This window comes from Citrus sinensis, chromosome 6 (assembly GCF_022201045.2).
Source record: "Citrus sinensis cultivar Valencia sweet orange chromosome 6, DVS_A1.0, whole genome shotgun sequence".
Lineage (NCBI taxonomy): Eukaryota > Viridiplantae > Streptophyta > Magnoliopsida > Sapindales > Rutaceae > Citrus > Citrus sinensis.
In genome coordinates this window covers 14,482,471-14,552,951 of record NC_068561.1, presented here as the reverse complement: position 1 = coordinate 14,552,951, position 70,481 = coordinate 14,482,471, and the positions used below count along the sequence as shown (strand labels likewise).

The following is a 70,481-nucleotide window of genomic DNA, read 5'->3' as shown; positions in this document are numbered from 1 at the left end:
TTGATTAAATTTAAAAGCCAAAGCTTTACCCATTTACGCCTTCCATAATACCGAAAATGATTCCGATATGATTTTTATCTTTAAATAATTCAGTATCAATTTTTCTTTTCAGTATCCACGAAAATCTGGTAACTCAATCAATTATATCTAGGGTCTGTTTGGTTGGTAATAGTGTAGTGTTTAAAATAATGACTGTTAATTATTTTATAAAAATAATCAGCTGTGAAAATAATCAATTAAACATTTGGTAAAATTTATTATTGTGAGTTTTAAAAACATGCATATATATTTGATAAACCTCACAGTTAAACTGCTGTAAAAATATGAATGACTGAATTATACATAATTTTGAATAAAATTTATTCACACATTTATAAACATGTATGTAAATTTTTTTTTATTGTGTATATATAATAATTGATGACTAAAGTAACTATTTTATACTTTTAATTTATTTTTTATTTTTTTATTTTAATATAATTGTTAATAATGATAGTCTTTTTAAAGTTAATGATTTTATTTTTTAATTAATAAGGATGATTTTATTTTGTTGTAATAGAATTGTATTAAGTATAAAAATGATTCTCAAAATCTGATTTTGAAAAATATCCCTTCCCCGCTTTTCAAAATTTATTATATGATAGAGTAATTTTACTAAAAATGATTTCAAAACAAATTTACCAAATAGTAAAATTAGCTTTTAACTTTTCAAAATTACTTTTAAATATCTCAAAATCAATGACAATCTCACAGTAAAAAAAAAACAATATTAATTAATATAAATATAGTGGTGTTACTCGGCTTCGAGAAAAAAATTATAATTTTTTTTTATTTTACAGTAAATAAACTGACATGACCCGCCCCAACCTATGTGTCGGATATGAGGCAAATCATGTGGTCTAATAACTAAAACTCGTGACACAAACTTAATTCATGAATATATAAAAATGGCCTTTACTATAAGTACACAACAACCTCTGTGCCTCATCTGAAAATATATATTCAAAACTTGCACCCTTCATATCTCATTATACATACTTACACTACAGATATATACATAAAAAACATAAACATGCTCAAAATGCAAGTCATGCAACAATGCGTCTTGTGGCCCAACCTTAATTGACTATAACTGATGTGCGTGAAATCTTATGGAATCTTGGGAGAAAAAAAGGATAAATAGGAATATAATGAGTTTGCAGCTCAGTGAGCAGATGTAATTTATACATGAAAAAAATAAAGTAGCGTACTAGGGTATATACATAATCATGTGACATAACTTCACACTGAATGTAATATATTAGCAAACATGGAAATCATATGTACATGACAAAACTACAGCAAATAGTACCCAAGAGAAAAAAACTTTCAATATTTGTCGGAATCATCATCGCACGAGTAGAGTGGGGGCAAAATCTCTAAAGACCTGGTGGAATTTAAACTACATCGCACGGATATAGTAACCTAACTCTTAATACGCATGCGCATAACCTAAGGGGAAGGGTACATATATGGTGACTTGCAATCATATCTCATAACTCAATCAAATATATAATATGCATAAATGTAATCATAACATGATATCAAATCATACTATCAAATATAAATGCTTCATGGAATACATAATAGTAATAATAGTATCAATTCACTGATATTGTTTCACTCTGGAATTCGTTGGGGCTCTTGTGGGTTTCTGGATTCACGAATTTCTCCTAAAATATAGAGTTAAAAAATTAACTATTAGAACTGATATAAAAACTTATATGTATGATGTAATAAATTATATCTACTTAAATTTCATAAATCTGTTACCCATTAATCCAACGAATATTATTCTAACTATTCAATTACAATTCCTGTAACTTTGTTATTTATTTTTTCTGTTCCTTTACTCTCGGCCTCTCTTTCTTTCTTCTTATTTTCCTTTTTCTCTTCTCTTTCCTTTTTCTTTTCTTTCTTTCTCTCATTTTCTTTTCTTTTATTTTATTTTTCCTCTGTCTCTTTCTTGATCTCGGTTGTAATTGAATCCATTAGCAACCAGCTCTCAATTTATGTATAAACATAGTCACCGCCTCAAGCAAGCAGGTGGAACATGCATGCGGCAAGCAAAAAGGTAAAGCAAGCATGTGAAGAAGTGGTGATGTAGGCAGCTCCTATTACATGAAACGGGCAGCTGGCCACTTAATTTATTAAGGGTGTGTTTAGAATTGAGGTGTTGTAACTTTTAAGTTATAGCTATTATAAAAAATATATAATAATAAAATAAAAATTAATAAAATATAATAAATATAAATTTTAAATAATAATTTTAATAAAATTATTAACGATATAATAAATTCTCCGTTAAGTGAAAAATTATATTAACATAATTTTTAAACTACCGCCGTTAGTGTTTGCCAAATATGTCTAACCACAATCCTGGCCAAAGGCGCGTGTGGCTTTTTCTTTTTTTCTCTCTCCCCAAGCAGTGCATGACAGAAACATTGATATGTCAAATCGTGGCAGGTAAATAATTAAGATAGTGTTTAGTATTCGTACCATAATTAAGCTTCCGACATAAAAGCTTTCAACTAATTGAAAGCTACCAATCGAAATTTCAATACTGGATACAATTTTTTTGTATGAAAATGATAATCAAATAAAAAATTAGGTTTCATATAAAATGGGTTTGCAGAGAAAATTTATTATATTTGATATATAGTTTGTCTTTAGTGATCAATTGCTTAATGGGTATTTAATAATATAAAATTTAATTAAAAATAGATTTGAAGAGCAGTTTAGTGGGTTCAAAATGCAACAATTGTTTAAACTCATTTTTCCTCCCAATTTAATTGGGTACAAATAAATTTCTCTTCAAGTATTATGGGAAGAATATATATACACACAATATTTTAGTGAGAGTAAAAATACATATCATGCCATAGTGGACTTATTAAAGACAATTCTAATATATTTTTAATTATATAAATGAGACTACATTATATTTAAGCTTTAATTTATTTGCAATCAAGAATTTTATTAATTCTTTGGTGGTGGAAGTGGATGTATTCGTGAGGAATTTAGTTATAGCTTACTTATCAAACAAGTGTCATAATCGTTTCACATTTATATCTCTCTCTCTCCAAATTTTTTTCCTAATAAAGAATCCAAAAAAGTGCAATTTATTATTTGTAAACTAACTACTTTTAATTAGTTCATATCCAATCATTAGATTGGGATTACTAGATTTTTTTTTTAATGTTTTAAAGATATACCTTCTGTGGAATTGGAAATAAAACTCATGTATGAGCAAATAAAAAATAAATCATACAAATGAAACCATAAGCTTATATTTCATAACTTATTTCATACCCACTAATTAAAATTAAAATTGTGTGTCAAAAATAGTCATTTTATAAAAAGAGAAAATGAAAATTAATTTCCATTAAATATATATATTCCTACGTGAACTAATTGCATACTCAAGAGTTAGTGGTCAAAGTGGTATTTTCATTCTACATTTGGATCTTTCGTAAAATTTCAAAACTTGGAGTCCTTCAAGCTAAAACTCCGAACTAACGTCACTCGGTCACCGCACCATCTAGAATAGAACAGACCCGTCACCAGCTTTTGAACATCTCCATTCATTAAACGAAAAAAAAAAAACACGCACACACGCACACACGGAGACGCCGTCGTTTTATAACGCCGGTGCCTCCGCTGCCGTCACAGTAAAATTCGTCAAAGACAATGACGAAGGGCTTCACCTTCTCGCTGCCCGTAAGCGTTGTCGTTTTGGCCATCTTTTACATTTACTTTACCACCGTCTTCATTTTCATTGACCGTTGGTTCGGTCTTATGTCCTCTCCCGGTTTAATGAACGCCATTGTTTTCACCGTCGTGGCTCTCATGTGTGTATTCAGTTACACTGTCGCTATCTTAAGGGATCCGGGTCGGGTCCCCGCTGATTACATGCCCGATGTTGAAGATGACCAAAACCCTATGCACGAGATCAAGCGTAAGGTACATTAAAATTGTTATATAAATTCACATTATATTTGTTAAAATTTTGTATCTTTTTGGTTGCATGCGATAGTGGTTTGGTTTGGTTGTGCGTTAAAAGGAATAATTTTTATTGGAGTAATGACTTGTCATGTGATTATTGCTTTTATATGAGCTGATCTGGAGTGAGATACGTGAAGAGAAGGTATTAAATAATGATTCGGTTCCATTTGGTAAAATTTTTGTAAAATTTTCGTAGTTCATAAGATTCTTAGAGATGGGTAACTAGCTAATTTAGCATTTGTTGGAAATGAGAGACAGATAATTTCTTGATTGTATGGAATTTATGACAACAGGATATGTTTTAATCAACCCTTTATTCCAGAGGATTTTTAGTAATTACATGGCGGAGGCTGGAGAGTAACTCTCATTGATCATAAGTAAACCTATGAACCAATGCCAAGAGTGTATTACATTTGCATCAGGATTTTGTGTTGTTTGTTTCGATTGAATGAAATTTGTTATTTTGTCTCGCTGGCACTAACTAGATTGATGCTCTAAGGTATTAATATTATGACTAGATGGATGGTAGTGTAACTAGCAATGATTACATTGTCGTTTTGAGGGTCTTAGAGTTGCACCTATCTGGCATCAGTGTTGTAGTTTCCTTACTCGACAAATGGATAGATCGAAAAGGATGTATTGAGGTAATGGGCCATTACGTTTGATCTTCCATGTGCGTGTTGGCATGTGAAAGCTTAAACAAATAAGAAATATTAGTTTTTAGAAGTCATTATTTTTCGTTAATGAAATCTAGTTTTTGTCGTTTCCTAGGGGTTCCCTTTGAATTTGCCTATTCAGACAGTTTAAATGCTCTGCACAAAGTCCATGTGTGATGAAGTTTCATGTCCCCATGTGATTTTAGCCCGCTTTTCTCATTCTCACCTCATAAATACAGGGTTTTAGCTCTAATTAAATGTATCAATGACAATGAAATGATGGTTTTTGATTCTTACAACTTAATATACTTATCATCCGAAATCATCATGCTTAATGATAATTATTAATGTTTGAAGCACACATTTCCTTTGGTGGGAGATCGGAACGTTGCATCTAGGGGTTTGGTTACATTGACCTGCTGAGTCAATAGAGTTATTGCCCCTTGTGTCTTTCCTCAATCCTCCACTGGCATAGTCTTTTCTGGCTAAAGTTGGTTTTGCACGTTCTGATTTTGTTTATTGTGTTAATTAAATGAAAAGAAAGGAATATAGGAGTAAGGAGTTGTGGTTGCTGGGTTTTGTTTGTTGTTGTGCATTAAATCAGCCATGAGCATGATTAGCCTCCAAACTCATCCCTTTTCCGTTGACAATACAAAGAAATTACCCTCATGTCAATGAGTTAACTCATGACTTTGATATTGTTACCTGACATCTTGATGAACCAAAATGAATTGGAAATTCTTGCCGTACTCTGTGTCAAAACCAATAAGGTTATGAGGAATCTTTTTGTAGCTTTCTGGATCAGCTAAAATGTTATGCTGCTGTTCACGTCTTTTGAAGAGTTCATGTACACCTTAGTTGCTTGGAGAATGCGACTTGTGTAATGAGGAAATGCTTCTTAGTGGTCCTCCTTGTATTTGTATTAAGTTAATGTGGGTAGGTGCACGGAAGAAAATTAATGTTGCAGTCAACTGGTTTCTCCTTTAAGCATATTGGTTAAATTGATTATTTGGAATTAGAGAAAGATTACATTTTGAAGTTTGGATTAACTTTTTGTATATGTTATGTTCTCTCCATCGAGAGCTTAACACCTGGCTTATCAGACGTGCAATTTTTGGGATCTTTTGCCAGGGAGGAGACTTGAGGTACTGTCAAAAGTGTTCTCACTATAAACCTCCTCGTGCACATCATTGCCGTGTTTGCAAAAGATGTGTTTTGCGAATGGTACGTATGTTCTATGTTATCACTGCTGCCTTTTCTCTCAAATGTCCTGGATAATGTGTTAAAGTGATACCTCTTGATTGTAAGGATCACCACTGCATTTGGATAAGTAATTGCGTCGGCCATGCAAACTATAAGGTCTTCTTCATCTTTGTTTTGTATGCTGTGGTTGCATGCATCTACTCCATGGTATGTTGAGATTCTTTTATAATCATAAAATTTGCACATTTACCTTTTAATTCCTGAATGCTTTTTTTTATGCTGTTACATAGTGTATTTGACTTTCTGGGTCTGATTTCCTTTTTTTTTTTGTGGAATTGTAACCTTTTTACTTGTATTTTGCACTTCGCTCTGTTCTTTCTTATTTAGGGTAGTTGAACTAAGGCCATAATTTTTATTTTCCTTTACCACTTAAATTTTCAGGTTTTGCTTGTGGGTAGTCTAACTAATGATTCTCTGGAGGATGAGCTGCAAACTGGAGGATCTTTCAGAACCGCTTATGTAATGTCAATGACCGTCTGTTTGGTTTGAGTTAAAACCTAGCATATTTTTTAATTTTGCTAATTGTCTCTCATTTTCAGGTAGTCTCTGGACTGTTGCTAGTCCCCTTGAGTGTAGCTTTGAGTGTTCTTCTAGGTTGGCATATCTACCTCGTTTTTCACAACAAAACGACAATAGAGGTTATTAGAATTATTCCCACTGTGATTTTCTTATGCTTGATGGACATTTTTCTTTTAAATTTATACCAGCATTGTTGTAAATCTCATTTTTTCTCTCTTAACATTTCTTTCAGTACCATGAAGGGGTGAGAGCTTTGTGGCTTGCAGAGAAAGGTGGGACTGTTTATAAGCATCCATATGATCTAGGCATCTATGAAAATCTGACTACAGTAAGTACCTTTCTTCTTGGGTGACAGATTTAAGATGTGCCGTTCTTGAAAGCTTAGATTTACTGTTACATTTTTATTGTTGGTTAATATTATTGAGATCGGCGGGATGAACTAATTATATATTGAGCACTATCCGATTGTTACATACCATGTCAGGCCAATTAAGTGCTTACCTGGTTAACTTCCCAAGATGTTTTGCTTGCTGTTTTAAAGCTCTGTCTGGACCATGTGGCTTGGCTACTATGCTTGGAGCACATCAGTCTAAATGTATCATGACCAGATTGGCTTGCCCAAACTTGGTTCTACTTGGAAAGCTATTCTTTCTGCCCCTCCTCTCTTCTCTCTTTCTATTCTTTTAGTTGAAGTTAAACAATCAATCAAGAGACAAATGTTACATATTCCTGAGGGTCAAACTTGCTGTTGAAACATTTCTGTCTTTTTGACCAACTTTGTATACGCTTTCTTTTATGCATGCTTGTTTATGGTGCACATCCATAATATGAACTGGTTTGAATGACTCTTCAGGTACTTGGTCCAAATATCTTCAGCTGGATATGTCCCTCATCAAGGCATATTGGTTCAGGTCTCAACTTCCGCACAGCCTATCATAATGCTGTTGGTGCATCAATGTCAAAATAGATTTCTAGAGTTTCTTTGGTCATGGCATCTCATTGCAAATAACATGATCTTCAACCTTAACCGTCAACGGATGGGTAAAAATTGATCTATTGGCAGTATCGCGTAGCTTTTTTTTCAAGTGCGGTTTGGATAAGGCTTTTCTCTTTTGGGGTAATTTAGCCAGACGAAAAAGTTGATCATGCATCACTTACCTGCAATAGCGCCGCCAGTCAGGAAAGCTCGAAGCTGTTAGTTGCAAGATGAGCTGAGAGGGAGACATTCTGTTAAGTTGTCAATAGCTGAAGTAAATCATTTTTTGGAACCATTAGGACTAGGACCGTTGTTTTCTTTTCATTTTGTTCTCGATTTTGTTTTCCAAGTTTGGAGCTCGCTGACAAGCGGCTACATTAGCACACACAATGTACAAAGAGTGAAAGAGAGAACCAAAATCCCAACTGAACAATGAAAATATATGATGTAAAAGCGATGACAAAAGCCCACAGAAACAAGCTGTTCTCGATGTAACCAAAGTTGTTGTCCTTGTAACTCAAGTGTAACAAAACATTCCTCTTTAGCTTTTCTGCATAATTTTCTTTTCCTTGTTTCATGAGTGTAAAATATATACTGAAAATGGTCCATGGAAACCCAAACTTATAATATTTTCCAACTCGATAACACATTTATAATGACAAAACAGGTGACGTATCCTTTTCGGTGCAGGGGAGGACAGAATTTCTTTTTCCCCTTTCTTTTTCTTTTTCAGATTTAACGAATTGGCTTAATGGAGAGTGTAGCTCATGCTCTTTTCGACTGCAAGATGGCAAAGAAAGTTGGGAAGAGTTCTCCTTTAGAAAACTGGAGCAGTTTCTGTGATTATAGAATCTGACTCGAAGGGAGTGATAGAGTTAATTAACATCAAAATGGGTACTTTGACAGATATTCATTGGGTGATCTTCCACATTTTGAAACCAATAAGAGTTGTCAAATTTTCAAAACTCACATGCATCTAGAAGTTGTAATATCTTTGCTCACTCTATGGCCAACTCAACATGCATCTAGAAGTCGTAATATCTTTGCTCACTTTATGGCCATGTTAGCCTTAAGGAAACTAAACTCTTTTGTATGGCTGGATGAGTTTTCAGTTGATATTTTGCATTTATTCTATCTATGAGAAATGAAAGGTGTACTTTCTTAAAAAGAAAAAAAAAAGATTTAATGAATTGGCATTAAAAGAGTCAAATAGAGTCATGTTGTGATCAAATACAAGACTTAGGTGGCCTTTGTTTTTTAACTTAATGACTTAAAGTGACTTAATTTAATTAATTAAGTTAATTAGAGGTGTTTGTTTTTATAACTTAATGAGATTTTTTAGATAATTTTGACTTAATAAAATAAGCTAATTTTTTTTTGGCTTTTTACTTAATGGAGAAATCTGAATTAAGTCAATTACTTGCTAATGTAAAAAATATCCTTGTTTTATAATTTATTTTTTATGTCTATCCCAAAACTCACCCATAGATATTTACCCCACATAAAAACATCCATGTTTTTTCTTTCTTATATTATATACGATAAATTTTGAAATTTATGGTATTTTATATATTAAAATTTCAAAATAATTATGTATTCACTTGAATATAGTTTTACTTATAAATGTTAAAATATTGTGGTATTTAATATATTATTTATTTGACATTCAAATTTAATAAGGATACAAATGTAAAAGTACATATTTTTAGCTTTTTAAGTTGAAAAAACAAACAACTTAATACTTATTTTCCGAGATTTAGACAAAAAAACAAACATATTATTCAGATTCAGACATTCAGACCTATTCAGAATTCAGACTAATTCAGGTCTATTCAGATTTCAGATAAAAAAACAAACGCCACCTTAGTCGTTTGTTTTTTTTTTTAACTTAATGACTTAATTGACTTAATTTCAATCAAATAAGTCATCAAGTCTATTTGTTTTTTCGACTTAATGAAAATTTTAAGCTATTAAGTCATTAAATTATTAAACTAGTCTTTTTAGCTTTTTTTTAATCTAAAAAGTTAGAATGATGTCATCAAAAGATATTCTCTAAAATATCTTTATCTAATTAATTAACGTTCATTCTTATCTAAATAAAATTTAATAATTAGTATTATTACCCATCTCCATATATACTTGTGATAATATATAATGGTAGATTTTTTTTCTTCAAATTAGCATTATTTATCTTCATACTTTTCTATAAATATTTTTCATATAAAAACATCATAAACTATAATAAAATTGATTAACATATGTAATATATAATATTAAAGATAATTTATTATCTTATTTATATTTTTTCATATGTTTATTATTTGTTTAACATTTATAATTTGTAAGGGAATAAATGTAAAAATAGTAGTTTTAACATTTTTTAAGTTAAAAAAAAAGAACTTAATATTTATTTTTAGCGATTCAGTCAAGAAAACAAACACATCATTCAGATTCATACATTCAGCTCTATTCAGCTCTATTCAGAATTGAGACTAATTCAAGTCTATTAAGATTTCAAATAAAAAAACAAATACCACCTTAGTTCCCTGTAGAAAAAGTTAAAACTTGAGTATTAGTTATGACCATCTAACATCTTACAAAATAATATAAAAATTGATTGCGTATACTACAAATTCTTTGTAATTGAAAGCAAAAATGGCTATCTCATAAAAAGTTGAAATTTTTTTTGGGTCTATCTTAATTTGCATATTTAAGTTATTGTACGTGGAGCCCATATTCGATTTCAAAAAGGAAAATCATTATAGTGCCCTTTAATATATAACACAACATATATTGTCACTATATCTGAATAAAAATGTTTAAATTTAAGATCAATCACTTTACTGAACCTACAAAATGTTTTAAAAAAATAGAAGATAAAATTATAAAAATCTAAAGAAAACTACTCTTATAAGGTGATTCACTATATAACCTATGAGACGAGCCAACATCTAAGACCATCAAAACCTTGACGCACTACCTGATTAAGGCTATGGTTATTTTAAAATTACTCTAAGATAGAGTACGAATAACAGCCATACAGTAAAATAATAAACAATAAAAAATTATTATAACTTTAATTATATATTTATAAAAAAGTACTCTATCTTAGAGTCGTCCAACACAGCGGAACCTGATTAATTATGATCATTTAAGAAATTAAGGACTTGTTAATATAACTAGATTAATTATGCCCCTTGGGCCTTATCCATGAAAAGTCAAAAGGGACGTCGAGGAAAATTTTCCAGGTTAACATAAGTTGGGGGCCCCGTGTGCCACCTTGGAATAACTCACTTGGTCTCGTATGGTCTTCTGTTCTGTCCTAATCATCAACTTACGCGCGCTAATCAATCCCCAGCTTAACACAAGGCGAAGCCTCCTAATATTATTAGCACGTGTTTCACACGCTCCTCAAAGGAGCTTCAACTTGCTGTCCAAACCGGGAAAAAGGCAGGTGATTTATTTAATCTCGATTTCCTCGAACGGAGGTTCCATCATCTCCTGGGTTTTCACTTTCGCTTTCAGCACCTCCCTCTCTTCCTGAAAATGGAAGTGGATAACGTCGACCGATCTGAGCTCAACAGGTTTTACTTCAACTTCTCTAATTTATTTCCACTTTAGTCCTTATGCTTCACGATCTGTATTGTATATAGCTCAGTCTTTGCTGTGGTTACTTTTGTCATCAAAAATGAAATCTTTTGGATTTTGATGATGTGCCCACATGTTTGAGCCAGGAACTGTACTGTTAGTTTAATCATCTGAAATTAGCTAAGTTGGAAACTGCGAAGTATTTCTTCTTGCCATGTAATGTTTTGGTACTAAAATATATGCGGTAGTAGGAAGTGAACTTGGTGGGCTTGATTGAAGTTTGATATTGTATATAAACCATCCGATCTTTTAATCAAGCTTATTTCTTTTTTCAGGTTGAAAGTTTTGCTTTTTTGGGTTATTTTCAGTTAGAACCCAACTCCTTGTTTTGTGTTATTATCTATGAAATTGGTGGCAGAGGTTTATCCTTTAGAAGCATTTTGCGAAAGCAAGTTACTGATGAAGCTGTAGCCAGCTAGTGAGCAGAAACATTTTATTTTATTTTTGGGTCTTTTCATCAAACCTTACTCACACCCAACGTTTCATCGAATTTGCTTGAGAGCTTGGACTTTTATTTTCGTTGGCATTAAATGGCATTGCAAGACATCAACAAAAGTTTGGTACGATGCTTGCAATTTTGCATGCAATTTCTGATCATCAGTTTTACCATTGATACGTGTTCCTCCAGAAGGCCCTATAGAAGGCTCCATTTTTCAGTAAATCTTCACTTTTACTTGAATAGTACGAAGTGCGAGATATTGATCTTAGTTCAGGCATTGCTTCAACTTGATGGGCGGCTCCACCTTAGTCTTCCTGTCTATAGGATTCTCAATAGTCTTAATCTTTTGAAGAAGTTCCTTATCAATAACTTCCCACACAAAGTGAAAACTTATGTTGTACGTGCGTAATAGATTGGGTTCTTTGCTTAGTAAATGACATTTTGTCGTGGATTTTGATACTATTCAAGTCAAGGTGGAGGTTTGTTGAAAAATGACGTCTTGAATAGTGTTTTCGAGGAACATCAATTAATGGTAAAAATTGTATCGATCATTAAATGCCACATAAAAATGAAATTATAAGTTTTCACGCTATTTTGGTAGTTGTGAGATTTGATTACTATGATTTTGTCCATTTTTGTTGGCACTCCAACCCATAAATAGAGCTCTCTGTTTTGAGAGATATTATCCACAAATTTGAATTGTAATCTAAAGGAACCTCTTAAGAGAGTTTTTTGTAAGAGTTGCTTTTGAATGAAATTTGAGAGTTCTCCTTAGTGAGAGAGAGGTTAGGGTCTATTGTGGTTTGAGTTCTAAATTTGTCTCCAACATTTGTGCAATTCCCATAGTCCCCTTTTTTAGTAAAATTCTCTTCCTCTTACTTTGCTCTTGGATGCCTGCTAAAAAGCCAAACCACATAAATTATTGTGTTATTCTTGCACTTGTTTTGCCATTTTTATTTCTCTACAATTGATGTTACAAAAATACTATGATTATTCAACTCAACTTCCGCAACATCAACTTCACTTTTGGTTGAGAACAAGAGTTCTACTCCATTTTTAGTTCTAAGATAATTAATTGGATTTGGATAGACTTGAGTTATATCTGCATATGTTTAAAGCCCATAGTACTGCCTCTATGATTCCTTCTGTTCTTAACTTGGGCATTATTATGCTCCACTGGGGCGATATAAAGACAAGTAATTATTCGTGAACTACCAAAATTGAATTTTATTGAACTACAATATATTGAATTAGATATTAAAAATCTCTTATTTAGCTATATATTGCAAAATGCAGATTCTTATAAGCTGTAGATTATTTTTATCCTTTTTCTATCGCTACTTTCAGCTTCCTTATTAATGAAATACGGAGGGCCGATGTTATTGGCTTGAACAAGAAAAGAAAGTTACAGGCTGAGCACTTGGGCTTGCCTATAGCAAAGCTTAAATGCTCAGATGGAAGCTTTCGATCTAAATCCCTCTCCACACTTGATGAAGTCTCAGAAGTAGAGAACTTACAAACAAATATAATTAAGGGAGGAGCCACCATTGATGGATTTGAACAAGAATCAGCTAATAGCAATATATATGCAGAGGGTTACGATTCTTCTATAACTGTGCATGGTAAATCTAGATTTCAGGCAGAGATTGGAGAATCATTACCAGATGATTGTCCTTCATATTCGTCTCTAAATTGGGCCTCCAGCAGTTTCAAGAGCCACAGCTACTCTTCAAACAGTGCAGCTAAAACAGAAGGAGGTTCTGGTAAAGAGCAGTTTAATTTTGTGGGCGATGAGCACCAGACGTCGCATCAATTTGATGATCTTAATGAGCATCTAACTGAATTTGGTAGCCATGCTGAATATCTTTACTCAGGATTGGATCATTTCGCCGCTGAACATTTCACAGAAAAGGAAATCGGAGAAACTCTCGACTCCAAAGAGGGGAATCCAAATGTTTATGTGCTTTCTTCTGGAAGATGGAGCCACAACCAAGGTAATTGTTTTTGGCAAATAGATTGTGAGGCCTATGAATCCCATTTCGTTTAATCATTCTCTTTGAATGTATAATGCAACCACATTGGACCTTTTAATTTTCTTTTCATTTGCTGAATTGTGTTTTTCTTTTTCTCTTTTTTGTTCTCAATTCAGAGACTCAAAGTGGCAAGAGGAAGCCAACCATTGATCAAGAATTTGAGCAGTACTTCTCCTCACTCATGCTGTAACGTAGAGTGACAGAACATGGAGTCGTAAAATGTATATATGAATGATTTCTAGCTATTTCTTGTAATTGACTCACATCACTGCAAGTTAATGTGTGGAAAGTACTTGTTTCTGTTTATCCCAAATAATAATGTTGGCTAATTTTATTGAGCTTGGCCTCCTTTTAGCTAACTTAATCTTTGCTTGTATACATCTTTTATGACTACTTAGGTTTAACGCATTTATTGTTTTACACACGCACATGATTTGTAACAAGAAAGAAAATAAGTTATCGTCAATCAAGCATATAGTAGTGTACAAAGATGATTAATCCATGTGACGTACACTTGAACTCTTGGTCCCTTCTCAACCAACACAATCAAATGTGATACAGTGGCAAACAAGCACACAGAAAAGGATCATAGATATTAAGTTAAAAAAAAAAGAAAGGGAAAAAAACAAGAACACTCAAAAAAATTGCCAATCCGGAACAATAATCTCCGTCATTTGGCAGTCAAGATGATCAACACTTGGGTAGATCAGACGGTGGAGGTGGTAACGTCTGGTTCGGTTGTGCCCCATTTTGTACTATCCATGCCATCCTCAATCCCCAGCTTGTGTGTACATCCAAATGACAATGCATAAACCACACTCCTGTTAAAGAAAATCAAATACTAATATAAGATAATCTTTTACTTGACGGCTAATGATTCTATTTCATAGTTGCTCACCTGGGTTGTCGGCGAAGAAGCGAATGGCAACCCAACCTCCGGCAGGAACACCGATGGTATTCCTTTCCATTGGATCCACTAAGTTGAAGTTCATGAGATCTTTATCAGGGTCATAGTTTCCGAAACCAAGTCCAACAACAAAGAAATTGAATCCATGCAAATGAAGAGGGTGGCTCTCAGCGCCAAGAATGCTAGTGTCCTGCATCACCAACTCCACGCTCGTATTAAACGGCAACAATACCGTCCGCGTACCATTGCTCACATTAGTATTATTCGGCGGCGTCCCCGTATAATTAAACGGCATTGGTGGCTTAACGGGAAAGTCTGTAGTATAAACTCCGTTATTTTGTCCAAAGAAGTATGATTGAAGAATAGCTGTTGAAGGCAAAACAAATGACACATTGTTTACCGAAGCTGAAAATTTAGTTCCATTTGGTCCTTGGCATGTTGTATTTTTCGGACAGGGATTCGAACCAAGCCCAACAGTGAAGAAAAATTTCCTGTCAACGATTTGCGGAACATTGGCAGGGTACTTAACACTGGCCAGGCTCCGAAATTTCCTGGTGAAATTTACGGCGAAGCTGGTGTCATTTATTGAAGGGAGAGTTGGCTTATACAACTGAAGCTTTTTAGAGGATATCGAGTGGTTTGATGGGTGCTTGTATTCGAGGATACCGGCAGTGGTCGAGTTGTCGATTGTGCCCATGCCTGAGAAGTAAGGCCTGGCTTGCATGAAGAATGTGGCATTGGGGAAGTAAGGTTTTGTTCTGAGAAGGACGTTTGCGGTTTGGCCTGGAGTGATGAGGAGCTTGTCAGTGTCGAAAGGCTTGACGTAAACGGCATCAGCTTCGACAACCGTGAGTGTGTGATTGGCTATGCTGAAGAAGAGCTCGTCGTTGAGTGCAGCGTTGATTAGTCTCAAGAGGTATGTCTTTCCTGGCTTCACCTTCAGCTTGTATGTATCTACCAAAGGGTCAACAAATTCGTTGTCGTGCTTTCAAAATTAAGCTGAAACAAAGCAGTTACAAAAATATATATATATATATTTCACCTTTAGAAGAGCAGTTGTAGAGTGGCCCTGGGAGACCGTTGATGGTGTACGCATCCGACACATTTGGTCCGGCGCCAGTCTGAAGAGCTTGGCTGATGATAGCTTCAGGGTCTACATTGAACCATTCTCCTGCACATCCAAATACCGTTAGCTGATGCATATGATTCTGATTCTTTATTTGTATATCGAAATTTCTCGAGTTCCGAGTAGGTGAAAGTTTGCTTCTTACCAAAAAGTATGGGGATTTCCTTGTGGGGCTTTTGGAAAGGGTAAGATTCATTGCGCTTTGGGAGAATGATGATGGGTCCATAAAGAGTTGATCTAAGCCACGAAATATGAGCGTGCCATAAGAGAGTCCCTCTCTGTCCAGTGATTGTAAAATTGTAAGTGTATGATTGGCCTGTTTGTATGGGACATTGCGTTACGTAAGCAGGTCCATCTGCCCAACCACTTGTTACCTGCCTAACCCCATGCCTGTGTTTTCACACAAAACATGCACACTCTTGAGAATTAAGCACTAAAAAAAGAGAGTCATATGTACCGAATTTAATTAAGCACTAAAAAAGAAGTCATATGTACCGAAATTAACTTTCATTTTCATGATAAATTCATACCAGTGAATGGTAACATTGTTTGAAACATGATTAGTCACTTTAATGAGGACACGATCGCCTTCCCGCACCAACAGGCTAGGCCCTGGGAACTGTCCATTGACACTGATAATGTTCCTTGTGTGGCACAATCTTGTCACGTTGTGGTACTTAATCTTAATTACATCCAACAAGCAGAGCCAAAAATCAGAACTGGGAAATTAAACATTATTGAGAATATGAACACAAAGTTAGTTTGCTACTCAAAAGTAATAGTAATTAACGTACATTGAATGTGTAATGCCTTGTTATGCCTGCTGCAAACTCCGGCAGCAGAGCTAAAAAGCAAAGACCAAGGAGCAGAACCGACATTGAAGCAAATGAAGGAAGATGAAAGGTACCCATTTTTGCAAGCTTAGTGCTCAAGAGCGCTATAGACTAAGGACGGCGATTAGGGCTTAATATAAAGGGGGGATTAGGTAGCATCATTAACATCGTACAAGAGTTAATAGAAGTTCGTTTTCATGGTTTCACAAATTACCACGTAAAAAGGCTAAGTATTGTTTTTGGTCGAGCTTAATTTTAGAGTGTTGATAAAGTAAGATTGTCCTCTAACTGTCTCAATAAAATTCGAGTACTGGAATGACCCTTTGTCATTTGGTTAACTTCAAGCCTTCAAGAATTCAATTAAGTGGAATTAGAGTAATACCCACAACAAAATAATTAGCTTTGAATCACCAAATTAAAAGTCACGACTGGTCAATAAATAAAGGAGGTAAAGAATAGGGTTTCAAACTGGCCACACCCCGACACCCATGGGGCCAAGTGAACACTCGGAAGCAAACATTTTGCAAGATGTGTTTTTAATTGCTCGACAATCATTAAAAAGAACACAAATATAAAGTTAAAAGCCACAATTCAGAAAAAGAAAAAAAAAAAAGTAAAATTAAAAGACAGCAATTTTACAGTTTACTCAACATTTTCACCAATTTTTATATATTTTTTAGTTTATAAGTTTCCTATTTCGGTATGCAGTCACTGTGAATTTTACTGTTGCTGCTAATTAATTCACACCTAATTAGCTTAACTGATTCTTAATTACACGACATCGTTTTTACGTAACTTCGGCTGTAGTATTGGGTCCTGCTACTTTGCGACAGGAGTTCGGCACCCCTATTTTGTCATTTAGTGATTTAACCATTAAATCTAATCGAAGAGTTGCATAACGGCCAGCTGTGTTTGCATGGCTATTAACATTGTCATCCCTGATATTTACTGAAAAATTAGAAAAGGAAAAGGTTTCTAAATGTTGACATATATGTCCGGATTGTTTCAAAAAAATTTTACACGTAAATCCAACGACCTAGTTTTGACTATTAGAATGAGTATTAATGTATAGACAAGAATGTAATCTCACGTAAAAATTTCAAAATGCACAAAAAATGAATATGTGTTAATAGAAATTTTTATAACATAATATATATTTAATATACAATAAATTATTTGAATATGTCAATTAAAAAATACAAAATAAATATATATTAATTTGTTAATAATAATAATAATAATAATAATAATAATACATCACTAAAATGAACATGTATATGCCTAAATTAAATGTTTCCAATAATATTATTAATGAACAAGTTGGGTAATTCCTAAAGTATATTAAATTAAATATCTCTGATTTTTATATTAATGTATTCATGTGTATGATAATTGAATTTCATTTCTATTCTTTCTTTATTCCTGATTAATAGTTTAGTACTCGTGAACTTTATCCTCTATTTTTTTTCTTCTTTTCATAAACTCTAACTTAATAAAATAGTTTTAATTAGAACCATCATATTTTAGAAATAGATTATTTTCATCGACAATAATCCTGCTATTGCTTCTTTGGTCTACATATTAGTGGGATTTAAAAATATTAATATTTTTCATAGACGCCGTTAAATAAAGGTTTATGGCTCTTAAGATTTTATTATTTATAAAACTTACCATTCATGTTCCCTAAAAATCTTGGACTAAATCTTTTCTTGGGAACTTTTTTTTTTAATTTATATGAATGACTATTTTATGTTAAATAAAAGATAACATAGGTAGAGAATTAATGGTTGTAAATTATAGATGTTTATCCTTTGTCCTTAATAGTAATTTAATGAATGGGCATTTTTATAATATAGATGATTTAATTATAGTATAAAATTATTGGAACCTACCAAATTACTCTGTACACCCAATTACTCAAAAAGCCCATAGCCTAAATTTAAAAATTAAAATTTGACTATGTACACGTCATAATACCGAAAATAACCCCAGTTTAATTTGTTTTATAGTAATAAATTATTCTCTTCTGCTTTTTTTAATCAAGATTAATCTTTTATGGATTAGATAATCTTACAAAGTGTGGACAATAAAATTGAATAAAAAAGTGTTTTTAAACTTTCAAAAATTCAACTCTTAATTTGATAGCAATAAACATTGATTTATCTCTTTATTATTCATATTTTACTTGTAATGGAAAAAGAATTGCTTTGCAATTTTGTTCAATGTTGCAAACTTACAACAATCAAATGGGGACTAGTTCTAACTATTAAGTAAGGATGCTTAGATCTTGTTTTTGTTTCTTTTTTTTATTCTTTTTTTGGTGCTATTTGCCTTTGGTTTTACCGCTAATTCATGATCATTGTGCAATTCTTCATATATATACAGTTATAGTGTTTATGCAATTTTTAAATATTCTTCCATTAAAGAATTCCGTAAAAGCCCAGTTCATGCCTCGCAAAATTAATGCTAAAACTTGCTTAAATCAAAGGTCTCCCGACTACAAATGCATATGGTAATCCAATTTTATTCCTTTGTTCCATTACTTTTTTACACCGGTTCTATTTTTTTCTTTTTAAATGAATATTATTATTTACAATGAAATTATGTTTAGCCTAAAATAAAATTTGAATTTAAAGTAGGATAAGATTAAAAGAAAAAAATATAATTAATTAAGTATATATTTTGTCCCTAATAGTAAATTATTTCATACGTATTTTATTAATTGAAATTTTAATTAAAAAATAGATGTAAAAAGTGTTTGAATTTGAATAGCCTATTTTTATGATTTAAATATCCACAACTCATAATTTATTTTTTTGTAAGGGTAAAATTAAAATGAATTAGACTTTTTTTTTATAGTAAAATGAATGAATGAATGAATATGACTTGAGTGACAAAATTTAGAAATACTATTTAATTTTTAACAAAACATAGACTGTAGTGCAATTAAATGAAAAATGACAGAGCAAGGACAAAAAGTATAAATTTTCCTTTTCATCTCTAGAGTTAAGTATCAAATTCTCAGTTGATTCCCATATTTTCAAAATTGACCCAGATCATCTCTACTGTAATTTCTTAATCTCATAATTAACGACGCGAATATTTACCACCCTCATCCAAAAGTTTTTTGATCCTTAAAAAGTAATATTTAAGATGAGGAGAAGTTTTGAATTTTTTTTCCCTTTCTAAATATGAGGACCAATTGAGTACGGGTGCCTATCTCCAGGGGTTGTAGGGAAATTGACTCTACCAAATAATTATGAATATATATGAGGAATGAAGTAGAATAATTAAGAATTGTATTAAAAAAGAAAAAAAAAGAAAATTCTCGTCGTAAGTGTGATTTATATGGGTAGTTGCAGATATGACACCATGTTACCGTATGGTCTAAGTAGTTCCTATGTGTGCTACTTCCCTTAATATGGACTCATTTCAAGGTTTTAAACCTTTACTGGATCTTCCCCAGCTATTTAGTCTTCGAAGCTAAGTATTGATTTTCATCTCCACCACATTCACCCAGTGGAAAAGTAAATTACATGATTTTCATGCAAGCAACAACGTCCCTTCTTCTTTACCTCCTTATGATCATCATTCAATGTGTGTCTTCATTTAGACTATTGAAATTTGAAAACCCAATTACTTATTCTGATCAAAAGAAAGCGTGGAAACTGGGATTCAAACTGGAGGATGTGTTCAGAGATGATCACAAACAAAAGACAACCAATGGGTGTGTAGAATTTTTTTTTTTTATTCATTAGTTGATCACATTCCTTGTCACCAAACTTCTTAGAAGAGAGTGATGGGGCATCTGATTGATCGATGCCACCTCGTGGTGTGGTGATTGTGCATCTCTGATCCTTAGGGTTAGGGTCAAGAGGACTGCAAATGGAATGTTTAGGTGTTCGAATATCATTTTCTTTTCTTTTCTTCTTTATTTTATGGTTAAAATATCATTATTAAAACCTATGATCAATCCTCGTCAACTGCTAGTGTAATTAAGAAAAGCATGCAGTCGATTGGTCAAAACCTAAAATCTAAGAAATATTGATTGATGACAGAATGTACAGAACAAAAGAACATGTTCGTACTAGATTGCATCAGTGAAAATGTTAACAAATATGAAATAGTAGAAAGTAACTACTTAGAAGAAATTTTTTGCCAAGAGAAGTCTTACGTAAAATGCAATCAAAATTAGCCTTCTTCCTTAAAATGATAGAATCTATGCTATTAACCTCAAAGTCTCCACAAGTATCTTCTAGAATCTAGGCTAAAAATGATAGAATATTTGATAAAACAATTGTAGCTATAATTTAGAAGTTAACATTGGCCAACCCATGATCTTTAATAACTCGAGTTAAATTATATATTTTTGGGTAAACTTCTATTCTTTATCCATAAAAACGTGAAAACATTAATTTATCTACTTTTATTATTAAAAAGATTTAAAAAAAAAATTCACCAATGCGTCCCCAATTTGCCTTTATCTTCTAGACAAAAATGAAATATAGCTTGAGGCTTTTACAAGTTTGGGAATAAATTAAATATTGTCATTTTGTCTAGAGAATAAATTAAAATTTACTGCAAATTTATTGTATATGTATTTTATGTGAATGTTGATGCGTATAAAAGAATTGACCCCCAAAAAAAAAAACACTTAAAAGTAAACACAACATAAAAAATAATAAACAAAAAATACATTTTATTTAATAAAATAAGTTTTTAATTCCAATTAAAATGACAAATTACTCCGTTAATATTGAAATTTCACATATCCCAATGTAGGAATAGCTTCAATATTTCAATTATCTTAGTAAAAATTGATTTAAGAATTAGGGTTATACTTCCGAATAATACAAATACTCTATTCTCAACGATATATATATATATATATATATATATATATATATATATATTTTAAGAGAATATAGCCAGGACCAAGCCCTTATTAGAGCAAGTGGCTTTAAAACATTCTTAGTTATACGTTTATAATATGAATAGTTAAGAAGAAATTTTAAAATACATTAAAAATATTAAATTAATTATATAACAAATAAATAATATTATGACACGTACGTATTTATTTTAAAAAATATCATATAATTAATAATTATATTAAATTTAATTACACGTGGTACCTATATTAATTAGTAGGGTCCGCCTATGTTGCAACAGTTGCAACAGTTGCAACATACAACAACTTTTGTCATTTTGTGTTTCATTACACTACACTACCTTATATTTTCTGCAAAATTCAATAGTCACTAAACTTAACAAACTTTTACATATAAGTCCATTTTTGGAATAAAATGACATTTGAAAAGAATTTTAATTTATTATTATTATTATTAATATCATTATTATTATATAAGATTATTTCTATTAAATTTTATTATTTTTATTTATTTTAATTATTATTATTTATGATTATTACTGACATTATTATTATTAAACTTTATTTCTTTTATTATTTTAATTGTATTATACTGTAATTAATTCATTAATATTAATATTTATCTTGTTATTATTAAAATTATTTTTATTAAAATATATTAACTTTATTATTTTAATTATTATTAATTATTGTTGTTATTACTATTATTATTAAAACTTATTAATAATTTTTATTATTATCATTATTAATATTATTATTTCAGTTAATTTTGTTGTTATTATTGTTATTGTTAAATTTTTTAATTTTTTGTTTTAATTAACATTATTGTCATAATTATTATTTTTAGTTTTATTATTATTGTTTAATTATAATATATACAAATAATATTAGGGACACAATTAACAAATGGCATTTTAATAACTTATAATAGTCTATTTCAATTATAAAATAAAGTAAACACATAAATGAGAATGTTGTTCATTCCGATTCCTATTCCTATAGCTCAAGTAAATAACTTATTTTAATTCAAATTCCTTATTACAATTCTAGCTCATTTCAATTCTTATTTAATAAACGCACCATTAGAATATGTTTAGAACATAATATTGTATATTGTTATAATATTATTCACATTAATTTATTACTTACCTATGTTTGGAAGTTTTAAAAGTTAGATTGTAGCCAATTATATAATTCACTACAGTGTGCTAACTTTTGTCTTAATTGAAACATTAAATATATTTAAATTATATTTTTATTTTTACTATGATAATTATAATATTAAAAATATATTATATTATATTTATATATTTATATATTAATAATTAATATATAATTATTAATAAATTTAAATAATGAGAGTAGATCTAGAAATGATAGTAATAATTAATAAATTACGAAATATTTATGAATTTGTGGAATAAATAAACGAGTATTAAACCATGCATTGTAATTGCCTAATATCAATAATAAAAGTCCTCTTAAATTTCATACTTATTCCTTATTCATATCATTTAACAACTAATCTAATAAATAAAATAATAATAATTATATTTTTGCCTGGCATTTCAAAACATAAGAGGGATTGCAATGAAAAAAACCAAAATAAATACACCCTGCCGTTGGATTTGCTTTTACCATTCTTGCCCTTGGATCTAATGATTAAATTACAAAATGACAAAAGTAGTGGTATGTTGCAACTGTTGCAACATAGGCGGCTCCTAATTAGTAATATAATTTCTGGTGTATTGTAAAGTCATTGGTCGATGAGATTCTTTACGGAGCATTATTTGCTCATTGGAAACTGAAATATATACACACAACAGAAACTTAACCTAAGTTGCTTAAAGTGTGTTGTATTTTTATTGGATCCCCTTTTTTTTCTGACAAAGGCAGGGCAGAGAGAGAGAGAGGGAAATACTAGCTACAGAGTCATCAGGTTAAAGCCAATATTACCCATTTCACACAGCTGCGCCCAGCTAATCATCATAATCTTCTCCGTGTGAAAACTGAAAAATCTTGGCCTCACTGTCACTGCCAACATCATCATCAACAGCAACAACAACAACAACAACAACAGAATCTCGCAACACTTTCAGAAAACGGCAACCAAAAAAAAAAAAAAAAAAAAAACCACAGAAACAGAGAAGACAAGTGAACTAATATTTGGATAACAAATTGCTTCCCATTTTGGGTCTAATTAGCTGATAATAACAATAATAAAAAGATTATTCCAACAATATTTACATTGGAAATTAAAATAGAGCAGCTAGAATCCGAAACCGAAACCAAAAAAAAAAAAACTAAACTAAACTAAACTAAGCGCAAGCTTCGTGCCTAAGAGGCAAGGCGAAAAAGGCATCGAGATCGGGCGCCTGGAAATAACCGTTCTTCGGTGGGTCCCGTTTTTGAGCGGCGAGCGATTTCTTCTTGGGAGGCGGAGGACAGACCGAGGCCACGGGCATGATCCTGTGCTTCGGCGTCGTACACCCTTCTTCCTCTTCCATATTCTCAGCCGTCCGATTAAAAATGATTTTTTAGGGAGTGTAAAAAAAAAAAAAAAAAAAAAACTGGAAACGGCGAGGCGTGGAGGGTGTTAAATAGATTAGAAGAAGAAGTTTTTTTTCAGGGCCTGGTGGGTTTTCGAAATTTTGAAAAATTGAAAAACTGGGGGGAAAATGTATAGAGGAGATGAGGCGAGGCGGTGGGCTGGAGCTGCGTTGGCGTGTTGTGATTTTTAAGATCGTGTGGTGGACTGGTAGGTGACAGCTGTGGTGGGGCAATCTGATTGGTTGACGTGGCGGTTCGTGAGCGGTTGATTTCTTAGTTACGCTGTTTGGACCCCGTTTCCTTTTTTGTTGCGTTTCAAATGTGGCGGCGCCAAGAGGTCGGTGTTTGCGCGGGAAAAATTGTTGGGCCTGAATATTGTAAACTTTTGGGCTTAATTTGCGCTTATGAGAACGAGACTGTGCTCTTCTGGGCCTTCCATTGAACTCTCAAATGTACGCCCAAGACCTATAAATTCAACCCTCTGTTTCCGTCTCTTCATTATCCAATAGAGATGGACTCATGGATTATCCAATTACTTATGATGAGGGTACCCCTCAAAACACCCCATTTGTGAAGGTGTTTTGATATATTACAATTAGAGTACCAATAATATTTGACAATCACATATCAATCAAGACTCTATTTTAATAATTTTATTATGATATGATCTGAAGATTTACCCTCACTGAATGCTGGAAGGTGATCTATTCTGCCCTTAATGTGGAAAGACAAGTAAACTCCTACCAGGAGAGACAAGTCCCAGCTATTGCTGGGACTTGAACCCATGCACCCAAGGTTTTATCGATGCATGGGATGCCAATGGACTCGTTCACAGAGGTGTTTGTTTACAAGATGTAAGAAGAAATCAAGTTTGGAAATAAAAGGTCTAAAGTTGGAGCTAACTTGACTCTATGGGTGTAAAAGAGCGAGGATAATGGGGACTTCACTTTTGATAAATTTTGTGGGATATGAAAAGACTAAGGGCTTGCTTGTTATGTTTTTTAATTTGTATTTTCTGAAAACAAAAATGAGAATGAAATGGTGTTTCGCATCAGTTGTATTTCAAATTTAAATATGAGTCTGGTATTATTTTTTATATCTTTTATTTTAAAATTGAAAACAGTATTATGCGCTCAGTAGACAAAAATTAAAAATGATAAAAATAATGAATATGTGCTCGGTAGTATCATTTTCAGCAACAATTTTTACTGAACATTTAAGTCATACTTATAATTAAAAAAATAATTGTTTAACTAATATATACACAAATATAGCATAAATAATTTAAACAAAATAATTATAAAAAATACATGATTCTAAAGTTTTAAAATTAGCATTAATAAAAAAAAGTATTACATTGTCATTGTTTTCACACTATAATTAAGATATATATTACAACACAAATGATTTAGATAAAATAATTATAAAAAATTACATGATAGATATCATGTATTATGTGTGTAATAATGCCACATAGAAGTTGCAATTCTATCTTTTGTAGCATTTATCTTTGTAGCACTTGTTAAAGATAAATCAATATTAGTAAGTGGCCTACTAGTATCTCCTTCATTGGTAACCATATCTTGCACATTGAAGTCCTCAAATAACCTATCACTTGCATTTTGAAATTAATCAAATTTAACATAGCATGAAAACCATTTCAACATGTCATAGATTAAAATTTGAATGTTACTAAAAATATAAAGAAAAAAGTAACATTTATGAAATATTAATCAAATTAAACTGATCGAACACATACATAGCTTAAACTTTTAGAATTAATCAAAATTAACATAGCATGAAAGCCATTTTCACATGTCATAGATTAAAAATTGAACATATCAAAATCAAATATTTTCTACTACAAATTGACTAATTTAAATTGTGACCAAGCTCTTATCAATATTTTAAACTCATTTTTTCATAGCACAACAAAAAATTAAGAACGATGAAATCATATGAATTCAAGGCAATGGACGTAAACCAATCGCATCTACATGAATGCAATATGATATTATGATGACCAATTCATGCTTGTCTCCACAATTTTTGCATTAATATGCTTTGGGTCCCTAATATAAACAAAACGATAATGGAATTAGACAAGGCAACCAATGTTGTTAATGACTCACAAACCCCACATGTTTTGCTATGAAACTCAGCATCAAAATGGTAGATAATATGCCTTTGCATGATTTTCCACCACAAAAAGATAACCAATTCCAAATAAGAACAACAAAATCATATTTATAAAAGAAATAATAATTACTAAAAATGTACTCAAATAAAAAAATACAAGCAATTCACAATAGTAGAGACGGAGCCGAAAGAGTAGCAACAGCAGTTGAGACGGAGCAGCAATGGCAATGGTAAAGACATAATACAACAGCTTTTGGATTTCATTTTTTAATTTATTTTTTAGTTTAGTTTTGTAATACGTGGAGAACACATTAAACATGTTCTCAATTTTATAGTTATAAAAGCAAACCTGAATTTCTTCTTTTGTAATATGTTTTTTGAACTCACCTACCAAACATATATTATATCTATACTCTCTAAACGAAAATGAAAGCAAAAGCCCAAAAATAGTACCGAACATGCCTTGAGTAATTGCAAAATAAAATAGAGAATGTTAACGATATTTGTGTAAAAGTAATCAAATTTTAAATTCAGATGAATTATTGGATACAATAACATGACAAAATAAATTTCAAATCATATAAATATTGAGAAAAAATAGTTGAAATTTTTAAAACTTTTAATATGATACGTGTCTAATTTGTTAACTTTGTTACTGAAAACATATGCAATTGAGATAGTATTTTAAGAACTCTATGATTATTTTTTTGGACCAATAACTGGGGCGTCGATATAAAGTGATAAATTAAAGATTTGAACCTAATTTAAAAAAAAAACACTAAAATGGAGGTGGCCACTCAATAGTTGTATCTTTTTAAAATAATTTTATTTAAAAAATAATTAAAATTAAAAATTATCTTAGGGGTCCGATAAGATAAATATGCAGGTCTAAAAGAATCACCCTCTGGCCCTTTTTCTTAACAATGCTCACAATCTCGCAACTCAACATTATTTTTTTTCACAAATTATGACCAAGAAGGAGAAAAAGAATTCCACAAATTCAAAATTTCAATTCTTTTCCTTTTTCTTTTTTGAAAGACCAACTATTTTTAAGGTTTGATCTCAAAGGATTGAACATTAACAAATTTCGAGTTTCGCTTAGATCTTTTTTCTTTTAAATGGAATGTGGGTATGACTTTCCCAAATTCCAAATGATTAGATTCTTGTACGCTCTTGGTGCTTGACTCATAATCAAGATAAAAATAAGAGTAAATTGAGAAGTGATTGAATGATAAATCACCTTCTTCTTACATTTGAATCCTCTCATGCCATTTTGTAGGAATAAATTTCTCATGAATATTTAGATATAAAGTTAACGTATAATTTCTTTTAACAAGTATCATCACATGATAATAAACATGATTTTTGACTTTTTGGATTTCGTTTTTTAATTTATTTTTAAGTTTAGTTTTGTAAAACGTGGAGAACATATTAAACATAATCTCACTTTTATAGTTATAAAAGTGAATATGAACTTCTTGTTTTGTAATCTATTTTTTGAATCCAGCCCACCCAACATATATTATACGTATACTCTAAAAACGAAAATGAAAAGAAAAGCCTAAAAATGATACCCAATAGGCCTTAAGTAATTACAAAATAAAACAGAGAATGTTAAAGATAATTATGCAAAAGTAATCAAACTTTAAATCCATATGAATTATCGGATATAATGACATGACAAAATAAATTTCAAATCATATGCATATGGAGAAAAAAATAGTTGAAATTGTTTAAATTTTTAGTATGATACTTGTCTAGTTTGTTAGGTTTGTTACTGAAAACATATGCAATTGAGATCATATTTTAAGAACTCTATTGTTATTTCTTTGGACCAATAACTAAGGCGTCGGTATAAAGTGATAAATTAAAGTTTTGAATCTAATTTTTAAAAAAACACTAAAATGGAGGTGGCCACTCAATAGTTGTGTCTTTTTTAAATAATTTTATTTAAAAAATAATAAAAATTAAAAATTATCTTAGGGGTTTGATAAGATAAATAGTGGGGTCTTATGGAATCGCCCTCAGGCCTTCTTGACAATGCTCGCAATCTCACAGCTCAGCATTTCATGTCGCACTTGTTGATTTTATTATTTCTTTTTTTTTTCACGAATTATGACCAAGAAGAAGAAAAAGAATTCTACAAATTCAAAGTTTTAATTCTTTTGCTTTTTCTTTTTTGAAAGACCAACTATTCTAAGGTTTGACCTCAAAGGATTGAACATCAACAAATTTCGAGTTTCCCTTAGATTTTTTTTTTATTTTTTTAGATGGAATGTGGGTATGACTTTCCAAAATTCCAAATGATCAGATTCTTTTACACTCTTGATGTTAGACTCATAATCAAGATAAAACTAAGTACAAATTGGGGTGTGATTGAATGATAAAACACTTCTCAATTGAAATATAAACTTAACGTATAATTTCTTTTAACAGGTGTCATCACATGGTAATAAACAAATTCTTTTTTAACTTGTTTTTTAAAGGTTAGAAATAAATAACCTCTTATTTTCTTAGGTAAATCTTCGGAGATCAATCTAAAAAATTATTTAAAAATCACCCAATTAAACAATCACAAATTGTTCATTGTTGTTGACACCACCCCCTATGTAGGGTCCCCCTGAGGTTTGACTTTTTGGTATGAGCTTAACTAAGTAAGATGGGTTTTGTTGCACCGTCAATTCTGGGATCTTGAAGACCGTTCTTCTTCCCATCTCCAATGGCCTGTGACCTATGCAGTCAGGAAGGGGACAGATCAAACGACTCCATTCTCCACACGTGAAAGTTAGCCGCGACAGTGGGTCCACAATATCCCACGTGTCACCGAATGTGAGGCAATTCTTGACCCCACGAAATAAAGGGTTGACTTTTGAGAAAACGTCCATTTTTTATCTCAAAAGAACTTTCGCTTCGCTAGCCGACGCACGCTGCAGCTAACCTAAGCCCACTCTGACAGTCAACCCCAAACCCAAGCCGAAGCCCACCCCCCGCCCCCCCCCAACCCCCACTGTCTTTGTCTTAACCTTCGTTGAGAGTCTTAAGTTTCAACAAAGTCAAACCCGCATGCAAACAAAGCTTCCCTCACTTTGAAGCAACCACTCGATGCCCGTCGAGATAAAATTTTCTAATTTAACATCAATCAGATGGGTCATTTGTCTCTAGATTTAATTTCCTTTGTCCATTTCTTCACATGCATTTCATCAATTAACCAGTCTCCCAATTTGATCCATTCTTTCTTCCCTCAAAATTCTCACCCACTAGTTTTTTTTTTTATTTATTTTTATATTATCATTATCATCATCATCATCGTGGCTGCTAGATGATGATAAATGCTTATTGGTATTTTGGTGAAGTACTCTATGTTAATTTTGGTATGATAAAGATAAAATTAATATCAATCTTACCTAACCTGGTTTTGGTGAAAGTATTTGTCAAAAAAACTGTAGCAAAGCATGGTTAATAAGTTGTCTAAATTTATCAATTGCTTTTCGTGATTCCATGGAGTGACTATATATTAGACTCTATTTGAGGGCATGTACATTGTTACAGCTGCAACGCTACAATTGCTTTGAAAATAAAAGCACCTTTTCCAAGTTGGAAACGAGCTAAACTTCCGAAATATAGTAAATATTCGCCTGGGCTTCAAATTGGTGCAGCAAATAGTCATTTTGTCATATAATTGAAGGATAAGATCAGCTAAAGCAAACTATTTAACAATTTTGCTTTGGAAGCACAATTGTTTTAAGAAAAAAGAATACCAAATAGAGCACTAATCTTCCAACTGCAGCCACAACAAACACACATTAACTTTCAATAAGTACCATGCTTTGAGCTAATAATGCATGCTCAACTGCCTTAAAAGTATAATTTAGAAGGGAATGATACCAATAAGATAGTGACACAGAGACTTAAAGAAAATAATTAAGAAGTTATATAAATTTATACATTCTTCAGTGGTTGACTCCAGCTTTAGTTGAAATGGGGTCACAAGTCAGGTGGGATTTGGTCCACCTCTGTTGCAACAATCCCATCAAGAAACAATGTTAACAGGACAAAAATCATCAACAAAAGTAAGAGATAATAATAACACAAGTACTGTAAAAAAAAAATTAAACAAAAGCATCAAAAACCGTGTGTTGCCTTTCTGTGAATCCAAATAATAGATGCTGACATGCTGTGATTGAATAATAAGAAAGTTACGGGGGTGCCCCGGTGCTGCAGTTAACCAAAAACGTACGTACAAGACGTTGACAATATCACAAAGGTCAACGCGTATGTATATATGCTACGCAACGCAACAGCGCAGTAAGCAATAAGTACTAGTAGTCTTTTGTTAACATGTAATGTAATTTATTGTGAAGAGGGTAACACTAGCTAGTTAACCCACGTACACGTCACAACTTCCTCTCTTCAATCATCTGCTCCACTACTCTCTCTCTCTCTTTTTTCTCTTTCTCAACTAGTTTAGCCCTTCGGATTCGTTCATTCTTTTAAAATCTCCTTCAGTTTCTTAATCTGTGTACGTGCCACTTAACTAATGGAGAAAGAGAATGATTCTTGGTTCGAAGACGACGAGCTTGTGAGGGAGCTTCTTGATGACGAGACTCCATTCTTTGTGCTGCCGGAAGAACCAACTGATGAAGCCAACAGGTACTCGAGCCCTTCAAATAACGAAGATCAGGCTACATTGAAAATGGTCACTTCATCAGCTGTATATTCGGGGCCAACTATTGAAGATATTGATAACGCCTTATCGGTTGCAGCCGGTCAAGAGCAATATTCACAGGCAATTTCAAAAGCCAGGTTCACTCTTCTTCTTCTTTTTTTTTTTTTTTACCTAAGTATCTTTTATATATATGATTCTTGGTCTTTCTTATTTTATAAGATTAATGAAGTTCATTTTCCTTTCTGCAGAATCTCATTATTTGAAGGCGGTTTAGGCAAGATCGAGAACAAGTATACTCTGAAAATCAAGAGCTGGGCCAATGGCATGGCTGATGATGGATATAAATGGAGGAAATATGGCCAAAAATCTATCAAGAATAGCCCCAATCCCCGGTACATTAATTCTTCATTTTCTTGAAATTTCGATATCCTTTTTTTTTTGTTGGGGGGGGGGGGGGGGTAGAGTTATTAAATGAACATTCTTTTGGTAGTTCCTTAGAACCAAAATTTAGAATGGGCTTTTATGGTTGGTAAGTAGATGTGTTATGTATTATTTTGGACCTGAGCTTAATCACTAATGCTTAAATGTCATTTTCTTCATTTAATTATTTGCTGCTTTTGCTAATTGCCATCGCTTATCATAATTAGTGACTAATCACCAATCCTTTTGTTTTTTTTTTTTGCTGAAAACAGAAGCTACTACAAGTGCACAAACCCAAGATGCAGTGCCAAGAAGCAAGTTGAGAGATCTTGCGACGACCCAGATACACTAATCATCACATACGAAGGGCTCCATCTCCACTTTGCTTACCCGTATTTTATACTGAACCAGCCCCAACCGCAAGCCAGCCCAACAACAACGAAGCGGAAAAGGACAAACCCACAAGCTGAAGAAACCAAAGAACAAATACTTGACATGCAACAAAACTCAAGCCCGTCAAGCTTTTCCAACAACAATACCGAATGCCCATCAGCTTCCGAAGCAATGAGCCCACAAGGGTTGCTCGAAGATGTGGTGCCCTTGATGATTCGAAATCCCACAGGCAACAATAGCAACAACAACAACAATGTTTCTTCAAATACTTCTTCTTGTTCGTCTTATCGGTCGCCTCCTACTTCACCTTCTTCATTATCATGGTCACCTAACTATAGCCTTTCTTGTTTTGATATGGGTATTAACACTATCATTAATTAGGTGAATTAATGTATATTCTTAGTGTGTTTTCTACAAAAACAGAAGTTACAATCCAAGTGCCTTTTTTTTTTTTTCCTTGTGAACTAGTAAAATGGTGATTTAAGTTGACATGAAGAATGGAAATTATAGTATAATTCGTGAAGCAAAATGATGCTTCAAAGTGTCTAATAATTTTAGGTATACAAAATAATTTTTCTTTGATGATATATGCTAGCATGTAGCAACTCGTGTTGTGTAAGAGAAAAAAACAATTTGTATTGATGAAACTTTTATGAAGTGTATTAGTAAATGTATACATCATAATTGATAAGGGTGACTATTTTAGTCAAATCCGCTTGGATTGTTTCAGTTCAAGAATCAATTCAGGTTCGATTTTAAATTCTTTGAACCGAATCGATTTTAATATGGTTTAGTCCTTAGGTCACAATAAGTACATAATAAAATAATACCATTTATATTTAATTGTAAACTAAAAAAATTCAATTTATTGATTTTTATCAATAAATGATAATTAAAATTAAACAAATATTTAATTATATGAAAAATGATTTAATAAATAAGTAGTTTAAATATCTAATTCATAATATAACTTTTACTAAATTTATATCACACATAAAATACTTTAAAATATTTCATTATTTAAATTATATAATAATATATACTAACAAATTAACACTTACGAATGTATAATAATTAGATTAAAATCAGTTTAGTTCAAATAATTCAATCGGTTAATAGTACGCCACGTGTTCTGTGTGTTAAATGTATAAACGGCATGTCATATCAGTTCCTTATCGACATGGCATTTGTATGATTTACTGATTGCCAGAAATCGGCAAGCCCATGAGGTAACATAATTTATAAATTCATTAAATTTACTATTATAAATAAAATAATTTTAAAAAATTAATAATAAATAAACTAGCAAAGGTACATTTAATTTTTTTTCTAAGTTCATTTATTTAGTAAAATTTAATCCTATCAAGATGAAAACACTTTATAATTCCCAGCGTAATCGAATTTGTTATACCAAACTTACCTCTGACATCTTTAAATAAATTTTATCAAAAGTGATGTATTCATTTGTTAAACAACAAAACAGTTAATTTTGGTTGCTTGATAATGAATCTCACGAGATATTATTTATTTATCATTTTTTAAAGTAATTAAGATTAAAAATAGAACAAAAGAAATGAACATAATCCAGTAAAAGAGGAAAAACAAAAAAAGAGCTAGTAATTATATAACTGATAAATGGAGTTAAACTGACCAAACTGACCCAACTACTAGCCTACGAGTACCGAAATACGCCGCAGCAGTTGAAGCTCAAAAGGGTAAATTTGTCTTTTGAAGAAGAAGGCGGTTTTCAATTTCAGGTACACAAACAGAGTCCTAATTTAGTACATAAATTCTGATCTCCCAAAATGGCAAATCCATGTTTAAAAAAAAAAAAAAATTCATTATTCCTCTCTTTCTTTTTCCCTCGCTGAAATTCATTTTTTTTCTCATCAACCAAGCAAACAAACTCATAAAACTTTCTAGGGTTTTGGAATCAATAAATAATAATCACTTTCATGTTACAAATTAACTATCGCCAATTAAAATGATTTTCTCAAGAATCGGTCGCTCACTCTGTCGCTCCGCTCGTTCCTCCACCTTCCAAAAAGTATCAACTCTGATTTTTCTTCAATCCTCATCTCTCCCCCTCGCTCGCTCTGTTTTATTTTTATTTTTTACTTTAAATTTTTTTAATTACTATTGAATTTAATTATATATTTAGTTATTCTGTTGGTTTTGTAGAATGTGGTGGCCGGTGACTACAATGCAAGGGCTGACTTATTAATCGAACCGATATTCCCGACGACGCCGTGCATTTCACGCGTTGATGGAGGGGTGGGTTTTGTTAGAAGCTTTTTAACCTCTGCTGGAGCTGGAAAGCAGCTAGTTTCGTTGAACAAGTGCTCGTCGAATTTCAATTCGATTGTTGCAAACCCTAGGGCTCGGAAATTTTGCTCTGGCCAGTCACCTAAGAAAAGCAGTGAGTCAAAATTTTCTTTTTTAAATTTATTCTTTATTTTAAATTTTTTAAATTTTTTCTATGATATATAACTTTTTTTTAATGTTATTTTTTGAACTTTTAATAAATGTAGAATATGAGAATTATTACCCAAAGAATAAGAAAGAAATCCCGAAAGCAAATGAGCAGAAATCCGAGTCCAAAGGTATGTCGTCTCCACATTGTTATGTGTGTTTGTTTGCATGTATTTATTTGAAGGATTAAATTTCTATTTGAGGACAATATATGCTGGGTTAAGTTAGTGATATTTGTTTATTTTTGTTATTCTTTCTTTTTACTTTATCAGTTGTTATTGCTGTTTAAAGACTAGCTTTACGAAATGGTGATTGTGTCATTGGTGGGGGATGTCTCTTTTGTGGGATTTTCCATTCTTCATCACTATAACTAAAATTCCATGATTGCTTAGTTTGTTGACCTTTGGAATTTCTTCGTTGTATGTCACATTTATTGATTGAAGTGGCTTAAGATGCTCAGAATGGCCTATTAGTTTGCCCTCTGAATGAACTAGATGCTGGGTAGACTCGAAAATATATTAATTAGGGCCTAATGGAGCTTATTAAGGTAGAAAATGTGATTTGATTGGTTATGTTATGTATGAGCTTATGGCTCGTGTATCATCTTTCAACAGAAGAAAATACCCTCTGGAATGGTTATAAACTAGTTTTAGTCTATGAGTACATTTTCAGGGATAAGTCCCCTGCTCCTTTTTTTTTTTTTTTTTTTTCTCTTTTCTGACAATTTTAATGCATTTTACTATTTAATTTGTGTATTGTGGTGCCAATTTAGGATGCACATCAAACTCTAATTTCGTAGAGATGTTTTAATCACTGTTCATTTCATTGATGGAATCAGAGCATATTCTTATTTTTCCCCCCTTTTTTGCGCCTTTACAGGGGACTCGGGTGCTGGTGACCAGAACTTCACTAGGCAGTTTTCTAATTTTTTGAGTCATTTATTGCTTTTTGGATTTGTGTTATCATCAGTGCTTTTATCTCCAAAACAGCAGAAGGAGGTCAGCAATTTATTTCCCTGCTCTTTCCACAATTAATTTACTGGTTTTCAGAAGATACAGATATTGTCTCAGTCACCACTGATGGGAATCTGCAGTTGGAATACATTCATCTAGTATTTTAAACTTTTTGACAAATACTGACTTTGTTTCGCCAGATAAGACCTTGATGTCAAATATCTTCACTCAGTACTTTGTGCATAGCTTCTACACATTCCAGATTTAAATCAAGTTCTTCTCCTGTTATGAAACAAATGAACCCTTACATGATCATGGAGTATGTCTAACTATGTTTAACCTTATCCAAATTGTTGTGAGACAATAAGATCAGCTATGTAATACCCAATTAGGTGTAAACAAAGGGCCCACACATTTTTGGTTGTACAGTGAAGAATTGTTGGTAGGTGACCTAGTTTCTTTTACTGTTATTCGCTTCTAACACATTTTATGTGCCTCAGATATGGTGCTTTTAGTCATCCGTTTGTAATGCATTTTTAAACATTTCCATGGATACTATTGGTTTTTTTCCTTTTCCAATTTTATGTTCTTTAATTGTTTTTTTAACTTGTTTTACGTTTTCCCAGATTAGTTTCCAAGAATTCAAAAACAAGCTACTTGAACCTGGTCTGGTGGATAGAATTGTTGTTACAAACAAATCTGTCGCCAAAGTGTTTGTGAAAAGCACCCCACGCAGCGCAAATGAAACCAATGATGATTTTACACAGAGCCCTGTTAATGGTAGCCCTGACAAAAGAAATTTAAGCCAGTGCAAATACTATTTTAACATAGGAAGTGTTGAATCTTTTGAGGAGAAATTGGAGGAAGCCCAAGAAGCACTAGGGATAGATCCTCATGATTATATTCCAGTAACATATGAGAATGAAGTGAACTGGTACCAAGAATTGATGAGGTTTGCACCAACAGCCTTGCTTTTTGGAGCACTCTGGTTCATGGGTCGAAAAATGCAGAGTGGACTAGGTGTTGGAGGTCCTGGTGGACGGGGTGGCCGTGGAATATTTAATATAGGAAAAGCAACTATTACGAAGATGGATAAGAGTGCCAAAGATAAGGTTAGAAAGAACTATATATTTGCTTTATATCGTTTATTGCTGCTGTTTTATTACATTTGCCATTGAATTGAAAAAACTTAGATATGTAAGGTCATCTCCTTAACTAGCAATTTCAATGTTCTATTTGGTAAACTAGGTGTTTTTTAAAGATGTTGCTGGCTGTGATGAGGCTAAGCAAGAAATTATGGAGTTTGTACACTTCCTGAAGAACCCAAAAAAGTATGAGGAGCTGGGAGCGAAAATTCCAAAAGGTGCACTTCTTGTAGGCCCCCCTGGCACAGGGAAGACACTTCTTGCAAAGGCAACTGCTGGTGAATCAGGTGTGCCTTTCCTCAGTATGTCTGGGTCAGATTTTATGGAAATGTTTGTTGGAGTTGGGCCATCTAGAGTGCGGAGCTTGTTTCAAGAAGCAAGACAGTGTGCACCTAGTATTGTATTCATTGATGAGATAGATGCAATTGGTCGAGCAAGGGGTCGTGGAGGCTTTTCTGGTGGCAATGATGAGCGTGAAAGTACTCTTAATCAGTTGCTTGTAGAGATGGATGGATTTGGAACCACCGCTGGAGTTGTTGTACTTGCTGGCACAAACAGACCAGATATTTTAGACAAAGCCCTATTGAGACCTGGTCGATTTGATCGTCAAATAACAATCGACAAACCTGACATCAAAGGTCGTGACCAGATTTTTCAAATCTATTTGAAGAAGCTGAAACTTGATAATGAACCATCATTTTACTCCCAGAGACTTGCTGCACTCACTCCTGGATTTGCTGGAGCAGACATTGCAAATGTCTGCAACGAAGCTGCTTTAATTGCAGCAAGGAATGAGAGTGCACAGATCACTATGCAACATTTTGAGGCAGCCATAGATAGGGTCATTGGTGGTCTGGAGAAGAAGAATAAGGTATTTTGTTTCTTTATTGTGCGGTATTACTTCTGGGTGTTACTGTTTTTGTGGTGTTATTTATTTATTTTTTTCTTCTTCTTCTTCTTTCTTTTAATATAAACCAAGCCCCACCTCAATCTGGTGTGAGTGGAATGTGATCCCAAGGCCTCTTCTACTGCCCCAAGGGTGTTTTCTGGTTTGTTTGAAAGTGCTTTGAGTATTATAAAAAATGCTGCCTAATAGCCTAAGCAGAATAATGTTTTTTAGGAAGAAAAGTACTTTTAAAGCTCTTACAAATAAAATTTCCAGGTGTACCGCAAAAAGTTTCTTTCAGTAGAAGCTTTGCTTGTATCATGCCTGAGAGTACAATGATATCTTAATCTTTCAAAATATTAGCTCTTGATTTGTGAACAGATGGTTACATTTTCTGTTTGTGGCATCACTAACTATGTGGATGGACTTGAGTGGTGCTTGCCGGAAACTTCTGACGGAACATTTGGGAATATGCCTTTTTTGATTTTTGATTTTCTAGAACCCTGGATTGAACTGCTTCTGTTCCTTCACTAGGTCATAAGCAAGCTGGAAAGACGGACTGTTGCTTACCATGAATCAGGTCATGCTGTTGCTGGTTGGTTCTTGGAACATGCAGAACCCTTGCTGAAGGTAACTATTGTCCCTCGCGGTACTGCAGCTCTTGGGTTCGCCCAGTATGTGCCCAATGAAAATCTTCTGATGACCAAAGAGCAGCTGTTTGATATGACATGCATGACACTTGGTGGTCGAGCTGCTGAGCAGGTGACTTTACAGACCACTCTCTCCCTTGCAGATCCCTCTCCCTGTTTTCTCTTTACTTCTTATATTCCTGGATATATGATATTAGACATATTCCTGGAAATGCATATTGACTTAAAAATAATTAAATGCATGTAATTACTTAATTTAGCCTAAGACTGGGCTTTGAAAGTTCTGTGTGTATTCATGGAATAAGCTGATACATGTTTTTTACTCCAAATTCATCTGATTCACCTGAATTGTATTTCTCTTATACCTGCATCAAGTGCAAGGGCTCTAGCTTTGCAAGGTTGTTATATTGGATCCCCCTCTCCATGGTTTTGTTTGTACTTCATCTGATACTAAAATGCTGAATGGTTGAAAGTGTAAGCGTCTAGTTTTGTAAGGTTGTAAAGTGCAAGAGCCCTATAATTGCTCTATTATTTTCGCTTACTCGTTTTTATTATGCTGTTCTGATTTTTCTTGGGAGCAGGTTTTGCTGGGGAAAATATCCACTGGAGCCCAAAATGATTTGGAGAAAGTGACTAAGATGACGTATGCTCAAGTGGCGGTATATGGTTTCAGTGACAAGGTGGGTCTTCTTTCCTTCCCTCAGAGAGATGATACCTTTGAGATGACCAAGCCCTATAGCAGTAAGACTGGTGCAATTATTGACAACGAAGTAAGAGAATGGGTGGGTAAGGCATATGATCACACTGTCAAGTTGATAGAAGAGCACAGAGAGCATGTGGCACAGATTGCAGAAGAGTTGCTTGAGAAGGAAGTCTTACATCAAGATGACTTGGTTCGGGTATTGGGAGAACGCCCTTTCAAACATAGTGAACCCACTAATTATGATAGATTTAAGAAAGGATTTTTAGAAGATGACAAGGAGTCAAAAGAGACAAAAGAGGGTGGGACTGCTGAAGATGACAATTCGTCATCACCCTTGGAGCCTGAGGTTGTACCTACATAGCGGTTGAATAAAGGTTAGTGAATGTAAATGGAACTTTGTTAGGTTAGTTTGATCACTTCACTTCATTTTTCAAATAAATCATAAAATGTAAAAATCATGGAATGAGCAAATGAATCAATATCCTCCGTTTAGCAAATTCTGCATTTGATTATCTCGATAACTTTAGCTTAATTCAATGTATAAAGCTTATGCCAGCACGGTGATGCTGGATTTACGGAACTTTTGGTTGCCTTTCAGAAAAGATTTTTTGTATCCATTGATCTTCGGGTGAGTTTTATTCCTTTTCCCGCAATCATGGTAACTTTCATTATTTCTAAGAAATGATAGGAAATAGACGAACGAGATTAACCTGGAGACGATGGCAATTGGGGATTTGTACTTGGTGAATGATAAAAATAATAATATTGAATGGGTTAGAATCGGAATCAGTAATTAAAATAGATTGAAATCCGAATGAGTTGAAATCAGAATGAACTGAAATCGGAATCAAGAATGAAAATCAGAATAAGTTATTTATTTGGGTTGTAGGAATCGAAATCGAATGAAATTTATTTTTATTGATATGTTTATTTTATTTTAAAAATATTATAATTTATTAAAATACCTTTTATTAATTATTGTCAGGTAGTGGTGGTGATGGTGGTAGTAGTTCTCTCAGATGGTGGAAGCATTTTGTTCTGATCTACATTAGACAACAAATGCACAAAATCACATTGTCTAAATCTCACTTCATTTTCGTGGTGTTCATAATTTTGAAAAATATTGACGGTGTTTTACGCATTATGGGTTTGTATTTATCTAGAATTAAAGGCTGAAAATGAACTATTTCTTAGTGGAAAAGAGGTGGCATAATGGCAGGCTGACACAAAAACCTATCTTTGGTGAAATCCAATAACAATCTATCAACCGCATACGTTTGACATAGATGATGCCATGCAGTACATTATCCTCACGACAAGTTACAAGATTTGTATATACAATGACAGATGTGTGACACCATAAGGATAACGAGAGTTGTTTTAATTGTAAATTTTGTAAATTTTGAAGAGTTTAGTTATGTTGGAGCCGTTCTAAGATAGAGCATGTTTTTATAGCTATACGATTAAAATTATAATATATTATTTATTTATTTATTTATTACTTTGCGTGTATGATTGTGATTTGTATTATAACTCTGAACAGTTCTAAGATAACCATTACTAATTTTAAATTATTTCTCTCTCAAATTGACTATCTTCGTATAATTCATTGATCATGAGTGTTTTTGCTTTTGAATTATCCCTCAAAATTTGGCTAGAATGATTCCCCGCTTCCCTATAGGATGGGCTCTTTGTAATTAGAAAGAATTTTCGTCTAGGCCATGGATTCATAATGGGGCTCAGTGAAATACTTGAGAAATTATTCTAATGGACAAAATATATTGCTTTTGAGCATCAAAAAGTTGCCCATAATTCTAAACATAATGATAATGGCCTCCATGTTGGAAAGCAAACAATTTAGGATTGAATTGAGATTCTCTCCAATAATTCATCACCAATCATTAGCATATTATACAACGAGATAATGATGGTGTAAAAGAAGAAGAATTTTGAATGGTGGGAAATGGAGAGATCCTATTTCACATTCTGTAGCTGCGGCTGTGTACAAAATCTTTGCTACCAATAACCCAACAAATATAAATAATAATTCTAATTAAATTAATCTTCAAGTTGAGTACTTCTCTTAATCACGATTGGTTCACAAAAGTAATGGGATTGTGTCTTCCTTTCAAAGTGTCTTTTTTGTTTAGGAGATGCTTCTATTTGTTTAATCGAGTCACCATTTCGTGTTTAGTGAATTCTTAAATGTGCATATGAGTATGACTCACTTGAATACTAAATTAGCAATACATAAAGTACAGATTATGGGTGATTAATTTATGTTTAAAACAATACAAAAGTATAGCCAACCCCTTTGCTCCATGCCAAAAATAACATTAAAAATTTCCATGCGCCATTCAACGCAAAATCATATGTCATATATTTCCTTTTTGATGAACTTGGTTCCCTGAATCTTCTCAAATTGAAGAAAGGGGTGAAAAAAAAAGATATTGGGTTCATTTTCGTTGTGAAAACAATTGGCTCCCACGGGAAGATGAGCCTAAACTTGAGTGAAAAACAAATGCTTAACTTTGAAAGCTATAGTGTCTTTAAAGGTGTATTAATATGTGTCTTGTGAAGTGCATTATTGCTCTCGCAGCACCAACCCATGCACTTTCTGCGGGTAAAAGTCTATTTAGTCCATGTATTTTAAGATTAATATGCATTTAGTTCCTATATTTTTAAAAATACCTCGAAACATCCTTCCATTAAAGTATTGATACCCTTACCGTTACTTTTTATTTCTTTTGGCTTATTTTTACAATATTACCCTTTAATAATAATTTTTTGTTTGGATATTAATAAAAATAAAATAATTAAATTACCAATTTAACCCTAAAAAATAAAAATAAAAATTTATATTAATTTTTAATTGTCAAAAATTGTATGCAAACTACCAAGTATGCAAACGGTGCTTGCAAAAAAATTAATATAATTTTTTTAAGGGTTAAATTAGTAATTTAATTATTTTCTTTTTATTAATGTCCAAAAAAATTATTATAAAAGGGTAATATTGTAAAAATAAACTAAAAGAAATGAAAAGTAACGATAGGGATATCAATACTTTAATGGCATGGATGTTTCGAGATATTTTTTAAAATACATGAACTAAATGAACATTAATCTTAAAATAAATAGACTAAATGAGCTTTTACCCCACTTTCGGCTAATCATTCATTTTTCACTACCAATACCCGTAGTAGATATTTTCAAAAGATGCTTGCATCATTGGAACTGCTAATTTAGCTTTTGTATTTAGCAATCAATCAAACACACATTAGCGTATAAATCTTTCTAATAGAACAAATTACAAAGTGCAACCAAGACCACCAAAAATCTAATACAAAGTCCATTGTCTTTTTTCGTCTGCGCTGATCATGATGGGCGTTGGTCAAGTAAAATATTCACAGCAGGTAGAAAATTCTCACGCTCTAATCATTGATCAATTTGCCAGATGAATCTAGGACGTCCGTTGATGTAGCTTTCCTAGTCCACCTCACCGAATCATAAAACATAAATGCCCCAATAATATGGTCATTAATTGTGTTTTATAATTATTGTTTTAGCAAAAAATTATATATGGAGGGAGTCTTAGTCATAGCCAGCCTTGATGGTTGAAAATTTGAAATTATTGAGGGGAAAGAGTTGGAAATGATGCTTTCAAAATGAGATAGTCCACCACCATTATATTGTTTTCATCAAACACGTAACTATCTTTGCCTATAATTTAAGGATTTGTGAATAAGATTGAAATAATTAAAAAAAAAAGGGTCTCTTCGTTTTCCCTTTAGAGCCCTTTTTCATCTGCTTCTCTTGTACTTTTGCTCGCCATGCAATCTTAGGCCTCCAATTATTTGCTCCAACAAACATTAAATTAAAAACAAATAAGTTCATTTTATGGTCTAATTTTGGGTTAGTCACTTTCACAAACGATATCCTGGCGGCATGGGATCCAAATCGTGCCATTCAAAATTTTAATTTCATGGTCACATACCGACACACAGATTAAATTAATTTTTTCGCAGCAACCCAACTTAGGAAACAGTTTAGTGTTGTCATGAATCATTTTTTATATTCTATTGTTGGAAGCAATTAATATTAGGGTTGGCTATATGTGAACGGTGGCAATATGTCACGCATCACCACCATGTACTGTGTCAAATTAATTTGGTCAAAATAGATCGACTCATTTAAATCGTGTTAAAAATTTTAAACACTAATTCGATGCCCCGATTAATTGTCTCATGTATACGTATAAGTTATAACTAAAAATTTTTTTAGCATATTCTCCAAAATATTTGTGGTACTGTCTACTCAAAAACTCTAATCAATTTGGATCTAAATATAACTCAATAGTTTTAAAGAATATAATATAGTTTTACTAGATTAAAAATGAATCAATATGATATCATTAATTGAATAATTTATTGTTTTCATAAATGGATTTACAAGACGGGAATTCTAAACTTAATCCTGACATGATCATCAACAGACGAGTGACATACATTTTATGCCAACTTAAATTGTGTCGTATTTATGTTAGATCGACAGATATGACGCACATTGCCACCACTAACTAATAAGATGGATACAAAATATTGCATTCACAACAACTTGCAGATCGATGTTAGAAGCAGAATTTTTGGTTTATAAAGGACCATTTGGATACGTATGGCTTAAGAATCGATCAATTATTGACCCCAATACGGAATGATATGTATCAAAGAGTTTTCATTATCTACAATTATATATAAAAACAGACGTGAGTTGTTTGTCTTTCTTTGTTCAATAATAGAGACAATTATAGATAATTCATACACTCAAAATGTTAAAAAAAAAAAAAAATGAACACAATCATCATGCGGACATTTTAAAGATCTCTTGCGTTGTATGGTAATTAACTAAAAAGTTTCATATTGGTGACACCTATACGTTCAAAAGTGATTTTTTTTTTTTAAAAAACAAAAAATAGTCAAATGGGTTATAAAGATTAAAGAAAGAGCGTTGCCTGTGAAAAGGGTCACTTTACAGGAGAGCCAACTCACATGTAAATATAAAAAAAAAATAAAAAAATAAAAAAAATAATAATTTAATTGCATGCAGTGCATCATGATTCATGTGTCCGGAATTGTCCAGATGATTAGGTTTGGTTTGTTTGGAACCAATCAACCAAATATTGGCATCTTTCTTACTTGACCAAAACGCCCACCAAATGAAAGTGAATTTTTTTTCCTTTTTTTTTTTTTAAAGAAATTAGGAGGTGGGGGAAGCTTTATTCGTTTTCATCACTTTTTCTATGAACCTTATTAATTACCAATAAAAATAGAAATAAAAAAAATATATGAATGATCTCTGGTAAGCGACTTTGTCCACATATACAACTGTACATACTCAAATGTGGCCAGATTTTTTCATATAATTGTGACACAAAATGTCTGCTAAAGTAGCCCTCAATTTTGATGGAATAATTATAATCACGTGGATGTTTATCAAATTAATTTTTTGTAGTTACGTAAATAAATCTTCATCTCTTGTAACTCTTACCGTCTCACATAAACTTATGATTATTCATTTATATAGTTATACAACCGTTAAAAAAAAAAAAAAGACACGTCTCCTTATTTGTACACATTTTATATCAAATAAACAAGCAATTTCTAGACTATTGTGTCGTGTCTCGATCTATCTCTTTCTCTTACTGTATATGTTTATTGTGTTCTAGCTTGATTATCTAACATTATATTTATTTATTTATTTCTCAAAGTTAATTAGGACCTCATAAGATAGACGATTCCTTTTGATCTCTTTTTTCTGTAGATAAACAATAAACAAGCTATTGGAGAGAGTTCAATTAATTTAATTATATTAGTGTACAACCGTACATCACTGGAAGATTTTTTTTTTTTTTCATATGCATGAATTTAGTAACCAAATATTGGTATCTTTCTTACTTGACCAAATATAAATCACTTTTTTTTTTTTTTTTTTTTTTTTTTTTTGGGTCAGAAATGAAGTTGGTATACGTGAAGCTTGATACCTTTTGATCTCTTTTGGTATCAGCCACTTTTGAGAATATGCTTTGCTCTTGTGAATGGTTTTATACTATTTATCATATTAATGCTAGCTATTTTAAATTACTTGGTAATGGGATAATACAATTAATAAGTTATTGAGAAATTCACATGCCACATTATTTACAGTGATGAGCGATAGCGCGGGTAACACCATTCGTCACATTTGAAAGGTTCCGTCACGTTAAAGAAGACATTTGTTGAAAGACAACATCATGATGAAAAGATAATCTTTATTGGTTATAAGACACTTGGTAGAGTATTTTATTGGGATAATCATAAACCTAAAGATAACGAATGAAAATCCCATTTCTTCAATTGAGTAATGCAATTAAATTGGAATGATTTTTGGCCGCAGATTCTGGGCGGTTCTGGATTAGATTAATACAGTAAAAAGAGAAGGGTAAATTTGTACCGTAAAATAAATTGTTAACTTTGTTCTAGACAAAACTGGAAAAAATAAAATTCTCAAGAGAGAGAAAGAAAATAAAAATAAAAATAAAAATAGTGTCCAGGAAGTAAAACGTTAACTTGTTCCTTCCTGTTACTTTTCTTTCAACTACTTTTCAAAAATATTTTTCTTTACCGTAAAACATTAAAATAATAAAATAATTAATTTACAAAAAAAAAAAAAAAAAAAAAGGAAATTGCAGCAGACGCAACGGTTCCATTTCTCTATATAAACCCACCTCTGCTTTCCTTCTTCCTCCCCTCTCGCTTCTTCTTCTTCTTCTTCTTCACCTGCGTCTTCATTATCTTTGCATTGCTTCAAATTCGCTCAAACAAAGCTCTCTTTCATTCATACAAGTCATTCTTTTTCTGGTGGGATATTTTTCTTTGGTTCTAAATCCCCTGTTGCTTCGATTTATTTACTTGTTTTTCTTTTCTTGACACATATATGTTACTGTTATTGATCATCATCGCATTGAGTTTTGAAGACAATTTGGTTACCAAATGTACCATTTGTGGATGACCCTTTTAAGAGATGAACTAATGGAACCCTTTGTGGCCTTCTTCTAAATGGTTTTTTTTTTTATGGTCTATATCATTTCACTTTGACCTGTCAGTTCTTTCATTTTATTTGCAGTTTGTGGTAGTGGTTTATTTACCCACTCAATGAACTTATAAAGCCCTTGTCCCAACTGCCAACTACACGATATTGATATTGGCCGAAAGATTGTCCACACATTTAGGGAGATTTTCTCTTGCTTAATTATTATAGCAGCAAATAAAAATCAGTAGTTTGAGAATTAAAATGAACTTTAATGTTGATTTGGGTAGTTTCAAGTTTTGTTGGAGCGTTGAACTAACATGTTTTGATCACTTGCTGAAGGTCTTTTCAATCAAAATGGAGTACGAAGGCCGTTACCGGATGGCTGCTGCGAAATATGATTGCCTTCTGTTTGGTAAGTTTTGATTCTATTCGTACATTTGGCTTGAAAATCCAATTAGTTGCTGTAAATAGAAAGCACGTAACATTTTTTATGTTTGCTTTTTTATCTGCAGATCTAGATGATACCCTGTATCCCTACAGTTCTGGTATTGCTGCAGCATGCGGACAGAACATCAAAGGTACTGATACTTCTTGCCTTTTCTTTGTATTTGCAACTGTTTTATATGTTTCACATTTTACTGTTTTTCTTTTTTCAAATTGTAAAATGAATGCTTTTTGTTTCATTTTCTAGATTATATGGTTGAAAAGCTTGGCATTGAGAGGAGCAAAATTGAGGACTTGGGTAACTTGTTGTACAAGAATTACGGGACAACAATGGCTGGACTCAGGGTACATATTATGACTTTGAAAACTCTTCTTTTCGGTATCTTCTATAATGGTCAAAGTTAGAATATGTTTGATTGATTTTGTGGGCTGGGGTTTCTTGTTTTGCAGGCTATTGGCTATGACTTTGACTATGATGACTATCACAGGTATGTTGCATCTCAAACGTTTATGTTGGCAACCCCTTATGACTTACTTGCATTTGGTGATTGTGATTGACTTTTCACTTTCGTATGTAACAGTTTTGTGCATGGGAGGTTGCCTTATGAGAACTTGAAACCAGATCCTGTTTTGAGGAGTCTTTTACTGAGCCTGCCCCTAAGGAAAATTGTAAGCATTTATTTTCTTTTCAATAATTTAGTAACCTCTTATTTGTTGTATTCGTTGGTGTGTATTCTCATGGTTTGTGCATCTTGTGTGGGGAAAATAAATACAGATCTTCACAAATGCGGACAAAGTTCATGCTGTTAAAGTTCTCAGCAGGCTCGGATTGGAAGACTGTTTTGAAGGGATTATATGCTTTGAGACTCTGAATCCGACTCACAAGAACAATGTTTCTGATGATGAGGATGACATTGCGTTTGTGGAATCGGCTGCTTCCACCACAACTAGCGCCTATGGCCCTGAAATTTTCGACATAATTGGTCATTTTGCTCAACCAAATCCAAGCTTGGTTGCATTGCCAAAGACTCCCATTGTGTGCAAACCATCCGAATTAGCCATTGAAAAGGCTCTCAAGATTGCCAGCATTAACCCTCAGAGAACAGTATGTTCATCTTTATTAGGCTCTGTCTTCCCATGTCCTTTTCGAATCATTGATCATTCATATATATAGACCGTATATAGTCGTTAAATTTGCTGATGTTTTTCGTCATTGTATTTTTGCTCTTTCAGTTGTTCTTTGAAGATAGCGTCCGAAACATTCAGGCTGGAAAGCGTGTGGGACTTGACACTGTGCTGGTAAGTCTTTGTGAGGACGTACCAAAAATATTGTGTCACATTGCTTGTTCATACTAACAATGAAATGATGCCACACTACACAAGGACGGCCGCTGATTGAGTGTTTGTTGAATTAAAATGTGTTGTTCAGATTGGCAAATCACAGAGGGTTAAAGGTGCAGATTATGCATTTGAAAGCATCCACAACATCAAGGAAGCAATACCAGAGCTCTGGGAATCTGATATGAAATCGGAAGTCGGGTACCCCGGCCAGGTTGCTGTGGAGACATCCGTGACAGCTTAAATACTACGTTATGATCATATCATCACCTAGAAATGTCAATCATGCTCCTACAAATGTTAATCATGCTCTTCTGGGGGTCTCATTGTGTCCCCATTCCCTATCACTTTGTTCAAATGATGTAGATGTCTTTGTTCAGATCAATCAATTAAAAAAAGAAAAAGAAAAAAAAGGCATCAGTTCAATGTTTACTTACGTACCACAGAGCAATGTCTATCAGTTGTGTCGCAATCCATAATCAATCATTTAATGATGTGTGGGAGGCCGTGCTAATCACGATGATTATATAAAATAATTATGTGATTAGGAGTAATCCAATCCATTCTCATATAATAGAGAGGAATTGTAATATATATATTAAACTATTCCAGATGTGATAGCTGATTTGGTGCATGAAAATTGGAGGGACAAGACTTTTGTTTATTAATCTATCATTCTAGACTACAGGTGTAATATGTTTGAAGCTTTTAGCACAGCAGAGAAGATAGGCATAAAGCATTTCAAACTCAAAACTCAATTATTAGTTGAAGCTAAAGCTACTTATGACTTAGGCTAGTTCTTGAGTCCCCATCAATCTGCATCAATGATGCATGCGTATGGTCCATTTGATGATTGATTGTATGCAGCCAAAAGAAACTTTAGCATTATTTTTGCCTTTTTTCTGCAGCTCTCCTGGCAAGGTGGTGTATCTTGGTACCATTGTGTTTGTGCATGCATGAATGATGCGTTGCTGCTTTTCGAAATTTGATTGGTGTGCGTATACATAAATATCTTGGCATCAGAAAGTTTAAAAGATGCTACAGTTCCAGTAATGCAGCTCCAAAATTTTTGATCCCACATGTTTTGCACATGCCCAGATGCAAATGGAGTTCTGGGCATAGCTTTTCTTGGACATTGACTTCTCGGCGATTTTAGATGTACGAAGGAATCTGAAGTTTGGTTTTATTAGCTGTTGTTGGCCATTGCCATCTGTATTCATCTTTAAAAACAAGAAGCATTTACTTGACTGGTAATTGCTTCATTTTCATCACAAAGGACTGTAATTTCCCCTTTTTTTTTTTTTCCCTTCTATTTATGTGCTTGCGGTGTAATAGATACTTCAAAGTATTGAGGCTTCCACTAGTGGTTACGATCCTACTTCTGGTTACTGGGTAAGAAAGTAAAAATAACCAAATCATTAATATAAATTATATTACCTACAAACGTGACATAAGATTTTTTAAAATTTTAGAACTAATTGGGCCAACGTTAAATTCAAATTCAAATTCAATTATCGAAGTTTATTGTGGAGAGGTAGACCTCAAAAGAATTGGAGAATTCTTATTAATCTTTTCAAAATTTGATATTTATAAAATATATAACTTTGATTGTAGATCTATGGTGTTGGAGGTTCCACTGTTGGTGATTGCTACTGCTTCTTGCATAATTCTGACAACAAGGATTTGAGTACCCCAAATTTTAATTCAAAATACATTGGAAAGTCGGGGTCAGTGGGGGCAGGTCGGTGAGTAATTTCTATTTTAATAGTCAATTTAATATATAGTATTATTAATTCAATATAAATACTAACATAAAATAATTTTATATATAATATAGTCTGTACTACAACAGACATAATATTATGTTTTAGTTTAAGGTATACAACGTAATGCAATATTATTAATTTGATATACATAAATGTGTTAATTTTTGTCAACTATGGAGTTGAAAATGTCTTAGGGATTCAAGTCCCTATGTAGATTTAAAAAGAAAAAAGGTGACCGACAAAAAATAAGTAGGTTTGTTGGCAAGCAATTTGAACTAGGCTACTAAATATTTCCTTCATAAATTTATAATCTAAAAAGATAAAATCTCATGTGTTGAAAATAAAAAGTTCGAAATTTGAACCTACTCGTGTGAAGAGGAGATTGAGTTACCGTTATGTTAAATTATAATAATAATAACAATAATAACAATATTATAATATAAGCAGGTCTGTTATTGTTCACATATGTGAATTGTTGCTTTCTCAACAAGTGGTCGACCCAGACACTTAATGGGGAAGACTTTGTTAAAAAAAAAAAAATTTAATTTTGAGTACCTATTGTGTTTTTATTGTTCATTTAAGTACATTTAAAGTCTCAAAAAACTCAATTTCTATTATTTTTTTCTTAAAATTTTAAAAATGATAGTAATAAATTATTTATTTTAAATGTTAGACTTTATTGTGACCACATTTGTGAAAGTATTTTTTTTTCTAAGTAATCCCTACCAAATATCATTTGTGAAAGTATACTTCTTTTAAGTAATCTCCACCAAATATTTTAAAAAATAAAATTATATAGTTATTGGGATTTGAACCAAGTTTTCAAAACTACTAAATAATACTCTTACTACTAAACTATAAGTATTTTATTATATAAAAAAATGTACCTACTATCATAAATTTGAATCCAAAAACTTTTTCAATAGGCACACCCTTTGGTACACATGTGAGTCACCAATTAATCAAAACAATAAAAATTTCAGCTGAAGGAAGCTTGAACTAATTGATAAGTTTGTTTCTAGAAGAGAAATGAATTATAATATTATTAGCAAAGGAAGAAAAATATATAGACATTAGCGGGAAGAACACTTATATTTGTTAATAATAGAAGAATATTAATGGGGAGAACGCTTTCATTTGTGAATAATAAAGGCCTGTTCGGTATTGTTTTTAAAATGATGTTTTCTGAAAACAAAAATGAGAACAAAAATAGTGTTTTGTAGTCACTGAATTTTGAGTTTAAATATGCGTCTGATATCATTTCCTGTATCATGTATTTTAAAACTGAAAACAATAATATGTGTTTGGTGAACACATCTGAAAAAGGTAAAAATAGTGAGTATGTGTTTGGTAATATCATTTTCAGAAACAATTTTTAATAAATATTTAGCTAATATTTATAGTTAAAAAGTACAACAGGTAACGTTCATTATCCCTTCTTGTAACAACACAAGCAAATGATATCATAAAGCAACCATAAAAGCATTTACCATACCAGATCCCAGGATTGCTTTGAATTGATCTTTGGCACATCGGCTCAATAAAATAATTAACTACATTTATTTTGAGAACCAACATTGTCAATCTGTCATCCAGTGGTAATATTTTCACATCTGAAATACATACTAGTTAAGATTATAACTTATTTCTACATCTACACAACTTTGATATAATCCTGCATTTGCTTGGGTGTAGAGCGTCTCCAAATTCCTGCTAAAGATTGAATGACAAGGGCTGGAAACTGCACATGGTACTGCTATCACCGGGTTTCCAAAGTGCTGAGAGGCAAGAACAACTCCAAGCACCGAGTTCTGATACATGAAAGCATTAGAATAAGACTTAATGATAATTAAATAAGAATAAAAGAGGCTAGCTCCTCTATGAAAGTGTTATATGATTGACAGCAGACCCAAGAACCATGATTAAACAAATGAGAGGTCATTTTGCTTTTAATACTTAGCTATATGCATTTGCTTTTCTACATTCAATTATTGATGTGGAACGCTGTAGGGAATCACTTTTAGATAAAATAAGGAGCTTTTCTGTTTTAGAAATTGACCTATACATAATAACAATTATCTGCATGCCAACCTCAATAGAGATGGTTTGACAAGATGCCATATCAATCCCGAGCATCCTTGCAAGTACATATCCAAAGAAAAATCCAGATGCATGAAGAAAAAATGCTGCTATCCTAGCATCACTTGCGGACCAGATACAAGGATTAAAGAAGCAATATGAGCAATTGCATTGCCATAAAGAATTGCAACAGTTCCCGTAGTAATGGGTAGCATTAAGGGAGTGAAAAACTTAACCAAACTTTGGAAACATTGATTTAGAAATGCACCACCCAGTACAGGAAGAAGCACAGGACATAGCACAATTAATACTAGCAGTTTAGCAAACAAGAACGTTTAGAAAACAATACTGCAATAGGAGAGCTCACCTGCAATATGGACATTAACAAACCCATAGCATTTACTGCAACATATTGTCCATAATGTTTAATGATTGACACTAAAAAGTGTACATTTAAGGAAAATTATCATTGCACCACTTTTATTTTGTCTTATGTTCATCCAACCACTACAAAATTCTAACATGCACTTTGCACCACCTTTCTTTTCACATTTGTATCAATTAGCCACTTTTACATTAACACTATTAAATAATTTTAATAAAATGATAATTTTACCCCCAAATAAATTAAAAGACTATTTTATCTTATAAAATTTTTTAAAATTATAATTATAATCATAAAAATATCCCTAAATTTAATTAAAAATAAATCCCAAATAGAGGTGCTCATCTGATTTTTACGAAATTTAGATTTTACAAAATTTTAATATTTATTTTTATTAAAAATTATAATTTTACAAAATTTTAATAAAAATAAATGAATTTATTTATTAAAAATTATAATTTTGTAAAATTTTACTAAAATAACTGAATTTATTTCTTAAAAGAATAAATCCAAAAATTTTAATAATTTAGGGGATTTTTATTAAATCCCAAAATTTTGTAATTATTTTTATAATTATAATTTTATATTAAAATAATTTTGATTAAAAATAAAAATTCTAATTTTGGGATTTATTTTCATTAAATTTATGGATTTTTTTATCATTTTAATTTTTTTATTTTTTAAAATTTTTATAAAATAAAATAGTCTTTTAATTTATTTAGGGGTAAATTTGTTATTTTATTAAAATTATTTAATAGTGTTAATGCAGAAGTGACTAGTTGATACAAATGTGAAAAGAAATGTGGTGCAAAGTACATGTTAAAATTTTGTAGTGATTGGATGAATATAAGGCAAAATAAAAGTGGTGTAATGATAATTTCCCTACATTTAATAAGGATAAAATTATTAGTTTTTCACTTATTGTGTTGATTAATATGCTCATTATTTCTAAATTATTTTAATACTCCCTAAATATATTTTTATGTTAAATTAATTCGCAATATGTTAATTTTCATCTTGTAAATATTTTTCAGGAATAAAGATGGAATTGGAATTGAAAGTGGGAACAAAGAAGGACAGCTGAAACAATTTGAAATTCATCAATCGATGAGATGTTATTAAAAATAAAAAAAGAAAAAAAAAGAAAAAAAAGAAAAAAAAAAGAGATTGACAATCATGTTAGTGATGGTCAGGAGGCCATCACACGTCTTGACAATCACATTCTTCAATGTGTGTGTGTGTGTCTATATAATAATAATAATAATAATAATAATAATAATAATAATAATAATAATAATAATAAAAATAAATAAATAAATAAATAAAGATAATGCATTCCTTACCTATAAAAGGTAAGGAAATGCACGGAGCAAGGCATTCAGAAGCTAGTAGAGTTGAGCAGAGAGTGCTTAAGCCAAGAGAGAATAGAGTGCAACTGAGGAATTGTGTCTTTTTCTTCTTTTGTTGTGTAATTAACTTTCTTGTAATATATTTCAAAAGTTTGTCAAATAAAAAGAGTGTTTTGTTTTCTTTCAATATGAGTGGCTAATTTTACTAAGCTGAGGAGAAGGCGGAAGCTCATAGTTTCAAATTATTAAATTTATTACTTTCTCAAGTGAGTTTTTAAGTTTATTTTATTCTTTTCTGGTTATTTTTATGTGATGTTAATTTATAGATTCTCTTGGATCCATATGGTATTTTGACATAATGTCGACACATTAATACAGTTGTGACACATTAGGTACTTTATTTCATATTTATCCACACACATAAGTAGTCAAAAATTAAAGGAAAATTATCATTCATACACCCTAAGATTACATCATTATCAAAATTACTACAAAACTTTTAGAGTGTATCAGCCGTCCACTCTTAGATGACAAAATATATCTCCCAACCACCATTCCGTCAATTGTCGTTTACAAGTGCTGACGTCATAAGGGTAATATGGTCTTTTAAGATAGAAGCAGTTATAGGAAAATATGACATGTTAGCCATTTACCAGACGGCTGAATGTTTTATTGGACGACACGTCGTTTCACGGGATGACATGTCATTTCATCCATGCAAAACAACGTCGTGTTAAGGGGAAAAAAAGAACGACGACGTTTCACATTGGCGCATCAAAAAGCTTCATTGCAGCCACACACCCAATTTGTTCCTTCATCGAGAGATAGCTTGCACGCATACCAGCTATTCCTACTTATTTTTGTTCCCTTTTCACTAAATACGTTCAATATTTAACCATCAAACAAGTGTAGCTGACATCTGTGGAGGTTGAATTAGAGTTTGAATCAAAGCGTAAGCTGATAACGCTTGAAGACAACAAGTGAAGGATCGGGTTGTTAGGTATGTTCATATATCATACTTGTTTCTTGCAATGCATCTATTATTTAATCAATAGATGTAAAAACTTGTAAAAAATTATTTGAATTTGTCATTTTTTAACTAATGTTAGAAACCCTAGACTGTAGAAACTAACGAAATAGTGAGGAAAGTTTTGTATGTTAATTGAAGTCCTTTTTGCTGTAGAATCTCGTTAATTTCCTATTTTTATTTTTGAAAAAGCTTGAGTTTGGATTTAATTAGGTTATTCTTTATTGCATTTGATATGACAACATATGTCTCCAATGAAGTTAGTGATTCATTTCAAAGGAGAAAAACATTGTGTAGGTTTGATTTACCCTGAAAGTTGTTCTATTGATAAAATAAGGGTTGAAGCATTAAAGATAATAGGAGTGCATGGGTTAAACGAAGCTGGACAAATCTTGTTAGCTGTTATGAATCCAGATAACAAAGCGAAGGTTGTGGTGGATTCCAATTTTGGGTTAAACAGATTATTCGGGATACATAGCTCAATGGGTTTAAACACATTTGAAGTTGAAGTGGTGCCAGTGTTATACCCTCAATATCCAGATTCTCCATTACTGCAATCGTTGATGTTTAACTTAGGGATACATCTGCCTTTAGAAGCTATAACTACATTAAATGATCAGTTTAATAGAGCAGAGCATCAGAGTACTTCCAAAGTTAGGCATCCAACTAAAGATGAAGATGACTTGTTATCAAATTGGCCAGGCAAGAGATTAGACAATGGTGATGATGATGAGGGTGATGATGAGGAACCTACTGTGCCTGTTGAAGATGATTTGCTATCAGAATGGTCAGACAAAGGGGTTGGCAGTAATGATGATGATGATGGCGAAGAGGGTGATGGTGAGCAACCACCACCTACTGTGTCTGTTGATGATATTGCGCTTGTAGAGGACAGTGATGACAATGATGGCAGTGAGAGAAGCTAACATGACAGTGATAGCGATGCAGATATTTTTTTGGATGATAATATTAGGGAGTTCCAAATGGTTGTTAATTCTTCAGATGAGGACATGAATTTAGGCAATATGCAGTTTAGAAATTATTTAGAAAAGCATGAGTATAAGTTAGATGCTAATGGAGTACATAGGATGGGTGATGTGTTCAGGGATGTGGATTATTTCAGAAAAGTGCTGCATGAGGTGATGGTTAGGAAATGGTTCAATATTAACATCAAATACAGTGAACCGAAGAGATATTATGCAACTTGTAAAGAGCCTGATTGTCCATGGTTTGTTAATGGTGCGAGATTGAATGACCGAAATGGATTTTGGTTGCGAGGATACCATAAAAAGCATGAGTGCAGGCTTACTAAGAAATCTGTGAAGGTGACTTCTACATGGATTTCTGAAATGATAAAAGGACATGTTGCTATTGATGCTAATGTCAAGATATCTCTTCTTAGGACTTATATCCAGGAAAAATTTAGATTGAAGATTGAGAAGCTAACAATGTATAGGGCTAGAGAAAAAGCAAGGGTTTTGGTGTACGGTGATCATTCTAAGGGCTATGAGAAGCTATTTCAGTATGCTGTAGCCATTCATCAGGCTGATCCAGCAGCCATTTGCAAGGTGTTATGCGATGCAGTGAGTTATCCCAAGAAATGTTTATTTAAAAGATTCTTTGTCGCATTTCCTGCACAAAAGAATGCTTTCCTCAATGGTTGCCGACCCTTCATTGGAATTGATGGCTGCCACCTGAAGGGGAAATATGGAGGAGTGTTATTGGCTGCTATTGCTACAGATGCTAACAAAGGGATTGTCCCATTGGCTGTATTTGTGTGCGAAATTGAAAATATTGAAACATGGACCTAGTTTCTTGAACATTTGCACAACTATTTAGATGATGAAAGGCAAGTCACATTGATTAGTGATAGGCAAAAGGGACCGTTGAATGCGATTCCAAACACATGGCCTTTTGCCTATCATAGGGCATGTTGTAGGCATGTGTATGCTAACTTTGCTAAAGACCATGTTGGTGCCAAGTTGCGGAATCTTTTTTGGAGGGCAGCCAAAAGCAGTAACATGCATGACTTTAATGAGGCAATGGCATTGATTAAGGAAGAAAAGATAGCGGCTTATTGTTGTGCAAATTTTAATGTACTCGCAAGCGCACGAATCTATTGTAGTATAGACTAATGGTGACGAGTGTCGATCCCACGAGGAGATGGATTTTAATTATATATAGAATTAATTTTGTAAATGGGTAGTTGGATTTATGGTGGAAATGATTTGGAATATGCTAATACTTAAATTAAAATGGCGAGAATAAATTCTAAAATTGGAATTGCAATGGAGAGAATAAATTGAAGAGAAAATCTATTAAATTGACGTACTTGGGTATCTGGATCCGTATCAACATTCATCGTGGGCTAAATAATCCGTATTAATGCCAATTAAATCATGAGGGGGGAATCCACACCTCATGAACCACGCTCTAATCAATATGGTGCTAAGGGCTTATCGTGCCAAATAATAATAACTTTGTACCAGAGGGCCGGTGAAACCAAGGCGGTACTAGACAAGATTAGTATTATTTGTCGACGAAAAGTCAAAACATCCACAAAAACTAGAGGGGAGAGAAAATAAATTTACCAAATAAAGCCCATGACACATGTTGAGACTTCACCTTCAACCCAAGCTTGAAAGAAAATTAGCCACTCATAATTGAACTAGGGGCAAAATGGGAATTTATTAAAATACGAAGAAAATACAAGATGGAGAAGGAATTACAGAAAATGGATCCCAAAAATGGATTCAGAGATATCAAATTAGGGGGGAGAGGCCCCATTTTTATAGATACATGGAGTAAATCATGGCCATCGGATTAAAAACAGTTTGGACGCTCAGGATTGCGCCACGTCATCAGTCAACAGTCCACGGTTTGACCACACGGATGAACAGTAACACGGTTTGACCCAACTTTGAACAGTAAAGCGGTTTGACCCGGATGAACAGTAACGCGGTTTGGTTGAAAATAATCCTGTGTGATGCATGCACCGTATGCAAGATTTTTCGTCCACTGATATGCTGCCACGTCACCATCAACAGTATATAAGAATTTTAGTCCAACAGGATCGTGACACCTCATCAGTCAATGCCACGTCATCAGTCCGTCTATGTGAACAGTGTCGTGAACAGTAACGTATACAGTACCGTACACGTGAATAGTACCGTACAAGTGAACAATGCCATTTTTCCTTTTATGCTCCTCCTAAGGTTTTCGACTGTCCTGAGTTCAAAAGTGATGTCCGTTTTGCCATCTAATTTCTCGTTTATTGTGAAATGACTATGATGCCCCTAAAATACATAAAATACTTAATTAAAATAAAACACATGTAATTAAATCACAAGAAGGTTAAATATATAAAAGTAAGGGTTGTTAGTAAGACTTGAAATGTAAAATGACAGTTTTCTCCTTTATAAATATGCATTTTCTAACACTCAACACACCCCCCAACCAGCTTATTGCTAGTCCCTAGCAAATGAAGCGAAAATAAAATTCAAATTCAAAATGATTTTTTTTTCTTTAAATTTAGAAACACTCGTGTTTATTCAATCAGATTAATGATAGAAATCAAATAAAAGTATAAGCATTATCTCCAGTCTAAAGTAACATCACACCTACATCAACCATCCACATGAATCAGCCCAGTAGATTTTGTTATAGCTACTTTCAAGAATGACATGTCAAATCCTAAAATCTCACTGGAAGTAGTGACACTCTCACAAAGAAATTAAACCCAATAAAAATAGTCACTCCAATGAATGGTAATTGAGAGAAAATAATGAAGAAGTGATATCACATGCTCTCACCAAGATGAAATAAATATGCCCTCAGCTTAAAAATAATACGATCTCAAGTCAAATAAAAACTGTTAGTCAACCCAATTTATTTATTTATTTTTTATATGCACCACTACATCTTTTTAGCCCATATAACTAGCTTCTACTTCATATTATAGTTCCCTAAAATCAGGAAGGACTTTTATTAGGATGTAACGTAGGCTAGGGACATGGTTAACAAAGAAAGGAAATAAGGAAAACAAAGTGTATGTTTGAGAAAAATGCAGAGAAATTTTTTTTTTTTGGAAGTTGCAAGGTGGATTTCACCTATTATTGTTATTTTTATTCTTTTAAAACAATAACTTTTGTTTTGTTGTTTTTTTTTTTTGCTATAACTTCACTGAACAACATAATTATTTACATTTTCTCAAACATAAATAGGTGATGGAACTTATAAGATATCGTGTAATATTCCAAATCGGAGTGGGTCAAGATGATAAGTTGACAAAGAAAATGTTTTTTTTTTTAAAGGCTCAAAAGGGTTAACTATGGATATTTAATAAAAGGGATGGCTAGAAAGGCTCAAACGGATCAAAGATGGCCTTTCCATCGTCTTTTAGTGCTCTAAATAACCTTCCATATCTACTAGTTAGATGGGCCTCCAAATGTAACAATACACATTTTTTTCTTTTTTTTTCTTTTTTTATTTTATTTTACAATTTTTTTTTAAGGGTTAACTCAAAAGCAATTTAGAGATCGTGTGTAAAATAATAAATTGCTAAGCTGTATAAAGAGTGGGCAAAAGGGGTATTCTCCAAGAAAAATAATAGGCTCAAAAACTCACTTGGTACTTATTATGACATGTTCATTCCTTCAAGCAACTCACATTTGTCTCTGACATCAACATGTAAAGTAGCAAACATAGCGTAACATCACTTAAGACCAAAGATAATACAAATACTAAAATTTGAAATTAATCATGTCATCCAATGTTAAAACAAATCACAAATTTTTTTTTTTTAAACAACATTCTACCCCCCAGCCTATTCTAAACATGAAAGGAAAATATGCATGCAGAAATGTGAAAATGATGCATAAAAACTAATTAGAAAAGTTACACGTAAAATGATAGAAAACGAAAATGATTTTTTTTTTTAAGAAGATGCGTTTCTAGAGGAACTACACTCCATATTCAGCCATCTTCAACTCAAAAGTTGGAAAATGTATATTTATAGAGGAGAACTTAAAAAGAAGAAAAATAAACATAAACACATAATAAAGAAAAAAAAATGTCTGAATTTTTTTTTAAAGTTTTTTTTTAATAATTTTTTTTTAAAACGATGAAGATGCGTTTCTAGAGTCACTACACTCCATCTTCGACTCAAAAGTTGGAAAATGTATATTTATAGAGTAGAAATTAAAAAGAAGAAAAATAAACATAAACACATAATAAAGAAAAAAAAATGTCTGAATTTTTTTTTTAATAATTTTTTTTTAAAACGATGAAGATGCGTTTCTAGAGTCACTACACTCCATATTCAGCAATCTTCAACACAAAAAGTTAGCAACAGTTAGTTTCTACAACAAAAAATTAGTAAAAACTTAACCAAAATTCCACAATTGTCGACTATTCCCCCCCCAACCAGAACGAAACATTGTCTTCAATGTTTGAAATGAAAGAAGTAGAGTTTAGAAGACATCACCTGGGTGGTGCAACACAGAAGAAAATATTTACAGGCGGAGAGTTAAATCTAATTTGTACTTCTTACTGCTGCTACTGTTACCATCATTATTTGGACGCTCCAACACAAAGGTCTAGGGGTCTGGCTCCGGTCTATAAGCTTGTAACCGATCAAGTAGCTCATTAGCAGTGTGAGCACAAATAAAGAGTTTTTTCACATTAGTGGGAATAAAATAATTTTTTATTGCATGGTTAAGAAATGCGATAAAGCCATCATAAAAGTTATTAACATTTAACAAACCGATGGGTTTCTGGTGGATGTGCAGATGGGCCCAAGATGCTAGTGTGATAAGTGCCTCTAGTGTTGCAAGATCTCCTGGAAGGAAAATAAAAGCATCAGCATGGTTAAGCATTTCAATTATTCTTTCTTGCATATCTGAGACGACTAACTCTTCTCCAGTTGATGAGTCAGACGAATTGCCTAATGGTTTTAGGACTCTTGGGATAATGCCTAACACTTGACTTCCTCTGATAAAAGCTGCTTCTGAGACCATTTTTGATAACCCTCGGTTACCTCCTCCATACACCAAGTGTAATTTTCTCGCTGCTATGCTTCGACCAAGATCTATAGCTGCCTCAACGAACTCTTTATGTTTGCCATAGGTAAATCCAGAAAGCACACAAATGTTCTTGAATTGTCTATTGGGAGTAGCTGCCATTGTGATACTTCTCGAAAATAATTTGTGAGTGCTTGACAAAGAAAATCACATTTAAGAGTCTTGGTGATAGTGGGTCACAGTTGTGTATGAGGTAACATGTCAGTGTTAAATAACGCGTAAAGCACGTGGCTCGCAAGTAAAAAAGAAAACAGTAAAAAGGAAAAAGCAAACAGTAATAAAATTATTAAAGACAATAATGCAAACAATAAGACAATAGTGAAATAAAATAATAATAAAGTAAAAGGATATTTACAGGTAGTTGCGACTGTGGCTCACATCTTCCTCTGGTTTTACGTCCAGAAACGGCTTGAACGCCCTCTATGGATCGAGGATAGGCTTCCTATCCAGTTTTCTTATAAACTGGCAAACATGGTCGTTTATAGTCAGATTCCCGAGACTATATCGTGCATGCTCTTTCTGGAATAATGGCTGTTGTGCAAATTTTAATGTACTCGCAAGCGCACGAATCTGTTGTAGTATAGATTAATGGTGACGAGTGTCGATCCCACGAGGAGGTGGATTTTAATTGTGTAGAATTAATTTTTGTGAATGGGTGATTGGATTTATAGTGGAAATGATTTGGAATATGCTAAGACTTAAATTAAAATGGCAAGAATAAATTCTAAAATTGGAATTGCAGTTGCGAGAATAGATTGAAGATAATTCTATTGAAATGACGTACTTGGGTATCTGGATCCGTATCAACATGCATCATGGGCTAAATAATCCGTATTAATGCCAATTAAATCATGAGGGGGGAAATCCACACCTCATGAACCACGCTCTAATCAATATGGTGCTAAGGGCTTATCGTGCCAAATAATAATAACCTTATACTAGAGAGCCGGTGTAACCAAGGCGGTATCTAGACAAGACTATTATTATTTGTCGACGAGAAGTCAAAACATCCACAAAAACTAGAGGGGAAGAGAAAATAAATTTACCAAATTAAGCCCATGACACATGTTGAGACTTCACCTTCAACCCAAGCTTGAAAGAAAATTAGCCACTCATAATTGAATTAGGGGCAAAATAGGAATTTATTAAAATACGAAGAAAATACAAGATGGAGAGGGAATTACAGAAAACAGAGTCCAAAAATGGATTCAGAGATATCAAATTAGGGGGGGGAGGCCCCCTTTTTATAGATACATGGAGTAAATCATGGCCATCGGATTAAAAACAGTTTGGACGCTCAGGATTGCGCCACGTCATCAGTCAACAGTCCACGGTTTGACCACGCGGATGAACAGTAACACGGTTTGACCCGACTTTGAACAGTAACGCGGTTTGACCCGGATGAACAGTAACGCGGTTTGGTTGAAAATAATCCTGTGTGATGCATGCACCGTACACAAGATTTTTCGTCCACTGATATGCTGCCACGTCACCATCAACAGTACATAAGAATTTTAGCCCAACAGGATCGTGACACCTCATCAGTCAATGCCACATCATCGGTCAATGCCACGTCATCGATCCGTCTATGTGAACAGTGTCGTGAACAGTAACGTAGACAGTACCGTATACGTGAATAGTACCGTACATGTGAATAGTGCCATTTTTCCTTTTATGCTCCTCCTAAGGTTTTCGACCGTCCTGAGTTCAAAAGTGATGTCCGTTTTGCCGTCTGATCTCTCCTTTATTGTGAAATGGCTATACTGCCCCTAAAATACATAAAATACTTAATTAAAATAACACACACGTAATTACATCACAAGAAGGTTAAATACATAAAAGTAAGGGTTGTTAGTAAGACTTGAAATGTAAAATGACGGTTTTCTCCTTTATAAATATGCATTTTCTAACACTCAACACACCCCCCAACCAGCTTATTGCTAGTCCCTAGCAAATAAAGCGAAAAAAAAATTCAAATTCAAAATGATTTTTTTTTTTTTTTTTGAAACACTCATATTTATTCAATCAGATTAATGATAGCAATCAAATAAAAGTATAAGCATTATCTCCAGTCTAAAGAAATATCACACCCATATTAACCATCCACATGAATCAGCCCAGTAGACTTTGTTATATCTACTTTCAAGAATGACATGTCAAACCCCAAAATCTCACTGGAAGTGGTGACACTCTCACAAAGAAATTAAAACCCAATAAACATAGTCACTCCAATGAATGGTAATTGAGAGAGAAAATAATAAAGAAATGATATCACATGCTCTCACCAAGATGAAATAAATATGCCCTCAGCTTAGAAATAATACGATCTCAAGTCAAATAAAATGTTAGTCAACCCACTTTATTTATCTTTTTTTTTTTTTATGCATCACTACATCTTTTTAGCCCATATAACTAGCTTCTACTTCAAACTATAGTTCCCTAAAATCAAGAAGGACTTTTATTAGGACGTAACGTAGGCTAGGGATATGGCTAACAAAGAAAGGAAATAAGGAAAACAAAGTGTATGTTTGAGAAAAATGCAGATTTTTTTTTTTTGGAAGTTGCAAGGTGGATTTCACCTATTATTGTTATTTTTATTCTTTTGAAACAACAACTTTTGTTTTGTTTTGTTTTGTTTTTTTTTTGCTTTTATTTGGCATAACTTCACTGAACAACATAATTATTTACATTTTCTCAAACATAAATAGGGATGGAACTTAAAAGACATTGGGTAATACTCCAAATCGGAGTGGGTCAAGATGATAAGTTGACAAAGAAAAGGTTTTTTTTTTTTTTTTTTTAAAGGCTCAAAAGGGGTAACTATGGATATTTAATAACAGGGATGGCTAGAAAGGCTCAAACGGATCAAAGATGGCCTTTCCATCGTCTTTTAGGGCTCTAAATAATTATCCATATCTACTAGTTAGATGGGCCTCCCAATGTAGTAACACACATTTTTTTCTTTTTTCTTTTTTTTAATTTTACCATTTTTTTTAAAGGGTTAACTCAAAAGAAATCTAGAGATCGTGTATAAAATAATAAACTGCTAAGCTGTATAGAGAATGGGCAAAAGGGTTACTCTCCAAGAAAATGATAGGCTCAACAACTCACTTGGCACTTATTTATGACATGTTCATTCCTTCAAGCAACTCATATTTGTCTCCGACATCAACATGTAAAGTAGCAAACATAGCGTAACATCACTTAAGACCAAAGATAATACAAATACTAAAATTTGAAATTAATCATGTCATCCAATGTTAAAACAAATAACACAAATTTTTTTTTTTTTAACAACATTCTACCCCCCAACCTATTCTAAGCATGAAAGGAAAATATGCATGCAGAAATGCGAAAATGATGTAGAAAAACTAATTAGAAAAGTTACACTTAAAATGATAAGAAAAGAAAATGGTTTTTTTTTTTTTTAAAGATGCGTTTCTAGAGGCACTACACTCCATATTCAGCCATCTTCGACTCAAAAGTTGGAAAATGTATATTTATAGAGGAGAAAATAAAAAGAAGAAGAAAAATGAACATCAAAACTTAATAAAGAAAAAGAATTTTTATTATTATTTTTTTTTTCGAACAATGAAGATGCGTTTCTAGAGTAACTACACTCCATATTCAGCCATCTTCAACACAAAAAGTTAGCAACAGTTAGTTTCTACAACAAAAAATTAGTAAAAACTTAACCAAGATTCCACAATTGTCGACTATTCCCTCCCCCCAACCAGAACGAAACATTGTCCTCAATGTTTGAAAGGAAATAAGTAGAGTTTAGAAGACATCACCTGGGTGGTGCAACACAGAAGAAAATATTTACAGGCGGAGAGTTAAATCTAATTTGTACTTCTTACTGCGGCTACTGTTACCATCATTAGTTGGTCGTTCCAACACAAAGGTCCAGGGGTCTGGCTCCGGTTTATAAGCTTGTAACATATCAAGTAGCTCATTAGCAGTGTGAGCACAAATAAAGAGTTTTTTCACATTAGAAGGAATGAAATAGTTTTTTATTGCATGGTTAAGAAATGCGATAAAGCCATCATAAAAGTTATTGACATTTAACAAACCGATGGGTTTCTGGTGAATGTGTAGATGAGCCCAAGATGCTAGTGTCATAAGTGCCTCTAGTGTTGCAAGATCTCCTGGAAGGAAAATAAAAGCATCAGCATGATTAAGCATTTCAGTTATTCTTTCTTGCATACCTGAGACGACTAACTCTTCTCCAGTTGATGAGTCAGACGAACTGCCCAATGGTTTTAGGACTCTTGGGATGATGCCTAACACTTGACTTCCTCTGATAAAAGCTGCTTCTGAGACCATTTTTGATAACCCTCGGTTACCTCCTCCATACACCAAATGTAATTTTCTCGCTGCTATGCTTCGACCAAGATCTATAGCTGCCTCAACGAACTCTTTATGTTTGCCATAGGTAAATCCAGAAAGCACACAAATGTTCTTGAATTGTCTATTGGGAGTAGCTGCCATTGTGATACTTCTCGAAAACAATTTGTGAGTGCTTGACAAAAAGGAAATCACATTTAAGAATCTTGGTGACAGTGGATCACAGTTATGTATGAGGTAACATGTCAGTGTCAAATAACGCGTAAAGCACGTGGCTCGCTAGTCAAAAAGGAAACAGTAAAAGGGAAAAAGAAAACAGTAATAAGGAAAAAGCAAACAGTAATAAAATTTTTAAAGACAATAATGCACACAATAAAACAATAGTGAAATAAAATAACAGTAAAGTGAAAGGATATTTACAGGTAGTTGCGACTGTGGCTCACATCTTCCTCTGGTTCTACGTCCAGAAACGGCTTGAACGCCCTCTATGGGTCGAGGATAGGCTTCCTATCCAGTTTTCTTATAAACTGGCAAACAGGGTCGTTTATAGTCAGATTCCCGAGACTATATCGTGCATGCTCTTTCTGGAATAATGGCCATAACTGGAGAATCGCTCCTTGCACATATCCACTGGGATGCGTTTCAAGAAACAAAAGGATATCATCCAATGACTCCTTATTCAAGCCATCCCTAATGAATTGAATCTTATCTTCCCTGTTATCAGACACCATTCCTAAAGAACATGGGTTTTTATTGCAACTCATTCTGGCACACTTATGACAAGCAACAGAAATTCTTCGAGCTCGTCGTTTTCTTGCATAATTTCCTTTACCACAACCAGGCATGTATGCAATAAATTTTGGAGGTAACTCACCTGCCGATCGTACTTTAGCCTCGATTAACCAACGGATGTCAGCAGGTATGTTATTCCTCATGAGTAATCGCATGCGTTCGGACCGAGCTTTATAGATCGTAAGGAGGGCATTCTGAGGAAGTGAAGGGAATCGCTTGTGAAGCTTCGCTAGAATCTCGTTTCTGTCCATACCTTCGCCTCAGAATATCAGTTATTATGGGAAACTGAAGTAACCGACTTGATTGTCACGGAGTACCGTTATCCGCCACTTCACCGGGGTAACAAACTAAAACACACAAACAGAAAAACAAATTAAAACACACAAAGAAAATTAAAATCGTCCTCTTATTGAATTTACCTCAAGCTCCAACTGGATGTCGTAAACACTTCTCTCAATGTCTCTGAGTTGGCTTTCTAAACCCTCAACATAGGCTACTAACTCTGGTGGTTGTAGAGCCCAAATGCGTTGTGTTTTACAAAATTGAATCTGCCTTTTGAGATGAGTTTTGACACGTTGAAGTGGTTTAAGAATGTTCAGGAGGAACGGTCTAAGTATGAGACTCATGGTTAAAAATGATAAGAGAAAACTTAATGGTAAAATAAACACACTTATGCAAAAACAATTTCAATTAGCAAAAGAATAATATAAAGAAAGAAAACAAAATCAAATCAACGAAAAGAAAGAAAAAAAAATCAATTCAAATCTGTTGGGTCACTCAAATTTATTTCGGTGTCTTCTCCACGTGGTTGGTATTCTAGATATGGCTTCAATCTTTGACCATTAACTTTAAACGTGACACCGTTTTTTGGGTCCTTAATTTCAATTGCCCCATGTGGAAAAACAGTATGAACAATAAATGGGCCAGACCAACGAGAGCGTAACTTACCTGGGAACAGGTGCCAGCGAGAATTGAATAAAAGCACTTTCTGACCTGGGGTGAAAGATTTTCTCATAATTTGCTTGTCTTGGAAGACTTTCATTCGTTGCTTGTAAATCTTGGCATTTTCGTACGCGTCATTGCGAATTTCTTCAAGTTCTGCCAGCTGTAATCTTCTTTCTGAGCTGGCTTGCTGCATGTCAAAATTGAATTTCTTGATGGCCCAATACGCACGATGTTCGAGTTCCACAGGTAGGTGGCAAGCTTTTCCATACACTAGCCTGTAGGGTGACATCCCAATCGGGGTCTTGAAAGCCGTTCTATATGCCCATAAGGCATCATCAAGTCTTAATGACCAATCTTTTCTGTCCGGCCTCACCGTTTTTTCTAATATGTGCTTTATTTCTCGATTGGATATCTCAACTTGGCCACTGGTTTGCGGATGATACGGAGTTGCCACTTTGTGTGTGATTGAATACTTTGTCAAAAGAGCTTTGAATGCTTTGTTACAAAAGTGGGCACCACCATCACTGATTATTGCTCGAGGGAATCCAAAGTGTGAGACAATGTTGTTTTTCAAAAATCCTATCACCACCTTGTGATCATTGGTTCTACATGGAATTGCTTCTACCCATTTTGAGACGTAGTCAACACCAACCAATATGTATTGATGGCCAAAAGAAGGGGGAAAGGGTCCCATGAAGTCGATACCCCATACGTCAAAAATCTCAACCACTAAAATTGGATTTAGTGGCATCATGTTCCTTCGTGTAATGCTCCCCATTCGTTGACACCTATCACATGAAGAACAAAAAGTGTAAGCGTCTCGAAATAGTGTTGGCCAATAGAAACCACATTGTAAAACTTTAGTCGCTGTTTTCTTAGCACTGAAATGGCCTCCACAAGCTAGTTCATGGCAGAATGAAAGGATATTCTGAATTTCATTTTCTGGGACACATCGTCTAATAATTTGGTCTGCACAATACTTGAACAAATACGGGTCATCCCAAAAGAAATTCTTTATTTCCGCAAAGAATTTGATCTTGTCTTGCTTGGTCCAATGCTCTGGAAGTTTACCTGTAACAAGATAATTAACTATATCAGCATACCAAGGTAATACTTCCACACTCATTAATTGTTCATCTGGAAATGACTCATTTAATGGTAATTGTTCTATAATTGTGTCAAAATGGAGACGAGAGAGATGGTCCGCCACAACATTTTCTGTCCCTTTTTTATCTTTGAATTCCAAGTCAAATTCCTGCAAAAGTAACACCCAACGAATTAGTCTGGCTTTTGCATCTTTCTTTGTGAGAAGATAATTAAGAGCAGCATGATCTGTGAATATAATTATTTTACAACCAATGAGATATGATCGAAATTTTTCCAATGCAAACACTACTGCTAGCATTTCTTTTTCAGTAGTTGAATAGTTCAACTGTGCATCATTCAATGTCATACTAGCATAGTAAATAACATGGGGAATTCGATCAACTCTTTGTCCTAATACTGCTCCTACTGCATAATCAGATGCATCACACATGAGCTCAAATGGTAATTTCCAGTTCGGGGGCTGAATGATGGGTGATGATGTCAACAAATGCTTTAATTTTTCAAACGCAACAAGACATGAATCATCAAAGACAAAAGGTACATCCTTAGCAAGCAAATTGCATAAGGGTCTAGAAACTTTACTAAAATCTTTAATGAAACGTCTATAGAAACCAGCATGCCCAAGGAAAGATCTTACTTGTCTGACTGTTTTGGGTGGAGGAAGATTAGAAATGAGATCCACCTTGGCTTTGTCAACCTCAATACCTTTGCTTGAAATGATGTGACCGAGAACAATACCTTGTTTTACCATAAAATGACATTTCTCCCAATTTAAGACCAAGTTCTTCTTGACACATCTCTGCAGAACTAGTGTTAGATGATGTAAACATTGATCAAATGAATTACCAAAGACAGAAAAATCATCCATAAAGACTTCAAGGAATCGTTCAACCATATCAGAAAAAATACTCAACATGCATCGTTGAAATGTAGCAGGTGCATTACATAATCCAAATGGCATTCTCCTATATGCAAATGTGCCAAAAGGGCAAGTGAAAGTAGTTTTCTCTTGATCTTTTGGTGCTATGGGAATCTGATTATATCCTGAGTAACCATTTAGAAAGCAATAAAATTCATGGCCTGCTAATCTATCAAGCATTTGATCAATAAATGGTAAAGGAAAATGGTCTTTACGTGTGACAGAATTCAATTTTCTATAATCAATGCATACACGCCATCCTGTAGTCACTCTAGTGGGTATCAATTCATTATCAGCATTGGTAACTACTGTGACTCCTGACTTTTTAGGGACAACTTGTACAGGACTGACCCATGAACTATCAGAAATGGGGTAAATGATACCTGCATCTAATAGCTTAAGGACTTCAGTTCTAACCACTTCTTTCATATTAGGATTTAACCGACGTTGCATCTCCCTAGTAGTTTTAGCATTTTCATCAAGGTGAATGTAATGCATGCAGTCTACTGGATTTATACCTTTGATGTCTGCTATGGTCCATCCTAATGCTCCTTTGTGCTCTTTTAAAACATCCAACAACTTACCTTTTTGTTCGTCATTGAGGGATGATGAGATGATTACCGGTAGAGTACTTTCTTCTCCCAAAAATGCATATTCCAATGTGTTGGGTAATGGTTTGAGCTCGAGTTTCGGTGGTGATTCTGATGATGGGATGAGTTTCTTCTCTGATGGTGCTAGTTGTTCAACTCTTGACTTCCATTTATTAGTGTCCATAGATGGTGCTGAGTCAAGCAGGGCGTTGACCTCATCAACCGATCTGTCAATATCAAAATCCAAACCAAAGTGAGTTAAGCATGTCTGTAAAGGATCATCACTAAGGTTTGAAAGAAAAGTATTATCAACTATTGTTTCTATTAAATCCACATCAACAATTCCATCATCTGCACTGTGAGGTTGTTTGGCAATGTTGAAGATGTTCAGTTCCATAGTCATGTTGCCGAAGGACAACTGCATATTTCCGGTCCTGCATTGAATGTGAGCATCCGCAGTTGCCAAGAAAGGTCGGCCTAGAATAATGGGGATGTGCTTCCTTGAATCCTGTATTGGTTGAGTGTCAATTACAATGAAATCAACAGGAAAATAAAACTTGTCTACCTGGATAAGCACGTCCTCCACAATACCACGAGGTATTTTCGTGGACCGATCTGCAAGTTGTAACACCACTGGAGTTGGGTGTAATTCTCCCAGTCCAAGTTTCACAAACACAGAGTAAGGCAATAAATTTACACTAGCTCCTAAATCCAACAAAGCATTCTCAATTGTGTGGTTCCCTATACTACATGAGATAGTGGGGGAGCCTGGGTCTTTGCATTTTAAAGGAATTTTATGTTGGAGTATAGAACTAACGTTTTCTGTTAAAAATGCCTTCTTTTGAACATGCATGTTTCTCTTTTTAGTACACAAATCTTTAAGAAACTTGGCATAAGATGGAACTTGCTTTATAGCATCAAGTAAAGGGATGTTAACACTTACCTGTTTGAAGATTTCGAGAATCTCACCTGTAGATTTTCCCTTTTTTCCTTTAGCTAACCTTTGAGGAAATGGAGCTTTGGGAACGTATTCTCGTGGGTTAGTTTCTTCTTTCTCCTCCGGTGGTGAGTCCTCAACATTCACAGGTACAATTTGATTTTCTTTTGTCACCGGCATCTCCACTTTGTTGTCGACTTCTTTTCCTTTTCGCAAGGTCATTACTGCTTTGACTTCTCCATGCTGCTGTGGTGAACTGGTACTTGCTTCATGTACTCCTTTAGGGTTAGGCACTGGTTGACTTGGAAACTTACCTTTCTCAACGGTCATTGCCAAGGTCTGAACTGAAGAAGCAAGTTGTCCCACCATCTTCTCGAGGCTTGAAACTGATTGGGCTTGTGAATTGAAGCCTGCTCTCAACTCATTTCGTAGTCCATCAATGGTGCGATTCTGTTGCTCAATCGTGGAGTGAGTAACATTCTTGAAATTTTGGAATGCATCCTCCCATGGTCTGGGTTGAGAGTAGTTCTGGTTCTGATTGTATGGTCTGAATGGGGGCTGAGAGGCTTGAGGAACTTGAGGAATTTGTTGCATTGGTGGAGCTGGAGCTGCTGGTCCATTCTGTTGGAATCCTTGAGACCATGAAAAATTGGGGTGGTCTCTCCATCCAGGGTTATATGTGTTGGAGTATGGGTTGTAATTTGATGGCTTTCTCATTACACCTATGGCATTGGCTTGATCTGAGTATGAGTCCTGGTCATGTGGTTCTGTTGATTTAGCAGTCGATAACGATGCTATTTGTCGAACAAGACCTTCAACCATCTCCTTGACTTCTTTGATTCCTGAAGTTGATTCGCCAATTTGAACCTCATTCACTCCTTTAATTCTTCTAGTAGTCCTAAGTGATCGACTCCGTTGTTGGGAATTATCTGCTTGTCGCTGGAAGAATTCCCAAATTTCTGATGCACTTTTTGACATTAGCTCTCCTCCACTTGTTGC

At 33.2% G+C, this 70,481-nt stretch overlaps 8 protein-coding genes and 1 long non-coding RNA gene across 12 annotated transcripts; 6 read left to right on the top strand and 3 right to left on the bottom strand.

Annotated features, from left to right (window-relative positions):
• The first annotated feature begins 3,591 nt into the window (after positions 1–3,591).
• On the top strand, positions 3,592–8,002 carry LOC102611585 (probable protein S-acyltransferase 16). Of its 2 annotated transcripts, XM_006480813.4 has the most exons (7): positions 3,593–4,002; positions 5,832–5,924; positions 6,009–6,110; positions 6,345–6,422; positions 6,503–6,601; positions 6,715–6,810; positions 7,336–8,002. In XM_006480813.4, the coding sequence occupies exons 1-7, from the start codon at positions 3,730–3,732 to the stop codon at positions 7,447–7,449; spliced, it is 855 nt and encodes a 284-aa protein (XP_006480876.1). In that variant the 5' UTR covers positions 3,593–3,729; the 3' UTR covers positions 7,450–8,002. The 2 variants fall into 2 exon arrangements, with proteins under 2 accessions (XP_006480877.1, XP_006480876.1); XM_006480814.4 differs by lacking the exon at positions 6,009–6,110 and having other exon boundaries at positions 3,592–4,002.
• A 2,872-nt stretch (positions 8,003–10,874) lies between these two features.
• Positions 10,875–13,916, top strand: LOC102612072 (protein FAR-RED-ELONGATED HYPOCOTYL 1-LIKE). Its single transcript, XM_006480815.4, has 3 exons — positions 10,875–11,042; positions 12,893–13,539; positions 13,695–13,916. Exons 1-3 carry the CDS (start codon positions 11,005–11,007, stop codon positions 13,766–13,768), a joined length of 759 nt encoding a protein of 252 aa, XP_006480878.1. The 5' UTR covers positions 10,875–11,004; the 3' UTR covers positions 13,769–13,916.
• A 68-nt stretch (positions 13,917–13,984) lies between these two features.
• LOC102612373 (laccase-17-like) lies at positions 13,985–16,537 on the bottom strand. Its single transcript, XM_006480816.4, has 6 exons — positions 16,406–16,537; positions 16,142–16,293; positions 15,757–16,001; positions 15,528–15,656; positions 14,477–15,439; positions 13,985–14,399 (listed from the first exon to the last, which is right to left on the bottom strand). Exons 1-6 carry the CDS (start codon positions 16,520–16,522, stop codon positions 14,269–14,271), a joined length of 1,737 nt encoding a protein of 578 aa, XP_006480879.2. The 5' UTR covers positions 16,523–16,537; the 3' UTR covers positions 13,985–14,268.
• A 6,544-nt stretch (positions 16,538–23,081) lies between these two features.
• LOC107177413 (cyclin-dependent protein kinase inhibitor SMR4) lies at positions 23,082–24,255 on the bottom strand. The gene has a single exon (XM_025100172.2). The coding sequence runs from the start codon at positions 23,840–23,842 to the stop codon at positions 23,654–23,656; it is 189 nt and encodes a 62-aa protein (XP_024955940.1). The 5' UTR covers positions 23,843–24,255; the 3' UTR covers positions 23,082–23,653.
• Positions 24,256–30,326: 6,071 nt separating this feature from the next.
• Positions 30,327–32,127, top strand: LOC102615731 (probable WRKY transcription factor 49). The gene is made up of 3 exons (XM_006480828.3): positions 30,327–30,827; positions 30,939–31,082; positions 31,383–32,127. Exons 1-3 carry the CDS (start codon positions 30,562–30,564, stop codon positions 31,882–31,884), a joined length of 912 nt encoding a protein of 303 aa, XP_006480891.1. The 5' UTR covers positions 30,327–30,561; the 3' UTR covers positions 31,885–32,127.
• Positions 32,128–33,290: 1,163 nt separating this feature from the next.
• Positions 33,291–39,813, top strand: LOC102612679 (ATP-dependent zinc metalloprotease FTSH 10, mitochondrial-like). 3 transcript variants are annotated; one of them, XR_008055704.1, is made up of 10 exons: positions 33,291–33,550; positions 33,685–33,922; positions 34,035–34,106; positions 34,855–34,973; positions 35,555–36,040; positions 36,177–36,944; positions 37,494–37,721; positions 38,191–38,686; positions 38,859–38,940; positions 39,298–39,813. XR_008055704.1 is itself a non-coding variant. In XM_052443308.1 (9 exons), the coding sequence occupies exons 1-8, from the start codon at positions 33,488–33,490 to the stop codon at positions 38,671–38,673; spliced, it is 2,457 nt and encodes an 818-aa protein (XP_052299268.1). In that variant the 5' UTR covers positions 33,292–33,487; the 3' UTR covers positions 38,674–38,686; positions 39,298–39,813. The 3 variants fall into 3 exon arrangements, 2 of the variants coding, with proteins under 2 accessions (XP_052299268.1, XP_052299267.1); XM_052443308.1 differs by lacking the exon at positions 38,859–38,940 and having other exon boundaries at positions 33,292–33,550; XM_052443307.1 differs by lacking the exons at positions 38,859–38,940; positions 39,298–39,813 and having other exon boundaries at positions 33,292–33,550; positions 38,191–38,809.
• On the bottom strand, positions 37,309–38,191 carry LOC112498595 (uncharacterized). Its single transcript, XR_003065915.2, has 2 exons — positions 37,953–38,191; positions 37,309–37,788 (listed from the first exon to the last, which is right to left on the bottom strand). It is a non-coding gene; the product is annotated as an uncharacterized LOC112498595 (long non-coding RNA).
• A 5,230-nt stretch (positions 39,814–45,043) lies between the features above and the next one.
• Positions 45,044–47,595, top strand: LOC102613181 (uncharacterized). Its single transcript, XM_006480820.4, has 9 exons — positions 45,044–45,205; positions 45,717–45,789; positions 45,890–45,955; positions 46,069–46,166; positions 46,272–46,309; positions 46,403–46,490; positions 46,597–46,926; positions 47,055–47,120; positions 47,251–47,595. The coding sequence occupies exons 2-9, from the start codon at positions 45,732–45,734 to the stop codon at positions 47,401–47,403; spliced, it is 897 nt and encodes a 298-aa protein (XP_006480883.1). The 5' UTR covers positions 45,044–45,205; positions 45,717–45,731; the 3' UTR covers positions 47,404–47,595.
• Positions 47,596–54,748: 7,153 nt separating this feature from the next.
• Positions 54,749–55,576, top strand: LOC107177409 (uncharacterized). Its single transcript, XM_015531154.2, has one exon. The coding sequence runs from the start codon at positions 54,749–54,751 to the stop codon at positions 55,574–55,576; it is 828 nt and encodes a 275-aa protein (XP_015386640.2).
• The last annotated feature ends 14,905 nt before the right edge of the window (positions 55,577–70,481 follow it).

Bases quoted from the DNA above. Each gene is read 5' to 3' on its own strand.
- LOC102611585 (XM_006480813.4), top strand. From the start codon at position 3,730: ATGACGAAGGGCTTCACCTTCTCGCTGCCCGTAAGCGTTGTCGTTTTG. The intron at 6,423-6,502 runs GTAATGTCAATG...TCTCATTTTCAG, and splicing joins GATCTTTCAGAACCGCTTAT to GTAGTCTCTGGACTGTTGCT. The intron at 6,811-7,335 runs GTAAGTACCTTT...ATGACTCTTCAG, and splicing joins TCTATGAAAATCTGACTACA to GTACTTGGTCCAAATATCTT.
- LOC102612072 (XM_006480815.4), top strand. From the start codon at position 11,005: ATGGAAGTGGATAACGTCGACCGATCTGAGCTCAACAG. The intron at 11,043-12,892 runs GTTTTACTTCAA...CGCTACTTTCAG, and splicing joins GACCGATCTGAGCTCAACAG to CTTCCTTATTAATGAAATAC. The intron at 13,540-13,694 runs GTAATTGTTTTT...TTCTCAATTCAG, and splicing joins AAGATGGAGCCACAACCAAG to AGACTCAAAGTGGCAAGAGG.
- LOC102612373 (XM_006480816.4), bottom strand. From the start codon at position 16,522: ATGGGTACCTTTCATCTTCCTTCATTTGCTTCAATGTCGGTTCTGCTC. The intron at 15,657-15,756 runs GTAAGAAGCAAA...TTGGATGTGCAG, and splicing joins GGAAATCCCCATACTTTTTG to GAGAATGGTTCAATGTAGAC. The intron at 15,440-15,527 runs GTGAAATATATA...ACCCTTTGGTAG, and splicing joins CTACAACTGCTCTTCTAAAG to ATACATACAAGCTGAAGGTG.
- LOC107177413 (XM_025100172.2), bottom strand. From the start codon at position 23,842: ATGGAAGAGGAAGAAGGGTGTACGACGCCGAAGCACAGGATCATGCCC.
- LOC102615731 (XM_006480828.3), top strand. From the start codon at position 30,562: ATGGAGAAAGAGAATGATTCTTGGTTCGAAGACGACGAGCTTGTGAGG. The intron at 30,828-30,938 runs GTTCACTCTTCT...TCCTTTCTGCAG, and splicing joins CAGGCAATTTCAAAAGCCAG to AATCTCATTATTTGAAGGCG. The intron at 31,083-31,382 runs GTACATTAATTC...TGCTGAAAACAG, and splicing joins AAGAATAGCCCCAATCCCCG to AAGCTACTACAAGTGCACAA.
- LOC102612679 (XM_052443308.1), top strand. From the start codon at position 33,488: ATGATTTTCTCAAGAATCGGTCGCTCACTCTGTCGCTCCGCTCGTTCC. The intron at 33,551-33,684 runs GTATCAACTCTG...TTGGTTTTGTAG, and splicing joins GTTCCTCCACCTTCCAAAAA to AATGTGGTGGCCGGTGACTA. The intron at 34,107-34,854 runs GTATGTCGTCTC...GCGCCTTTACAG, and splicing joins GCAGAAATCCGAGTCCAAAG to GGGACTCGGGTGCTGGTGAC.
- LOC102613181 (XM_006480820.4), top strand. From the start codon at position 45,732: ATGGAGTACGAAGGCCGTTACCGGATGGCTGCTGCGAAATATGATTGC. The intron at 46,167-46,271 runs GTACATATTATG...CTTGTTTTGCAG, and splicing joins CAACAATGGCTGGACTCAGG to GCTATTGGCTATGACTTTGA. The intron at 46,310-46,402 runs GTATGTTGCATC...CGTATGTAACAG, and splicing joins GACTATGATGACTATCACAG to TTTTGTGCATGGGAGGTTGC.
- LOC107177409 (XM_015531154.2), top strand. From the start codon at position 54,749: ATGGTTGTTAATTCTTCAGATGAGGACATGAATTTAGGCAATATGCAG.